This window comes from Equus asinus, chromosome 3, assembly GCF_041296235.1.
Source record: "Equus asinus isolate D_3611 breed Donkey chromosome 3, EquAss-T2T_v2, whole genome shotgun sequence".
Classification (NCBI taxonomy): Eukaryota; Metazoa; Chordata; class Mammalia; order Perissodactyla; family Equidae; genus Equus; species Equus asinus.
This window is the reverse complement of record NC_091792.1, coordinates 78570697-78631644: the sequence shown is the minus strand read 5'-3', so window position 1 is coordinate 78631644 and position 60948 is coordinate 78570697. Positions and strand designations below refer to the sequence as shown.

At 48.9% G+C, this 60948-nt stretch overlaps 1 protein-coding gene and 1 long non-coding RNA gene across 2 annotated transcripts; both read right to left on the bottom strand.

Moving 5' to 3' along the window:
- Window positions 1-5865: 5865 nt before the first annotated feature.
- On the bottom strand, window positions 5866-8946 carry LOC139044975 (ral guanine nucleotide dissociation stimulator-like). The gene is made up of 7 exons (XM_070506573.1): window positions 8763-8946; window positions 8455-8523; window positions 7937-8011; window positions 7318-7350; window positions 6818-6939; window positions 6522-6612; window positions 5866-6187 (listed from the first exon to the last, which is right to left on the bottom strand). Exons 3-7 carry the CDS (start codon window positions 7952-7954, stop codon window positions 6071-6073), a joined length of 381 nt encoding a protein of 126 aa, XP_070362674.1. The 5' UTR covers window positions 7955-8011; window positions 8455-8523; window positions 8763-8946; the 3' UTR covers window positions 5866-6070.
- Window positions 8947-19599: 10653 nt separating this feature from the next.
- Window positions 19600-40803, bottom strand: LOC139044974 (uncharacterized). The gene is made up of 3 exons (XR_011502460.1): window positions 40638-40803; window positions 39265-39390; window positions 19600-19754 (listed from the first exon to the last, which is right to left on the bottom strand). It is a non-coding gene; the product is annotated as an uncharacterized lncRNA (long non-coding RNA).
- Between the last annotated feature and the right edge of the window lie 20145 nt (window positions 40804-60948).

The window sequence follows — 60948 nt, the reverse complement described above, 5'->3', positions numbered from 1 at the left end:
GGAGGCAGGTAGAGAAGCAGGCGGCCTCCCGCTCCCTCCGCCCGGACTCAGCCGGCTGTCCCTCCCTCGAGCCCCTGAGAGCGGGGAGCTCAGCAGGCTGCCTCTCTGAGCCTCAGACAGCCGCCAGGACGGCCCCGCCATCGCTGGGGAGCGGGGACGGAGGGGACGGAGGGGACGGAGGGGACGGAGGCCCCGAGGAGCCCTGTGCAGCCCGCGAGCCCCGCGCCCCGGCCCTCGAGGACAGCGCCCCGCAGGCCTCAGCGGACACGGCGGGCCAGGGCCGCGCCGCCGCCCGGAAGGCTGTCGGGGATCCGTGCCCGGGCTCAGGGCGCGTCTCCCCTCGGAGCGGCCCTCCCGCCCCGCTGCGGCCCTGCCCGCCGTCCTCCGAGGGCCTCCTCGTCTCCGCGGAGCCCCGTCAAAGCGCTTCCGCCCGGGCTCCCCGCGGAAGCGACGCACGGACCCCGGGGGCCTCGCGGGCCAGGGCGGCACAGACCGTCCTCCGCAGGCCGAGCGCCCGACGCGGCGCGCGTTGGACCGGCCGCTCCCGCCCAGAAGGGACGAGGCCTGGACGGGACAGCCCCCGCGCGCACTGGGCTGAGGGGAACCGGATCGTCGCGGACGCCCGCGAGGCCCCAGCTTGCCGGCTCTCCGCGTCAGGGACGCCCCTCACGCCGGTCTGAACCTGCAGCCTCTTTCACCGGCTCCACACGGTGGCACCGCCACGCCTGACGCGGACGTCTGGGGCTTCCCCATTGGCTCAGGGGCGGGGGGCGGAGCGAGTGAGGAGGCGGGGCGAGCGGGGAGGCGCGGAGACAGAGGAGCCGGGGCTGCAGCCTGCAGCCTCACAGGGGAAGGCCAGAGAGCATAACTCTGAGTGACAGGCAGAGCGGGGAGGCGGGGCGAGGGCGGTGTGGCGAGCAGGGGGCGTGGCCACAGAGGAGGCGGGGCAGTCGAGCCGCCCTGGGAGGGGAGACAGCAGGAGCGCGAGGAGCAGTGTGAGCGGAGAGGCTGTGCCCCCTCGGGAGCAGAGCGTGTGAGGAGGCATGGCCAACAGGACGACCCGTGGGGGCGGAGCCCAGGCTGGCCAACTGCCTGCTCACAAACGCCTGGAGCCGCGCCCCTCCCGCCCGCTGCCTGCTGGGAAATGGAGTCTTTTTTTACTGGAAACAGAGAAGCTGCGTGTCTCTGCCCCTTGGCCTTTGGGAAATGTGGTCCACAGTCGGACCTTCGGGTCAGATGCCACAGCCCTCCATGCCAGAAAATCCCAAATGAACATGCTAGATCATTGATAACTCTATGTTTAATTTTTTCTAAGCAAAATTCACCTTGAGGTGGAAAGTGGCTCCACGAAGTTGAGTTTCGTCACCCAAAATAACTGCAGTATTTTCCGTATTCTGCCTGCAGGAACCAAAACACACTTGTTTGGGTAGGTTTCCCAGGTTTTCCCTGTAAATCGAGATGAGGCAGTAGGTACAGTCCCGGACAAAGACAGAAGAAAAGAGACAAATCCATTTCCGGCATCCACGACCTCTGACTCTGTCTTGACCCTGAAACAGAGGTTTTCAGCATATTGCTGCTTAGGAAGACAGAGGCTCGACACAGGAATGTGAACAGCAACAACCAGAGAAAGCTTTGTGTGCTCGCCCCTGAGGGCTTCCTCAGGGACCCCATGTGTTCTTAGATTTTTCCTAGGTAGGAGCCATCCTTCTTTGTCTCTTTGTATGCCCTGGGACTTTTGGCAGAAAACTTACCATTTGGAATATTATGACGTGACAACTAGGGAAATCATGTTCTCCCCCTCCCCAGCATTTCTGGGGGATGCTGACTGCAATCGATGGTGATAGTTTCTTTAGGGGATACTCTGATCCAACCCTGAAAGTTCTGTAGTGTTTGTCATGTGTGGCCACTGAACACTTGGATCTGTTAGCCTAAGGATCTTCTAGAGATCCTGAGTTCAGTGGGTCTTCGGATGTCCTCCTGGGGAAACAGGGTGAGGGAACACTGTATGTGACGGGGAGAGCGACTGTCTGCTTTGGTGTAGAGAAAGAGCGTGGCAGACTGCATCCAGTTCTCCTTTCATTCTGGCACACACAAGACTAGGTTTCCTAGCCCTCTTGGTTTTCGAATGGATGTGTGGCTACTTCTGCCCAAGGCATCACTTTTAGGCCAAAGGAGAAAGGAGGGTGTGTAAGGCCCCAGGTGCTCTTTGTGTCCTTCAGTGGCAATGGAAGAAGGCGTGAGTTTCAGATGGTGTAGCAACAAGGTCATGGGGTCTCCATCAGCCTTGCCCAACGAGACTTGGGAAGCAGGGTTCCCTTCACCCCGGCGACCAATGTTTGATGTAAATCTGAGGAGAAATACATCTTGAGTCATGGATTTCTTAATCATTGCATTTAATTTCTTACCAGAGCATTACCTAAGGTTGTCCTGAAGATTACGATGACCTACCCTCTCAGATTGTCTAAAAGGTGATTCTCCCAAAGCAGAATTTCGTGAATCTCATGTTGCTATGGTCAGAAGTCGTGTCTGCTGACGGCTGCTTGTCACATATCAGGGCCCTGCCAAGAGACTCTGAGTCTGATGGGGAGTATTGCATGTGGAAAGTGTATGGAAGTGTTCTGGAGAGATATCCCTATGGGAAGGTAGCAAAGCAGAGATGGTCGCAGGAGAAGCTGAAGCCCAAGCCTGCTGCCACTGGGTCTCAGCCAACCCTCAGGGATCTCTGGAGCTGGGACGGCCCTTTGGTGTTGTCCCAAATTGAGACAAGGGAACCAGGCTTCTTACTCTCTTATCTGCCAGACATGGGCCCCTGGCTGTCCCTGGAGAGGGCTGCATCCTCGGATTAGGCACTTTCCTACACTGTGGGAATGTCCTGTGAGGGACAGAGCTGTGAGCTGTCCTCAGCCAATATTCCCAGGAGCTGTGGGGTGGATGCCTTGGCCTTGAGCATGAGTCTGGGCTGAGTCTCAATGTTTCAACAGCACTTCTCCTTCACCGTGGTCTTCCTTCCCAACCCAGTTAACAATCTCCCCATGGGAGGATGTCCCTGGGAGGACTTATGTAGAGCTCTGCCTTTCCCTGTGATTGGCTGAGAGAAAGGCATGGGGGAAGACCAGAATCTCTCTCTCCAGCATTCAGACCCTCTTACCTGGGGGCTTCTGGAGAGCTCCAGAAGGGTTCCGACCTCGGCTGACAGTGCTGAAGTTGTTCCTGTAACAGTGGCCACGGATTTGCTGTAGTCGGGCGCTTGTAGTTAGGGAGAGTCCGATTCCCTCCAGAGAGCCAGAACAGTGTGCTCTCCAAGGTCTTGGCATCACAGGGACAGGCCTGGTAGACATCGAAACCCAGGGGCAGCTTGGCGAGTCGAGGGGCGTCCTCGTTGGTCTCCTCAAGGGTGAAAGAAAGGCCAGTCTATGCTGGTAATTCTTCCAGACACACCTAAGCCAGGGGGCAGCATTCAGGAGAATGGGCGAGTCATGCCATTCAGGGACAAATCCTAAACCAAGCCTAGGGAAAGGCAGGGTTCTGGACTCAGGTTACCCATCCAGAGATGCTCCTTTCTTGGCAGATAGAGGGGGTGTGAACATGGTTCCCGGGGCTCTAGAACCCCCTGGCATGGCTCTCTCACTGTGATGAGGCAAATCGTGTCCAAATCAGCAAGACAGGTGTTCAGGGCACTGTGAGTAGGGGGAGACGGCATTAGGCTGGATGGTATGGCTGTCAACTGGACAGATTTTTTGTTAGCTCCCATAAATGGAAGATGCATCTGTGCATGGACCACACGGCAAGATGTTCTCGAGGTCCGTGAGTGAGGAGTACAAACGCCGTCTCATCGACCACTTTGGAAAGACTGAGTTGAATCCCAACGTGGCCTTGTTTTCGCTTGCAGTGGAAGCCAAGATGCAAGCATCCATCCCCACCTTAGACCTGGAATAGTTTAAATGGCACCCAACTTACCAGTTCCTCAAACATTTTGAGCATTTCCTGTCAAGACCATATTCACCTGAGGCATTTCAAGGGACTCACATTGTTACTTTCTCTTCCCCTAAGTCAGCTTCTAGGAAGCCAGTTTTGGTAACTTCTGTGTGCCTTGAACAAGAAACATTTCATCCAGATTTGCTAATTTCTTTCCTCGTGGGCTTCCACAACCTACTTCCAATTTGGAAACCCAAAGATGGGATGAATGGTGCCTCCTGTGTCCACAGCTGTACTCCCACAACAAACTAAATATTGCTACCTGCTGGGTCGGCTCTCAGGAGCACCCCAGTCCCGGAGGAGACTCTCTTGGGACACCCATGCCTTCATCCCAGCCCTGGGCTAGCCCTGGGACCTGCCACGACTCTTTCTCCTCCGAGGGACTGGACAGCCTTCCCCACCTTCCTCTGGCAAGTCTCTTTGCTGGGTGGCTGTGCCGCATCAGCAAAGACCTGGGCTGCCAGGGACCAGGATTGATCCTCAGCTTCCCGCTGTGCTGAGACGGCCTCCCTGGCAGAGCCCAGCCTGCCTGTGTCTGAGTGACACTTGCAGCCACCAGGAAGGAGGGGATAACTCAGAAGTGCCAAGCGCTTCACCCTGCCCTTGTCTTTCAGGCTCTTTCCAAGGGACGACATTGCAAAGGGTGGGTGGTCACGCTTTCGCTCCTGCTTCTGGACCCGGTGCTCCTGTTGAGCTCAGAGCAGTGTCTGTTTAGCACCCAGATGGGAAGCATTTCAGCATTTCCCTTGGTAAGGCTGTGTCCACGCACATCCACAGATCATCAGGTTGCTGACATTCCCCGCAGGACCCCCAACTCACACCCTTCTTAGGCCTCCTCTTTCAAAGCTCACAACAGGAAAGGCACACATCCCCATGACAGAACCACAGCACAAGACTGTGGAAAAGAACACAGCCAGCCGAGGGGCTGCACACTTGCTGGGCTCAGGCACAGCAACGACTTTAGGAAAATCACTAAAAATACTCCAGATTGTGTAAATTTGGGACTGTCTGACACCACGGGCCTGGGAAGCACACAGGCGCAGAAGTCACCCTCGGCAGCAGGGAGACTGTAGGGTCATTCCTGGTCAGGATGATGATTAGAAAGGCTGGGGGCATCTAGGGAATTTCTGCCCCAAGATAAAATTGTATGCAAAAGTGCAGAGATGCTGAAAATCCTAGCTCACAGGCAGCACTAGGTTTATGGAGGGAGACCTGGCTGAGGCCCTAAAAGCTGCATCCCACAGCTTTCCCCTTGGATAGGCAACAAGCAGGAAATGGTATTCGGAGTCAGGGACCAGAAGCCCAGGGGGATCCAGTCTAGGTCAGAGGTGAACAGGGAGCCCCTAGTGGGCCCGAGAAGGAAGAGTCCTGCCTGCCCATGGTCCATGTCCACAGGACCTTCCTCTGGCCTCATCCTCTCTATGTGCACGTTTTGAGCTTTTGACGGTATTTTCCCCACTTAGAGCTGAAGCCATTGCGGAGACTGAATCAGAAAACAAGGTCCTAATCTGTGTGCAAGAGACACTTCCGGCAGAGTGTCAAAAGGCAGCCACTGTCCTGGGCAGGACGTGTGCTAGGGACAGGCACGTGCTAGTTTGACAGACACACCCAGCTTAGTGGTTGTGGCTCTGGCTGAGAAAACGCCTCCAACCGCTTAGTCCCAAGAGGTCGGAGGGGCCATCTCTGCTCCTGGACAGGGTGAACCACACTGCAATGATCCTGTCCTCGGCGGGAGGGGCACTTGGGCAAGTCCTTCAGTAGCCAGGGAGGGGACTGGCACTTCTCCCTTCTCCACATAAACTGAGCCGCTCACTCTGGGAGATTTCTAAATTCGAGGAGGAATGTGAGTTTCTGGATCTGGTTTCCATGAGTGCTGCGAGCGAAAGACTCACACCTCCACTCCCAGGATTAGAAAGAAGCAACAATTTAATATAATACTCAAACGGAGCATTTACCATTGACAACAAAATATGGCCCCGCCAAATAGGGAAATAGGTGCTGGGCAAAAGGGGGGAGGGGGAAGAGGGGTTGGTGCCTTCTCTCGTGGCCAACAGGGGACCCCAAGAAACGGATCACAAAGTTCTCCTCATCAGAATCAGGGGAGGTGGCCCTGTGCACCCTGAGTGTCAATGCTGTGTCCCCGCTGTAGCTCAGCTGGTCTCAGGAGGGTCATCGACCACCACCACTGGGCCCTTGGTTGGGGGTCTGGTGTCTGGAGAAAGAGAGGCATTTCCTGAGCGACCTGCCCTGGAACCACAGTGCACACCCCATCCTGGCCCCCACTGCGCTCTGTGCTCCAGCCCTGTGCTCAGTGCTCAGTCAGCCAAGAGCACCCCATCTGTCCCTGACACAGGGGCTGATATTTAGCATCACCCACTTCACAGAGGAGGAAACCAGTCCCAGAAACGTGAGTGCAATCGCCCAGGACGGGACTGCTCAGCAGTGGAGCTGGAACCCAGGGCCAGCTGTCTGCCTCCCCAGGCCCACGCTCAGCCTGAATGTTTCCTGAGCCCATGGTTTCAGCCACTGCCGGTCTGGACACTCACTCTGGCTGAGCGGTTCTTCTTGCCTTTGAAGAAGAGTCGAATCTTTCTGACCCAGTGGTATCGGGGCTCCAGCTGGCAGGACAGGCTGTAGCTACAGGACAGAGCGGAGCTGGGAGCTCTCAGGAGCCACACATCACATGTGCATCCTGGAGCCTGCCAGCAGCTGGGGTCGAAGGGCCCCAGGGGTCGCCATGCAGTCAGATCAGGGGCTGACCATGGAGCAACGGCCATGGGCTCTGGAGCTGGTCAGCAGAGAGAGGCTGCCCTGCCCTCCCCCAACTCCTGACCCGACTCACCTCTCCTCCTTGCTCAGGGGCTCCACGGCCTGGAACCAGGCCCCAAAGTGCTCGTCGGGCTGCACGGTGTACAGATTTGCAGCCTCCTGGAGCAGCTCGATCTCGTCCATCAGTTTGAATTGCTAGGACAGAGCAAGCACAGGATGCCCACAGGGCCTGAGTGGGGGACCCTGCAGGGCTCGTGGAGGGGGTGAGGAAGGGGGCAAGGGGCCAGTCTGGGGCCTTTGCCCACTTGGGAGCCCTCCCTCCCTGCGATTCCAGTCAGGGCTTGCCTGCTCTCACACTTGGCCCAAAATAGCTCCTCCTCCAGGAAGGAGTCTTTGATGCCAGCCCTTCCCCCACCCGCCAATGCCATAGGATCCCTAGCTCTGTATATCGAACTGCGCAAATAAACGTCCCAATCCAAAATGGGGATTGGGCCAGAGGGGGTCCTGCCCACTGCGGGGGGGTCTCTGATTTCCAACCCCCACCCTCCCCACCGGGAGGCCGCAGCCGCTTACCTCATTCCATTTCCGACAGTTGAGCACATTGCCCTGGAAAGCAGACAGCCGCAGTCCATCAGAAACAGCCCCCTGGGGCCAGCACTAGCCCCCGTCCACACCTCTTGCAATGTTGCACTACTGCCAGTGGGCAGGCCCATCCAGAGCCCGGACTTGGACCTGGGCCAGTCTCTGGGCTCCAGAGCAGGGGGCGCAGAGCAACTGAGGCAACAGACCTTGTGACCCAACCCTCTCTGATGACACGTGGGGAGACTCAGGCCTCAGGCAGGAAGGGACAGCTCAGCCTCTGATGTGCTTCCTGACTGGGAGGGGCCCGACTTCTCTTCCCTCACTGGCAGGGCCAGAGGGAGAGGCTGAGTCCAGCTCAGACACCACCTCCTGCGGCCACACAGTCAGGCAGCTCTGAGCCTCAGCAGCCCAGGGAACCTGGACGGTGGCTTATGCAGAGCCTGCATCACCCACTGGGGAGATGGGCCTGACACCCTAACTCCCACACGAGGCTGGAGGCCCTGCTGAGAGGACCTTTGCCAAATGCAGAGAGCTCAGGGCTCAGGACAGGACTCTCTCCTCCCCACCCTCAGGAGCCTGAGCCCCCGGACCCACCTCCAGGCTCACTCACCTCCACATAATCCTCCATCGTAGCGTCCAGCAGCTCCAGGGAATGGAAGAACGTCACCAGGGAGGGGACGACACCCTGTGCCGCCATCGGGATGGGCATGGTGATGAGCTCCCGCTCTCAGGTGCCCCCATGAACCTTCCCCTGAAACCCCTCAGCCCAGCCTGCTGCCCACCCCACGCTCCCACACAGAGCAGCCTAGGATCGTCGGGACACCCCAACACACACAATTCCCTCCCCCGCTTCCGTCCAGGAACACCAAACTCCATCAGTCAAGTCCCAGGGCTGGCTGTTGGCCCCTCCCAGGGGCAGTGGCCCCTGCCCTTCCCCACCCCAAACCTGCCCTGCTGCCAGCCCTTCCAGGCCTCCTCCTGCTCACTGCCACTGCAGGCCCGTCATGCTTGGCAGCCACAGCAGATTCGCCTGAGGAGGAAGGCCCCTCTCCTGAGGGAGGTCTCCAGCTGGGAGGGGGAGCCCCCTCTCCTCTGACTCCTGGGCCCCTCCCCCACAGTCACCCTCACCTGCTGCCGCTGCCTCTCCTGGGCTCCCTGGCAGGCCCTCTCTGCAGTCTTTAACACGGAGGTCGCCTCCTGTCGGGGACAAGGACAGGGTCAGTGCGCCCATACTCCCCTCCGCATGTCCCCCAAGGCCCCTGATCTCAGACCCTGGCCATCGGCTCCAGTCCCCTGCTGCCTCTGCTGCTCCCACCTCCAGGGTGCCCTGATTCTAGACCAGTCCTGGCTCCAGGACTCAGTCCTGTGTGACCTTGGGCCTGCCCAGGCCTCCCTGGCCCTCTTTCCTCAGCTGAAAAGTGTGAGGAGAACGTCACCTGCTTCCAGGAGTCTCCTGAGGACTCAGAGTCATCTGCGTGTCATCACTGCTCTCCCCTCACCTCTCGAGGAGGAGCCGGCACAAATCTCCTCCCGTTCCTGTCCTCCCTTGGATGGTAGCACCCCGCTGGGAGGCCTGCACCGCTGATCATTTCCCTCCACTTCCCAGAGGAGGAGACGGAGGCCCCCAGAGGGGCAGTGACTGGCTCAAGGACCCACTGGGAGAGGCTGCTCCCCGTGCCAGCTACAGGCCCTGTCCCCGCTGCCTTCACCCCAGCCCTGGCTCCAAATCTGACCAAGGCCCCGACCTCTGGACTCCAGGGGTGTGTCCAGAACCCAGCTGAACAGACAGGGAGGGGGAGGGCAGGGTGTCTTGGGGGACCTGGCCGAGTGGCCCCGGCCTGCCCCACCCTCACGGGGCTCTCTGACCCCCAGCCTGGGCCAAGCCTTGCCATAGCCTCACCTCCTAGGATCCCCTCGGGATGCCCCCCTCCCCTCTCCTTCTGGCCTCCTTCCAGATCTCCAGCCTCCAGGTTACCTGCACCAGCAGCTCCCTGCTCACGCGTTTCTCTCTCCTGACCCACTTCTTCCAGGTTCGAGTACTCTCCCTGCGGGGTGGGGAAAGAAAGAAAGAAAGAAAGAAAGCAAGAAAAACTGTGGGATGCTTGAAGGCAAGTCCCATTTATTTGAGAACCCAGCAGATCCAAACTGCCTGGGACCTGGATGAGGGATTTCGCTGGGGTGCTCTGAGCTCTAAGGTCCCCATGGGACTGCGGAGGGGCCTCTCCTCTTGTCCCTTGGGGCCTCCATTCCCAGATGTCCCAAACAGATCTCTTTGGAACAGTGTTGGTTTCAGCTGCATAGAGGCTTCTGTTGCTGCAAAGGAAACACCTGAGAATCTCCACCTGGGCTCAAGCCAGGATCTGGTCTGGAAGGAAATGAATCCCTGGGACGGAACTGCTGGCCTAAGGGCGCTGAGAGACTCAGAGACCCAGCACCCAGGTCAGTCCCTGTGCCCGGCGTTCGCTGTCTCCCAGGTGGTCTCAGCTGACTTTGGGGGACATGCCGGCCCAAATCAGGCTGCCTGGGCCACCTCACCCTCATGGTGCTTGGCTGGAGAGCAGACCACCCACTACCCACCTGGAAACTTGTCCCCAGGTGTCTTGGAGACGGGCAATGTCAGGGCTCTGCAGGGCAGAAAGGATTGTGTGGAGGGAACAGAAGTTCCCAAGGCATCGGCACTCCTGGGGAAGCGAAGAGATGGAGCTGTGAGGGGGAGCTGAAGCTCTGCTGCCTCTGGTTTCTGTCCCCTCATGGACTTCCCCTGTCCTGGAGGAGACACATGTCCAGGGAAGCCAGGGAGGGCACACCTGCCACCCGACGAGTAACACTGCCAGGCACAAGGATTTGTAGCTCAGCACAAGGGAGGAAGTGAGCTTGTCCCCACTGGGACCTCAAGTCAAGGTCAACGTGGCCCTGGCATGAGGGTCAAGGGACAGTCCAGGGACTAAGACCCCAGACTTCAATCCTGAGAGCAGAGAAACAAGAGGCAATTCTCACGCATCCAGACAGGGCGTGCCAAGGCTTACCTCAGCCACCCTGATCCACAGCTCAACCACCCTGGCCCTGTCCTGTGCTGTCATGCTGGGATCCCCAAGGCAGGTGACGAGGATGCAATTGGCCACGGTGTTGTCGTGCATCACAGTGTCACGGACGGTGGGTGCCAGGTAGTCTCGTTCCCTGTTGTCGCGCTCGGACCAGATGGAGCCGAGGCAGTGGGCGGGCACCAACGTCTTGAACAGCTCCTGCAGAAGATTCGGAGTGTCACCCGGTCCTGCCGCACCCCAGCTCGGCGTCCACAGTCCCCCATAGGCCCAGCAGGGTGAGATCAGAACTGGAGCTCAGGAAGCAGAGCATGTGGCCTGAGGCTTGTGGGAGTCCCTGGGTTTTGTCTGTGTCCACTGAATGCACCCAGTCCAGGATGACCCCGGACTCAGGACTGTGGGGAAGGGAGGGGACATTTGCTCCCAGCCCTGTCTCACTTCCTCCAAGCTCCAGAAGGCAGCCCACACATGCCCACCAGAAGGGCCATCATCCACCCATCCCAGTGCCCCTCAGGTCCCACTCCCCATTCCCATGCACATTCCCCCCGAGGCAGGGACAACCCCCAGCTTTGTTTGACTGTCTCCACTGGAGTCAATACACATCACCTTCCTGATAAGTGCTGAGGCTGTCCGGGCCACCTGCACAGATGGGGGATCCACCCAAGGACCTGGCAGCACTTCAGTGAGTGCCCATCCCCCACCAAAGGGCCAGACTCTGCCCACCTTCCACTCTCTCCCACCTCATTCATCGGCACAGCCACCCTGTACAGCAGGTGCTGAGTGTCCGTCTCTACCGTCCCCTGTTCGCTAGGGGACAGCGAAGGCTTGGGGAGAAAGAAAGCTGCCCAGGTCACAGTGTTGATAAGGGAGGGAGCAGGGATTTGGACCCAGATCATCGGAATCCCGAGCAGGGAATGGCAGGTGTGGGGCGGCTCATGGCACCGGGAAGGCAGGGGCCACCCACCCCGCGAGCTCCTCTGCTCACCGCAGCCATCCTCGTCAGCTGCTCTGCCACCAGCTGGGGAGGGAAGTCCAAGATGTTCGGCTTCTCCTCCCGCAGCTGGTCCTCGGTGGTCACGGCCCAGGGGCAGCTGGGCTCTGAAGCTGCCTTTAATGATGGCCCTTGCTCTGGTCCTGGAGTGGCTGACTCAGGGGCTGCTGGCTCCAGCTCTACCACACGTGGTGAGACTGGAGGTGCAGCTGGCTCCAGCCCGGTGGATGGCACTGGCTCTGGCTCTGGAAGTGGCAGGAGCTTTGGAGCTTGCTCTGGAGGAGGATAAAGAGAAAGTTTCACCCACACACCTGACAGTTTCTATGCCTTTCCAAAGATAGGAAGGGCTCCACTGCCTCTAAGGGAACGCTAGCCCATGAACCTCAACACAGACAGTCTTCCCAGACTCCAGTCCCCTCACCTTTCTGTTCGGCCTCAATGGCCTTGAGATGCTCCAGGTGGCCTGGCAGAAGGTAGGCATGGCCCTCCACGTGGGAGCCACCAAAGCTGACGTGCAGAGTGGCCAGCTGCAGGGTCCAAGAGGGAAACCGCAGGGGCTCCCTGCAATCCTGCCCTTGGCCCAGCCAGGTTCCCAGCAGGAAATAGATAGCACTGCGTGGAGGCAGATGGGCCAGAGAGTCAGTGGCCTGGCCTTTCCTTAAACACTGCCCTCCCAAGGCACTCGTGTTAGCATCTGCGCCCCTGTGCCAGACCCTCCCCCTCCAGAGGAGGGCCCCATCCCAGCCCTGAGCCCTGGCTGGCTGTCCTGGCTGTGGCAGGCCTGCTCATCCAGCAGGCTGAACACAGAGTCTGTGAGAGTCTCTTGTTCCCACCGATACTCTCCTCCCCAAGGGTCTGGACACAGCCCACCCAAGCCCTGCATGAATGTGGGCCACTGGAATGAAGACTCCAGCAGACTTGGGAGCAGCTTGCTCACACACCTCCTACTATGGACCTGGCGGTGGTGCTCACAAGGGGTGGATGTGGAGAAAGGGAGGCAGGATGGGCTGGGACTCTGCTGGGAGTGGGTCTCTAGTGAACAACGCAGCCCAGCCTCCCTTCCAATTCTCAAGGGGCCTGGGACCCATGCACAGCTCTCTTTGAGTCCAGTCCTGCCGGAGTGGAAGCCACCAGAACTCAGCCCTCCCATGGGAATCACAAGATGGGTGAGATGCAGGGTTCTCCCAGGCCTGACCCGGCCACAGCCTCCATCCTCTCCCCGCACCCTGTTTGCTAGAGACAGGAGGCCCTCCTTCTCGACCCAAAGACCACTCACTTTGGGAGGTGGTCCTGTCCTCCAGCATCCCGCACGCAATGGGCCAAGCTGCCTCCATGTGTCCCAAAGGGGATGAGGGCATCGCCCGGGATGGAGGGTAGATGGGACCTGTGAATGATGTCAAGTGTGACTGTCTGACTCTCAGATTAGAGGGGAGGGCCAGGGAGGCTGTCTGCTTCAGTCACTGAGTGACACTTAGTGTGTCCAGAAGTCCTGCTCAGAGTAGGTCCTTCATAGACATTGTTGAATGATCTCCAACCAGAACCACCCCAGGTGTCTGAGTGGGCCAGGTCCCCTCTGTGGCCCTAGAGATCCCTAAGTGGCTACACCAAGGACAAGCACCAGGACCAGCTGGATGGCATCTCAAACTCCTTGACAGGGTGCTCTCCAGGTGCTTTTCCAAACTCAAAAAGCCACAAGCCAGTGAAGGGAGAGGAAGACTACTTTCCGTGGGGGACAGAGAAATAATCACCACCAGCAACCACAGCATGGCCCACCACCCTCTCTGCAGAGCCGGGCACCAGGGCAGCACCTGGAGGGCTGATCCCATTCATCCCTGGGAGAAGCCTAGCAAGTTCATCCTCTGCCACCCCACATTTCAGAGGAGCCAACTCAGGCTCAGAGAGATGTGGTGACATTCCCAAGGCAAGACACACAGCTGGCAGTGGGCAGAGTCACCACTGTGCTGAGGAGGAGGCAGGCAGTCACCTGGGAAACAGCTGGTCCAGCACCTGGTGGGCTGTGCTGGAGCCTGAGTAGCTGCAGAGGGAGGTGATGACACTGCAGAGGACTCTGCTGGGGAAGGCTGGCAGCATAGTCTCTGAGAGCCACTGCATCATGCCTGCCTGGAGGCCACGCATCCTGCAGGCCTCAGTGACAGACAGAGTGGACTCATCTTCACTCTGGGTGGGATGAGGAGGGACACAGAGTCAGGGTCAGCACTGCGAACCACCAGTGTTATCGGGGTCTGCAGCTGACCCAGGAACTCCTAGCCCCTCCCAGACATCTGCGACAGGAGAGCCAGGGGTCCCAACTCAGCAAAGTTCTGCGCTCTCAAAGTACAATCTGACTTTGGTCCTGCGAAGGATTCCACATTGATCTCCCTCAAGGCCATTTGCTCGCTGAGGGACAACAGAGCTCCCTCTGTGAAGAGCACCAGCCCAGTGAATCCTCAACAGACACCCCTCTCTAGAGAGGAGAACAGAGGCTTTGGCATGCCAAGTGGCTTCTCTAGGTCCAGAACTGAGAACCGCCCAATGTGAGGGCTGAGGGACATCCCCTCTGACTGCCTGAGGCTTCATCAGACCCTGACCTGGAGGGAAATGTTATGTGGCCACCTCACCCCTCCCAGGTCTGGAAACAGTGTACAGGGCAGTGACACGTTCTGAGAATCCCTTTGACTTTCAAACACGCTGATGGTTATTTCTTTTACATTAAAGGGAGTTTGGAGACCCTCGTTATCGAGGTTTCATTTTCAAAAAAAGGCGAAATTCAAAGATACTCAGGGCCTATTGGGAAGCGACAACGACATCAACGTTTTCTCTAATCTTCCTAGGAAAATGCAAAGAGTGCCCTCCTACCCTCCTATGCAGCTGGTGGGGAGGAGTGGAAGTCCAGATTCCTTTGGGAATGGGACTGTGGGACATTCATGGGGGACAGCCCTGTTAGGGTCCCAGGAGAACGGCAGTTTGAGGTTGGATTCTGGGCCTGCCCTGGTCATCTCAGGGGCCTGGGTGGGAAGACCCCTCCGTGCCCACTCTCACCTCAGAGCAGCCCTGGTTATTGATGGTGGCGCGGTGCAGCTGGTCCCTGTCCAGGGAGATGGAGTACCCGAAGCCATCCGCCAGCTCTTCCACCACCTCCTGCGTGCAGCTCTGCAAAGACAGTGCCTGAGAGCCGGGCCCGGAGGTCTGAGGGGCCTGCCTCGACTTGGCCACAGGAGGAAACCCCCGCACAGATCAGGTACCGAGCAGCATCTGCCTAGACCTCTAGCCAGGGAGGGAATGAGATGACACCTGGAGGGCTCGGGACTAACCTATGGGTAGAGGAGCTTGGTTCCCAGCACCCACTCTCCCATCCTGCTGGCCACCACCTAGGCTGGGAACACGACACACTGCCAGGCTTCCAACACCGAGCAAATGGCTTCTGCCCAGGGTGGGTCCCCGCTCAGCACCGCCGTCCATCTCTCACTCCCCTCCGACACACAAGGAAGCTCAAATTGTTGTGCAGGTGGCATCCAGTTGTGGCCTAACCCTGTTGGCTTTCCCTGTGTTACCTGAGTGCTCCTCCTACCAATTGGACAGAGGCGGTGCAGGTGAGGGCCAAGCCAGTGTCTATAGTGACTGAAAAGGCTCTTTTTCTTGGCTTTCCTGAAGCCAGAGCCTCCACAACTCGGGAGACAGCAGGAGAACATCCTCTTGTCTTCAGTGTCGCCACTCAAGTGGGCTCAATAGGATGCTATGTCTAGAATGTGGGCGCCTGGAGACCAGTGTGCTAAGTTCTGTTGGGGTCTGTCTCCAAGGAAGTGAGGTCACTTCCTCAAGTTTCCCTTACCTGGGCCCCTTCCTTCAATCACACCCACCAAAAACCTCTCTGGGATCTTGGCTGCTCACCCTCCTTGCCCATGTCACCTCCAGAACTGTACACAAATAGCCAGCACAGATCCCAACACAGGACCTTGAGATGGAACCAGGGTTCCAGCTTGAGGACATGCAGCTGAGTTCCGACCTCTTTTTTCCTACAAGCTCTGTGTCCTGGAAATGCCAATGGGCCTCCCAGGGCCTCCTCAATCACCCAACCTGCACGATGGGGACGAGGCCAGAAATATCTCCCTTGGGACGTCCTCAGGTGTAGAAGAGACAATAGCAACAACACCTGTGGTCTGGTTTGCATGTGTCTGATGCACACACTTAGAGATGAAAGAATGACAAGAAGGGGTGGGATGTAGTGTGGAGTACCCCTCAAAACAGGACTTGGTTCCAGCTCTATGACCTTGAGAAAGTCACTGCCCCTCTGGGCCTCATTTCCAGGTCTGCACCTTTAAGAGGTGGAAATTAGGGGAAATTCAGATACTTCCATTCACTGTCATGAAACCTTGCAAGGTCTCCTGTTTGACTTAGAATCAGACCCAAATGCCTCGTGTCGGCCTATGTAGTGGGCAGTCTCCACTATGGCTCCTGGTGCTCACTGTCTTCTGCTGTGCACGTCCTTGTGGAACCACAAGTGGTCAGGAACTGCCTTCTGAATAGAATGCAGCCAAGGTGATGGGATGGCCTGCAACCCAGGGTTAAGAACAAAAAGCCTGGCCCTTCCTTCTTACTCATTGGCTTTAGTCCCCTCCGTCTTTCCCTCCTTCTGTTTCCATTTCTCTCTCTCTCTGCATCTTATATCTCTGGAACTGGGGGAGCAAGTGTGCATGCTTTCAGTTGTCCTATGAAGATGTTCCATAGGAGAGAACGGAGGGAATGATTGGCCAACAGACAGGTAGGAACTCAGACTTTCAGTCCAAACAAACCCCGTCAACATGCATGTGAGTGAACTTGGGAGCAAACCCTCCACAAGTCGAGCCGCAATATAGCCGCAGCCCCTGCTTCACAGAGACCTTGAGGCGGAGGCACCCAGCTAAGCTGTGCCCCATTCCTGGCACACAGAATTTGTGAGATGTTAAGGATTTGTATTTTCTAGGTGCAATGTCTTAGAGCAGTGTCATCAGAGAGCGACGGGAAAAGCACAGTCTGCCAGTTCCTGCCCTCTGGCCCTGCCTGTCCCCATCTACCCTCCTCTCTCTTCTCAGGCTCCTTCCAGCTCCACTGCCCTCTTTCGGACATTGTCTGGTCAGACCCACTTCTTCCTGTGAGCCTCTGCGCCAGCGGTGCCTTCCCCCTGACACTCAAACTGTTCCCAGACACAGGCAGGCGTGCCTCTCATCTGGCACCCTGCTCACAGCAAATGTCACCCCTATGATGCCTTTCAGAGCCTCCCAGGCACAGGCTCCACTGTCACAGGTCTCCCACCTGCAAGGGCATCTCATGATGTCCTCCTTCTTGGTCTCATCTGGATAAAGTGAGTCCATGAAGGAGGGCTTTCTGCTTGGCGGACGAGGAGGCAGCTTCTTCTGGTTTCCTCAGGATCATGACTGTCTCTTCTGGGCTGAATGTTTCCCCTCCCAAGTCCATCGTGAAAGGAAATTCTCATTCCCTTGCTTTCAAGGGTCTGGTTTCCCCAAGAACTCAGGGAGACTGGCCTCTCCCTGGAATGCGGCACCAGCCCCTACACCCAAAGCCAGAAAATTAGCACCCAGCTTGAAACACCACCAGATCCTGAAGTCAATTCCTGCTGCGGTCCCCCATCCATTTTGTAACCCCATAGTATCTCCTGATCTCACCTTTCCCCTAAGACACAGCTCCCAGCCTGCCCTTGGCTTCTTACAGGAACAGTGGGATTGCCCAGAAGCACTCCCAGACTGGGCAAGAAATGTCTTGAAATGTTCTCTATGTATTTTCCAGGACATGGGATATGGGGAGAAGTCATTTTGGTTGTGTATGTGCAACAGTTTTGATGCGAATAGCATCTTTTTCAGACAGAGATCAAAGAGTGGGGCTACAGGATGTAACAAGAAAATGGATACACTGAGCCAACGTCTTCATGGTGTGAAGTCATAGGGAGCAAAGAACATGGTTAAGAGCAGAGAATATGGAGCCACAACTTATGTTCAAATTCCACCTCAATCACTTCCTAGATATTGGTAGAGGGCAAAGTACTTACCTCATTGGTGCCTCAGTTTCTTCATCTGTTGTTGGCAAGAAGGATAAGTGTACCTAATTTTTGAGGATATGGAGACTGCTAAAGGAGTTAATGTTTCAAAACACTTGCAACATCCAGCACATTGTATGCCCTGTACGCATACATTACAAATGAAATGTAAATGTTCTTCTGACGCTGTCTGTTTGCTCCAGACGGGAGACTAGGGGCTGGAAGGATGTAGACAGCACTCCCTGAGACAGCACGTATCGATGAATGAACAACACTGTTGACGGCATTACCAATGGCAGATCCGCCTCCCTATGGACATTCCCAGGCACAATCACACCCAAGCATCCCTCCTCCGTCCTGCATCGTCTTCTGGGATTCTATCCAGGAATCACGGGGGCTTCTTGAACCCTGGGACCCACACCCACCACAGGTTCTCTTCTGTCTGGCAGCAAACCCCAGGCCTTGTCCTAATGGCTGCAGCCCACAGGCTCTTCACTCTGATCCTTTTCTTCACTTGAGGGAGACGTGTCATTCCCAGAGCTGGGCACACAGAGTGTCAGCCTTGGAGGAAATGCCTCCCTGGCCAGTGGCAGGTGGAAGAGCGCCGTGACGGAGTAGGATTTGTGGAGAGTCCTCCAGGTGTGGTCAGAAGGGGCCCAGCCAGGGCATTTGTCAGCAAGGTCTGGTTGGTGGACCTTGGTGGCAAAAGAGTGGTGGGGACAGCATGTTTTAGAGTTCCTGGCATGAGACAATCCACAGGATGGTCATGAAGTCAGAATCAGCCTAATGAGGTCCAGCTCAATGCACTGTCATCTGTTCCCTGACTGGCTCACTAATCCAGGAGTGATTTACAAGGGCGATATTCGTGTTCTACCATCTTTTCGTTGATTGGCAGGAGCTAGTATTCTTTACAAAACTTGTGTAGTTTTACATAGGAAAGGATAGGTGAGTTCTGTAACAACCCTTCTTGCAAAGTTCTCACTAACGTATTGAGTCTCTAACAGAATCCACCGCTGGGAACTTCACAAAAGATCCTGACCTTTACTCTCTGGTTTTAGATCTTCCTGATTGGTAAATTTTCTTGACTCCTGGCTCCTTTCCTGAGGTTCGTCCACTTAGAACAATGTAGGACTGCAACCTCTTGCCACTTGAGAAGTAGTGGTTCAACTCTATGATGTTGGTCTTGCTTTCTAAGTGTGTGTGTGTGTGTGTGTGTATGAGACTGTTTTCTGCATCTTGCCACGTGGGTCAGATTGACTTCTTTCCTTGGAAAAGTTGTCCCTAACCACTTTCTCTGGGCTTCATTTTCACGTCTTGAACAGTGCTGTCCAACAGTAGAATTTCACACTCTATCTAATGAAATTTAAACTTTTTTAAAATACTGACATTTAAAAAACTAAAAATAAACAAGTGAAACTAATTTTTAATGGTATATGTAAACCCATTATATCCAAGATATTACCATTTGTCCAGGCAATCTATATAAAAATTAATAGTGAGATAGTTCACATTTTTTTTTTATTGGGATCAACAAATCCATTTACATAGTCTCCATTTGTAAGTTGAAATTGTTTACATACGTGGTTTCTGTGTCCCCCACTCAGAACCTGGGCTGACGTGTTAGAGAGGAAAGAAAGCAGAACAGGCATAAGTAACGATCACTGTCAATCCAGCTCAGCACGAACACTCACCACTGACAAAAAGGCTGTCCCTGAGCAGGGAGTAGAGGCCTCTCGGGGTGACAGGGTGGATCAGCTGGTTCAGCACCCAGGAATGCTGCTCTCTGTCACATGGGGTCTCTGTCACACTCTCCATCATGAGCCATGGGGTCAGGGTGGTAGGTGCAGGCAGCTTCCATGCTGGAGGCTGCCCCTTCCTCCGCAGGCCCGGGGAGAGAGGAATGTGGGGACTCTAGAGAGATGTCCTGAATCCTCTGATAATGGGGGCCAGAGGGAGGAGGAGCAAATTGGCAGTCAGTGGAAATTGAGTCAGTGAAAATTGGAGCAAATTGAGTCGGTGAAAATTGGGGTGGTCACCGAAAGTGTTCATGACTCTCAAATGCTCAGAAAAGGGACTTCCCTGAGGGAGATCAGTCTACAGCCCAAGACAAGGGGCCCAGGCTGCTCTTCTTGAACAAGGATCCAAGCAGGGGAGGAGGCAGGAGGAGGACGAGCAGGAGAGACAGCAGGTGGGGTGCGGCTGGCTGGGACTCATCCTGCCAGGGGCTGCTGGCACCAGGGTCTCATCAGGTGCTGCAGGACTCTCTCAGTGGAGTTCAATGTGGCTGAGCTCTTGCTCATGTCTGTCAAATACTGGATGTTGGAGATGGTGGAGTTGAGTGTGAGGGCCTTCAGGTCGTGCCCCTTGGCTGCAAGAAGAGAGGGAGAGAGATGGCCATCACTGAGAGCTGGGCTGAGACCAGATCAGAGTCCTGAACTCAGTATCATCTGTTGCCTTTGCTCCCAGTGGAACCACCACCCAATGCTGTGCTCATCCAAGTCGAAGCCAGCATATCTCTCAGCTCCTCCTCCCTCACCTGCCGGTAACACCAATTGCACCTACAGATTGCTCCTCAATGCATTCCTTCTGTTCATTCACATTCCAGGTAGGTCTTACCTTTTCTCACCGGAACCAACACCCTAACATGCTCACTGGATGCATTGTCTAAAGGATGTTCTCTGCCTTGAACACTAGAAGCATTTTTCTGAAATGAAGATCTCACTAGAACACTCCTGCTCTAGCATCACCCATGGCTCCCTAAGTCCTTCAGGGTTAAGTTCAAACTTCTTGACCTGGCACTCAAAGCGCTTGCACATCTGGCTCCTGCTGACTCTTCAGCCTCATTGATGCATTCACTCTGAGTTAGGCTTTGTGCTTCAGGCAAACCAAATTCCTGTCACTTCTCCCGTACACTATGCTGTTTTTGCCTACAGGGCCATTGCTCATGCAATTTCCTCTGCCAGGAACACGCTCCACACCTTATTTCCCTATATAACTCCTACTCCTTCTTAAAGACCCCAATTGGGCAAAACTCCCTCCAGAGAGCTCTTCCCACCCAAAGGATGCCAGGTGTTTCTCCTCAAAACATCCCACCTTGTATTAAAATTTTCTGTGACTTTCACAAGACCAGGGGCTCTCTGGGGGCTGCATCAGATTGAAATATTGGTATAATCCTTGTGATCAGCATGCTTGCCCTCAAAGCAGAATTGCACACCTCGGCTTCCCAGCTGCCCAGTAATAATTGGGCAGTGGAGTTGTGGGGCTGGAGAGCTCCTTTGGGGGAAGGATGAGGGGCCCCCTAGGCCTGTGGTGGCTTCTGGTTGCTCAAGCAATGAGGAAGTAGGCAGGAACATGCTGCCCAGCTCAGGAGCTGTGGAAAGGGCTGTCGTCTGGGAGAGACAGAGACCCCACACAGTGGGTGAAGCCCCACAGGCTCATCTGCACTCCAGCAGTGGCTGTCCCAGGACAACCATTCACAGGTGAGCCATAAATGTGAGTGACAGAAGGAGGGATTGTGTGAGTAGCGGGATGTTCGAGCCTGTGAGTGAGATGAACCCAAGAGAGACAGTGTGCTTGAAGAAGAGAGAGACGCAACAAAGAGACAGGTAGAGGCACAGATAGAGGGGATACCTGGATGGACAGAGGAAGAGCGGACAAATGGAGGGTCACAGGGAAAGCAGGAAGAACAAAGACAAGGAAGAGAAGTTGAGACATGGGAGGAAAGAGGATGGAAGGAGAGAAGAAGGACAAACCGGCGAACAGGCAGGAGGACAGTTGGACAGATTGATACCTGGACAGATGCTCGGGTGGATAGATGGAAGGAAGGAAGGAAAGAATGGAGGGAGGGAGGGGGGAATGAAGGATAGAAGGAAGAGAGGAAGGAAGGAGTCTGAGAGGAGGGAGAACTGGGAAAGTCACCTGCCCACGTTCAGAGGGTGCTTTAAAGGGAGGGTAAGGCTGAGAATACAGGACCCCTAACTCCCAGGCTTGTGTCCACCTGTCCCAATGCTGCCTGTTATTACTCGTAGAGACGGGCATATGGATGTAAAGGAAACCTTGAGCCCTACCCTCACAACACACAAAACTCAATTCCTGGACACTTTGACCTAAAGGGGAAAGGTAAAATAATGAAACTTCTAGAAGACAACATAAGAAAACATCCTCGGGACCACAGGGTAGAAAAAACTTCTCAAAGAAGACACACACACACTCTCCATACAAGAAATATCGGTAAACTGGGATTCACTAAAATTTAGGCTTTCGGTTCATCATAAGACACATTACAAGAGGGAATTTGCAAGTCACAGGATGCGAAGAGATTGTGCCAGTTCCAATATTCAACAAAGGATTCACATGCAGAATACAGAAAATCTTCAGCATATTTATTAGATAAAATGCAGTGAAAGAGATACATATTAATGCTGCTTATTTTAATGAGCCACATTTATTTGACAAGGACAGTGAACAAGGCAATCTGAAAAGCAGGGGGTGAAAAACGAACAGTAGATAAACAGAATCCCAGGAGGGTTTGGAAAAAGCAAGAGAAGCCCCTTACATAACAGTTCATTGGCCTTAGAAAAGGAAAGTACTACTGGATTCTGTTAGGAAGTCAGAAAGATTGAAATATCTAGTGGCTTCAGCGGAAAAATAAGATAGGAAAAAATAACTATGATAGTTATTTGATTTTCCTCCAAATGACTTTATCCCTTAGAGAGCAAGGCACTTTCCTTTTCAATCATCAACACATCAAAGTTTAATTTCCCTCCATTTAGCCTTTTTCGTGGCCATAGGTTAGAAGCAGCAAAGGGGCTCAGCAGGCTGAACCAGTCTGCAGACATACTCTGTCCTGTTCCACACTGGCTCACACACGTGCAAAGTGGGCGCTTCTCACAGGGGGAAAGCCTGCAGGACTGAGGGGCAGACACCCCTTGGACCCTGTTTCTTAGTACCATTGGAAATTTCTCCTGAGTCCCTACTCAAAAAGGAAGTGGGTGGGGGGTAGAATAAGAAGGCCATATATTTGAAGGAAATAGGAGAAAATATTTCATTGTGAGAGTAATAAATGTTGCTTTTCAGAAGTCATGTGTATGTTGAAAGTCTATGTCTTAAGGTACCACAATGAAACAACGTACACCTCATCTTCTCCCTCTTTTATCTGAGCATTAGGTTAAAATCCATGAAATTCCTAAGCTTAAAAAAACACACAAAAATCACAAGGAAATTTTTGGAGGTCATGGATGTGTTCAGCACTTGGTTGTGGGGATGATATGACGGGTGTATGCATATGTCCAAACTAATCAATACACATATAGAAAACGTGTGCATTTTTTGTCTATTACTCATACCTCAACAGAGCTAAAAATTCAAATAAATTCCTAAGTTTACTTTTTGAGGGTGCATAAAAGTCAAAATTTCTAATAAAATTCAGATTGTTAATTTCTGAACATAAATAGCATTCCTGCTTTGATGGGTGACCCCACGACTCTCAAAAAAATCAAGAGCAATTGCTACTGTCAATCTCAGTGGAAGTTATTTTCAACACCTCACCCCCTCCTTTACACCTCATTATTTAAAAACCAAGGAAATAGTCTTCAGCTTTTAAAATGAACGAGTAAATGAGTCAGCTTGACATTATACTTTATTCAAGATTTAATGTTAAGTAAAGGAAATAACTGAGCATGAGCAGAATCCCTTCCATAACTCATCTTTTCTCCTATGCTGATAATAAAAATGACACTCTACTGAAACATAGTTTGCATGATATATTCTCAAGTAAATATACTTAACTGCTGGACATTTTATTTTGAGATTCTTATTCAATTTCTTCATATTTATCTATAAAACTTATTTGGCATCTTTCATCTTTTTACCATTTTCATCTTTTTAACTTTCGAAGGTTTAACTTTCCAAGAGACTATTTTTTAATGACGAGCTAACTGATGAATTTGTGCACCAACTGTTTTTTTGAGACTGAATATACAAATGGACAAAGGACAGATCATATATGACAGTATAACTCTGACCCCCCAACGTGGGAAGCAAACATCCCAAGAAGCCAAATCACAGCCCCTGCAGCATTCAGCACAGAACAGTCAGCACTTGGTGAGTAACTGCCAGTTTCCAAAACTCTCATTCTGCTTTCAACACAGGACCGCCAGAGAAAGCCACATGTGCTCCCTAAACCATCACATAGGATGCCTGCCTTCTACTTAGTGAGCTCCAGCTTCCCCGTGTCAACAAATTCCAATCAGGCCACCCCTCCCCCACTCCCCTGACCTCTGCCACCCTCTCCCCTCCCTTTCCCTTCTCTCCTCTTCTTGTGCATGCGACAATCCTCTCCTGTCGCATTACAGTCTCTGCAATATTTTTAACGTGTGATAGACCAGCTCCTCCCTCAGAGTTCTTCCTGGTCCATATTTTCCTAGCTTAGCTTATGCGTTTATTTTTTCCATGTAGGATCATTTATCTAACTCAACAGAAAAGCTCGTTAAAATTTTTATTGGCATTGTATTCAATTTATAAAGTAATGGGACTGACCATTTAATGAAACTTCCTAACTTAAAACATAGACTGACTTTCCATTTGCCAACTATTTTTAATTGAAATTTATAGTGTGATCATTGTAGATTCTACACTGCTGTAAGGAATAACTCCAAAAGTTCCAGTGTACACTTTACCGAGTTCCTTACAATGATAACATTCTGCAAAACTATAGGACGATACCACAGCCAGCTTGTTGGCATTGATGCAATCCACTATCTTATTCAGATTTCTCCAGTTTCACTTGTACTAATTTGTTCCTGTGTATTTAGTTCTGTACAATTTTATCAGATGTGCAAGTTTCTGTATCCATCACAGCTAAAATAATGACCAGTTTAATCACTACAAGGTATTCTTGCATTGCCTATTAAAAAATCAATGGATGTTATTTTTTAGAGCAGTTTTACGTTTACAGCAAAATTTAATGAAATACACAGTGTTCTCATATAGTCCCTGCCCCCACATATGCATAACCTTTCTGTTGTCAATACCCCTCATCAGAGTAGTATACTTTTCACAATTGATGAACATACATAGGCACATCATTATCACTCAAAGTCCATAATTTACATTAAGGTTCACTCTTGGTGTCAGAGATCACTAGGGTATAACTCTGTGGTCCATTTCTGGATTCTCTACTCTGTTCCATTGATTTATGTAGCTGTCCTACAATGAAAATGATGATGCTGTGATTACAGTATGTACAAGGCAATACTAAATATTGTTAAAGTGTTTACTGCCGCATTATTCTTCCTGTCCTGATTGTTTTAGCTACTCTCAGCTATGTGCCTTTCTATATAAATTTTAGAAAAAGGTGTCTCTGTCTACAAACTGTGGTGGAATTTTTATTAGAATAATATTAGACCTATAGATCAATTTGGGGATAATTGAGACCTGTCCTCATTATTCTATCCAGTAACATGGTGAGGACTGCAGAATTCTCAGCACATAACAACTCCTTCCAAACCCCCACACCAGGAGGAGACTCAACCAAACTCTGGCGTGGCTTCTAGCTGCATAAGTCTGTGTAACCGGAATGACTCCAGCCCACCATTAAAATGCCTTCCTGAGAGCTCAAAGCTGACAGAAAAATTTGCTATTTATTTTAGTCAACACCCAATTATAGGCCTCTGATCCCCCTTCTTAGAGTATTTACTAAAGAGGGCTTACAACTGTAGATATGTATCTCTCACAATTCTCTAAAGGACCTAAGAGCCACTCCTTTGAAATACGATCATTAAGACAGATAGAGCCTCTTTCTCTCAACTTCTGAGTGAGGATAGAATCCTAACTTTGATAACTGCAAAGTAACGAACACAGTGGGTCTAATCACAGTTACACTGACCAACCTTTGTACTTTTTTACTTCTTTGACTCTACTGAGCCCCTGAACCCTGCTCGTTCATTCCGTCTTTAAAATTCTAGATTCACCTCCGTACAAATCTGAGCGCAGCTCAGCTTCTGTCAGCTGTTACTGAATAAAATCTGCTTTCACCACTTTAACTAATTTCTGCTGCATTTGTCTTTGACAATAGTAAGGCTCTCAATTTATTTGCATCTTCTTTAATCACTGTAATCGGTATTTTATAATTTTCAGCATCAGATCCTGTACACATGTTCTTGAATTTATGCCTGAATATTTCATGTTCTTCGGAGTGGTTCTAAATAATACAGCATTTTCAAGTTTATCATCTGCAGGTTCATCATTAGTTGTAGAAATAAAATTGTCTTTTGTGTGTTGATCTTGTACTTTGTACTTGGTGAACTTTTTGTACTCATGTATTAGTTCTGATTTTTTTTTTTTTGTAGATTCCCAGAGTTTTTTTACACAGACAACAATGAAACTAGGAGTGGTTACATTTTTTCCTTTCTAAACTCTATGGCTTTTATTTCCTTTACTTCTGTTATTGCCAGAAGCTTCAGTATTTTGTTGAATAAGAGTAGTGAAAGTGGTATTCCTTTCCGTGTTCCTTATTGTGGGGAGAATCCTTTAGTCTTTCCCTGTTAAGCATGAAGTCAACTGTGCATTTTCTGTAGATGACCTTCAACAAGTTAAAGTAGTTTCCATCTATTTCAAACTTGCTAGAAAATTTTATGACAAACAGGAGTTGGATTGTATCAAATGTTTTCTCTACATCTCTTGCCTATTAACAAGTCTTGCCCTTAAACAAAGAGACAGCCAGTTATTTCTCTGGCAAAAATTGGTTTATCTGGGATTAGCAAAGAATAGCCATTTGGAGTGTGCAACCATGGCAAGCCATGCAGGAGCACCCAGCAAGGAAGAGAGGAGAAGCTCTTTTATCTCAGAGTGGGGAAAACTGTGGGGGCTATTGGACACAGTCTTGAGGGCAGTGGCTTTTCATCGGCAGAGTTGTGACAGTCTCTCCTTGGGTTAGTTTCTGACTGGTCAGGAAGAGAAAGTCTTTATTCTTCCTGTTGCACTGCGCCTTTGACATAGGGCATGAGAACTCCCTCTATTAGCCTTCCAACACTATTTCAACTACGTTTCCGTTTATTAACTTTCACATGTCCCCATTTTGATTGCCATCTTTCTCTGAAAGCACTGTTGATCTGCAGTCAGATTTTTCCACTTTCAGTAGCCTCTCGTCCCTCGAGGCCAGGAAGGAGCTTCTCTGGGAGTCATGTCCCAGGTTGGAGGAAAAACACACAGATTGGAAACCTATTGTGGCCACATTTGAGGAACACGGAGTGAGAGGAGGGAGAACTCTCTGGCACTTTTTACCTGAAGTTTGCATGTTATCAAGATCATAGGCATTGGAGATGATCTGAAGTGTCATGTCATCCTCAAAGGTTTGGCAGACAAACTTCCAACAGACCTGGTCCAGACACCTTGGAAACCTTCGCATCAGATACTGTCTGCTTCCATTTGGAGAAATCTTTATTTTTAAGTCACCAAATGATGTGCAGTTCCCCCCAGAGTTTGTGCTTTCTTCAGGTGTGTCGCATGAATCCAAGTCTTGAGTTTTGTGGCAAAAAGCTTGGCTAGCAGCGCCCGATTGAGGAAAATACTATCATCTTGGTTGAGTTTTGTTAGTTTGAAATTTTTGGTAAGTTGTTCCTTGTTTTCAAGTTGTTAAATTTATGAGAATGGAACTGTTTATATTATTTTCAATGGCTGAAGAACCTGCAGTGATCTATCCCTCTCGTGTGTCTCAGGTCTTTGAGGGTGAAGAGGCTTCCCCAAAGCTTCTTGAGGCAGAACCCTGTTTGCTGTTGGCCCCTAACAGCTTGAGTGCATCTGGGTTGGGGAGGAGACAGAGACTTCCAAGAACAAGTTGTTTCTTCTTGAAGGAATGCTGAAGATGCCCAAAGTATGGTACTTTGACATACAAATTATTTGGAGCCAAAAGCAATCGAGAGCCAGCAGATGCAGGAAAAACTCTTGATCTCCACCTTGACTGCTTTAAATGAAGGATAGACTTCCTCTTTGGAAAGGAAATTTATGTTTCTAAAGGAAATTTCCATTAGTGAAAGCATCTGCACCAGAAAGAGAATGACTCTTAGAGACTTTTTTTTTGAGGAAGATTAGCCCTGAGCTAACATTCCCCACCAACCCTCCTCTTTTGCTTAAAAAGATAGGCCCTGAGCTAACATCCGTGCCCATCCTCCTCTACTTTATACGTGGGATGCCTGCCACAGCATGGCTCGATAAGTGTTGTGTAGGTCCGCACCTGGGATCTGAACTGGTGAACCCCAGGCCATCAAAGCAGAATGTGTGAATTTAACCCGTGTGCCACCAGGCCAGCCCCTACAGAATTTTTTTTTTTTTTTAGGAAGATTAGCCCTGAGCTAACTGCTGCCAATCCTCCTCTTTTTGCTGAGGAAGACTGGCCCTGAGCTAGCATCCACGCCCATCTTCCTCTGCTTTATGTGTGGGACACCTGCCACAGCCTGGCGTGCCAAGTAGTGCCATGTCTGCACCTGGGATCAGAACCGGCGAACCCCAGGCCACCAAAGTGGAACGTGCGCACTTAACCAGTGAACCACCAGGCCAACCCCTAGAGAATTTTTTTAACTGAGAGATTTATCTGCATAACAAGGCAAGCTTTATTTATTATACATTTTCTCCCTTCATCTTCCCATAATTTTCCTTCAGCCACTTCCTGCTGCTGCTCACCCAGATGGCTTCCTGCTTCCAAGCTCCCCCATGTGCACCCGGTGTGGACTGGACTTGCAACTGGCAGCTGGTGTGGAGCTGCCTGCTCGAGGGCTGCAGAGCCCCATCCTAAGTCTCATCCCCAGCATGACCTACCTGGCCAGCAATACTCAGGATCTGCCACCACTGCACAGGATTGGGGCCGCGGCACTGATGGTTCAGATTGTGGGCAGTACCCAGCCCAATTCCCACTCACTTTTGTTGACCACACGCCTGTGCTGTTTGCAGATGGTACAGATTTAAAAGAGAAGTCATATCCTGCTGTTAAAGTGGAACTGTTGGACTGACTTGAGGGATTTTTCAACACCTGTAAAACTAAAGAGAAGCTGGGAGAATTATCAGAAGAGTTCTACAAAAATGAACTACTATCGATTGAAATGTTGAATATACATGTCCCTGCAGTTGCTAAATTGAGACGTCTTTTAGACAGTTCTCCTAGGGAAGATTTACTAGACATTCTGACATCACTTATCCAAACAAGCAACAGAAATGCTCCAAATTGTAGATACTGTGACTCTGGAGGAAACTGTCCAAGATGATGATACCACTGCTGGTTAAACAAATGCAAGAATTGAAATTGCTTTAAAAAAACAGAAAACTTGGGGCCGGCCTGGTTGCACAGTGGTTAGGTTTGCGTGTTCTCCTTCAGTGGCCTGGAGTTTGCCGGTTCAGATCCTGGGTGCAGACCTATGCACCATTCATCAAGCCATTTTGTGGCAGGAGTCCCACATATAATGTAGAGGAAGATGGGCATGGATGTTAGCACAGGGCCAGTCTTCCTCAGCAAAAAGAGGAGGATTGGTGGTAGATGTTAGTCAGGGCTAATCTTCCTCAAAAAAAAAAATTATAACAATAAAACAGAAAAAGTGAGAAAGATGATAATAAATGCATTATATGAATATGCCTCAATAGGATTTCACACATCCTAGGTACTTTATTTTCTGGCACATTGTTATGGGATATCATGCAGGTGATTTCGACATATCCTGTGTGTTTTCCATGCGTGTCCGACACCTGATTCTGGCGTGTCCGGCAGGTAGTTTCAGTGAATCAGGCACCTGGTTCCGGCGTATCCAACAGGTGGTCCCGGCATGTCTGGTAGGCGATTCCAGCACATGTGACATGTGGTTCCGGCGTATCCGGCAGGGGATTTCGACGTCTCCGGCAGGTGGTTCCAGCATGTCCAGCACCTGGTTCTGGCATGTTTTGCAGGTGGTTCCGTCATGTCGGCACCTGGTTTTGGCATGTGCGACACCTGTGTCTGGTGTATCTGGCAGGTGGTACTCACAAGACTGGCAGGTGGTTCAGATGTGTCTGGCACCTGGTTTTGGCATGTGCGACACCTGCGTCTGGTGTATCCGGCAAGTGGTTCTCACAAGACTGACAGGTGGTTCAGCTGTGTCAAGCAGGTGGTTCTGGCATTTCAGGCACCTGGTTCTGGCTTCTGCTGTACCTGTTTCTGGTGTATCCATCACATGGTTCCAGCGTGGCTGGCACATGGTTCTGGCATATTCGGCAGGTGGCTTCAGCGTACTGGGTGCCTGGTTCCGGCGTATCTGACAGTGGGTTCCATGGTTTCTGGCAGGTGGTTCCTGCGTGTCTGGCATGTGGTTCCGGTACGCTCTGAATGTGGTTCCAGCATGTCCGTCTGGCGGCTACCATGTGTCCAGGACCTGATTCCATCGTGTGCGGTTGGTACTTTCAGAGTGTCCAGGTGTTGGTTCCAGCATGTCTGGCCGTTGGTTCCCACATGTCCAGGGGTGATTCCGGTGTGTCCGGCAGGTTGTTCCCGCCTTTTCCAGAAATTGCTTCTGGTGTACCCAGGACCTGGTTCTGGTGTATCCGGCAGGAGATTTTGGCGTGTCCAGCAGGTTGTTCCAATGTGTTACGCTGATGGTTCCGGCCTCCGTGGCAGGTGTTTGTGGCATGTCTGGCACCTGATTCTGGCGTATACGGCAGGTGGTTTCAGAGTATCTGGTACCTGGGTGCGGCACATCCAACAGATGGTTCCGAAGTGTCTGGCAGGTGGTTCCGAAGTGTCTAGCATGTGGTTCTAGTACGTTCGGAAGATGGCTCAGGCGTGACCGTTGGGTGCTTCAGGCATGTGCGGGAGTTGGTTCTGGCGTGTCAGAGTCATGGTCCCAGCATGTCCGTCATTTGGTTCCAGGTGGTTCTGGCTTGTCTGGTGGGTGCTTCCAGTGTGTCTGGCGGGTCGTTCTGGCATGTCTGTGTGGTGGTTCCAGAGTGTGTGGCGGGTGGTTACGGCATGTCTACCAGGTTTTTCCAGCACCCAAGGTGCCTGGTTCCAGCGTATCAGGCAGGTGATTTTGGCGTGTCCAGCAGGTGGTTCAGGTCTGTCCGGGAGATGGTTCCGGCGTGTCCAACATGTGGTTCTGGCATATCTGAGAGGTGGCTCCAGTGTGTCCGGCAGGTGGTCCCGTTCTCTCTGGCACATGGTTACGGGGTATCATGCAGGTGATTTCAACGTGCCCTGTCGGTTGTCGAGGCCTGTCTGACACCTGGTTCTTGTGTGCCCGGCAGGTAGTTTCAGTGAATCAGGCACCTGGTTCTGGCATATCCAACAGGTGGTCCCGGCATGTCTGGTACGTGATTCCCGCCTGTGCAGCACATGGTTCCGGCGTATCCGGCAGGTGATTTCGACGTGAGCGGCAGGTGGTTCCAGCATGTCAGGCACCTGGTTCTGGCATGTCTTGCAGGTGACTCACTCGTGTCTGGGACTTGGTTCTGGCATTTCTTTAAGGTGGTTCATTCATGTCCAGCACCTGGTTTTGGCGTGTACAACACCTGTTTCTGGAGTTCTTGGCAGGTGGTTCTCACAAGACTGGCAGGTGCTTCAGGCGTGTCCAGCAGGTGGTTCTGGCATGTCGGGCACCTGATTCTGGTGTGCCCAGCATGTGGTTCCAGACTGTCTGTCAAGTGTTTCAAGCTGGTCTAGCAGGTGTTTCAGGTGTGTCCAGCAGCTGTTTCAGGCGTGTCCGGCACCTGGTTCTGGCCTGTGCTGGACCTGTTTCTGGTGTATCCGTCACATGGTTCCAGCGTGTCTGGCACATGGTTCTGGCATATTCGGTAGGTGGCTTCAGCATACTGGGAGCCTGGTTCCGGTGTATCTCACAGTTGGTTCCATGGTGTCTGGCAGGTGGTTCCTGTGTGTCTGGCATATGGTTCTGGTACATTCGAAAGGTGGTTCCGGCATGTTCAGCAGGTTGCAACAGTGTGTCTGGGACCTGATTCCATCCTGTCCGGTTGATGCTTTCAGAGTGTCCTGGCTTTGGTTCCGGCCTGTCTTGCAATTAGTTCCCACATGTCCGGTGGGTGATTCTGGCGTGTCTGGCAGATTTTCCAGCCTTTTCCAGAAATTGGTACTGGCGTATCCAGGACCTGGTTCCGGTGTATCTGGCAGGTGATTTTGGCGTATCCAGCCGGTTGTTCTGGCGTGTTAGGATGGTGGTTCCAGCTTGTGTGGCAGGTGTTTGTGGCGTGTCTGGCACCTGGTTCTGGCATATTTGGGAGGTGGTTTCAGTGTATCTGGTACTTGGTTCTGGGATATCCAACAGGTGGTTCCGAAGTGTGTGGCATGTGGTTCTGGTAGGTTCAGAAGATGGTTCCGGCCTGTCCGTTAGGTGCTTCCAGCATGTCTGGAAGTTGGTTCTGGTGTGTCAGACTCATGTTTCCAGTGTGTCCAGTGGGTGGTTCCAGGTGGATCTGGTGTGTCCGGTGGGTGCTTCCGGTGAGTCTGCTGGGTCATTATGGGATGTCTGTGTGGTGGTTCCAGAGTGTTCGGCGGGTGCTTTCGGCATGCCTGTCGGGTTTTTCCAGCCTCTAAGGTGCCTGGTTCAAGCATATCCAGCAGGTGAGTTCTTTCTCAGCTTCCTAAAGAGCTGGAAGCAAGACAGTTTGTGGCTTGTCTCCGCTTGAGGGATGGAGGCAGTGCTTTGTGCCATCCACCTCTCGAGCAATATAGGGCATGGTTGAGAGCAAATGGGCCTTTCTGACATAGGGGCTTTCTGACACTCTCTCCACGAATGCACAAGGACAGTTGGTTAAAAGCCTCTTGTCTCTATCCTCCTAAGCTTGTGGAATCACAATCATTCGGGCCTTGGCCCCCTTGCTTAAGGGGAAGATGTAGCCATTACCCCTGAGCAGGGTTGGCAAGAGGGAAATGTGGCAGAAGCAGAAGTTCTAAAGCAGCGAGTTAAGGGCTGGGAGGAAATGGCGTTCAGCTGCCTGTGTATGAGAGGTTCCCAATATGCTATAAGAGCACTGTGGAAAGCGACTTCTTTCTCAGCTTCCTAAAGAGCTGGAAGCAAGATGGTTTGTGTCTTGTCTCCCCTTGAGGGATGGAGGCAGTGCTTTGTGCCTTCCACCTCTAGAGCAATGTAGGGCACGGCTGAGAGCAAAGGGGCCTTTCTTCCATAGGTGCTTTCTGACACTCTCTCCTCCAGTGCACAAAAGCGGTTGGTTAAAAGCCTATTGTCTCTCTCCTCCTAAGCATGTGGATGCACAATCATTCGGGCCTCAGCCTCCTTGCTTAAGGAGAAGATGTAGGCATTTTGTCTGAGCCGGGTTGGCAAGATGGAAATGCCCCAAAAGCAGAAGTTCTAAAGCAATGAGTTAAGGGCTCCAAATAAACAGCATTTCAGGTGCCTTTGTATGAGATGTTCAAGGTACACTATAAGAACAGTGTGGCAAGTGAGTTCTTTCTCAGCTTCCTAAAGAGCTGGAAGCAAGATGGATTATTGCTCATCTCCCCTTGAGGGTTGGAGGCAGTGTTTTGTGCCTTGCAATTTTAGGGCAATGTAGGACTCTGCTGAGCAAACTTGGCCTTTCTTCCATAGCTGCTTTGTGAACACTCTCTCCACCCATGCACAAGGGCGGCATGAGAGGTTGCCAGTATGCTGTAAGAGCACTGTGGAAAGCGAGTTTTTCTTAACTTCCAAAGAGTGGTTGGTTAAAATCCTATTGTCTCTCTCCTCCTAAGCATGTGGAAGGACAATCATTCGTGCCTCAGCCGAATGATTCGGGCGGGACTTGTGTGACCCACCTGCCTTAAATGCTGGAACCAACTGTTGGACACTTCAGAAGCATCATCTGGAAACGGTGGAACCACCCATCGCAGATGTGAGAATCAGGTCCAAAACGTGCCAGAAGCACCTGCAGGACACACCAGAACCATCTGACTCAAACGCCAAAATCACCTGCCGGATACACAAGAACCACTTGATGGACACTCCAGAATCACATGACGGGCATGAAAGAACCATCTCTCAGAGTGCCAGAACCATGTGCTGGAAATGCCGGAACCACATCACTGACAGACATGAACCACCTGCTGGACACGCCTGAACCACCTGCTTCACTCGCTGGAACCACCTTCTGGACAAGCCAAAATCACCTGCCGGATACACTGGAACCAGGCCCCTTAGAAGCCGGAAAAAGCCAACAGACATGCCAGAAGCACCTGCCGCACACTCTGGAACCACCATACAGACATGCCTGAATGACCCGCCATACACACCAGAAGCACCCACCAGACACGCCAGAACCACCTGGAACCACCCACCGGACACACTGGAACCATGACACTGACACGCCAGAACCACCTTGCAGACATGTCAGAAGCACCCAAAGGACATGCTGGAACCATCTTCCGAACGTACCAGAACCACATGCCAGACACACAGGAACCACCTGTCACACACTTCGCAACCACCTGTTGGATATGCCGAGACCATGTGCCAGATACACTGAAACCACCTCCCGAATACGCCAGAACCAGGTGCTGGCCATGCCACAAACACCTGCCAGACAAGCCGGAACCACCAGCCTAACACGCCAGCACAACCTGCCGGACATGCCAAAATCACCTGCTGGATAAACCGGAACCAGGTCCTGGATACGCCAGAACCAATTTCCAGAAAAGGCCAGAGCAACCTGCCAGACAGCCTGGAATCCCCCGCCAGGCATGCGGGAACCAACTGTCAAACACGCCGGAACCAACACCTGGACACACTGAACGCACCAACCACACACAAAGGAATCACGTTCCGGACACATGGTAGCCACCAGTCGGACACGCCGGAACCACCTTCAGAACATACTGGAACCATATGCCAGACACACAGGAACTACCTGCCAGACACCACGGAACCAACGGTCAGATACGATGGAATCAGGCGCCCAGTACGCTGAAGCCACCTGCTGAACACGCCCAAACACTGTGCTGGACATGCCAGATCCATATGATGGATACACCAGAAACAGGTCCAGCACAGGCCAGAACCAGGTTCCAGAAACAGCTGAAACAGCGGCTGGACACACCTGAACCACCTGTTAGACCAGCCTGAACCACTAGATGGAGAATCCTGAACCACATGCCAGGCACACTGTAACCAGGTGCCCGACACGCGAGAACCACCTTCTGGACACGTCTGAACCACCTACAAGTCTTGTGAGAAACACCTGCCGGATACACCAGATACAGGTGTCGCACACACCGAAACCAGGTGATGGACATGACTGACCACCTGCAAGACATGCCAGAACCAGACATGCCAGATGGGGAAGAGGTGATTTTGGGGGAGAGGAGCTTTGTAGATTTCTCACTTGGGCACTTACCTGTTTTGTTCTCCATCCAGGGTTTTTCCTGGGAGCAAGTTCTTGAGAAATCTATAATGAAAAGTATGAGCTATCTACATAGGGAGAACTCAGACTTCGTTCAGCAAGTTCCTGGGCGTCTGGAGACTCGATAGAATACTTTTTTCTTTTTCCATTGCCAACACCCATGCCCATTCAGGCCTATGTGAGTTTTTACAATGCTCCTCCAACTGGTCTCCAGGCCTCCAGCGTGCCTCGTTTCTCTTCATCGTAGAGGACAATAGCAGATCAATGTTTCTGAGGCATGGCTCCACCAGTGCCCTCTCTGATGCGGAAACCTTCCTCTCACTGCCTACCTGATAGACTCCAACTCTCTGCCTCAGCACTCAAGGGCCCCTCCGCCTTTCATGTATCCCACAGTCCTGCCAAACCGAACAGTACCCACTACCCAAAAACACACATTGCATTCTTCTCTTTCACCTCTGCCTGATCAGATGATGGACTTGAAACAAAGCCATCATTTGCTAGTTAAGTGACTTTTGCACAGGTCATTTCACCTCCCTGACCCTCAGTTTCTGCATATATAAGTGATGAATAGTAAGAGTCACCTCATATTGTTCTTATAAAGAATTAAAATTGACTTAGAGAGCATATGCAAAAACAGCTGGCTCCCTGCCTGACATGCTGCAGTCACCAATAATTATTCGGATCTAAATATTGGCTCATGCCATGCCCTGCTTCTTTTCCTATTAAAACCTTATCCTTCAAAAATCGGTGTGTACCCTTTCTTGAAGACCAGCCCAAGGTGTAAACTGAAGTTCATTTTCCTAAGCTGCTCAGTAACATTTATAACGCAAAGTCTAATGCGTTAGACCATGTTTTTTTTTTAAGCAAAAGAAGCTGACTCTGGCTAACTTCAGTTTTCCTATTAAAGAAATTGACTAGAAGGATTTACGGTAACTCACATAACTGAAGGGAATTTTTGAAAAAATCAACAAACAAAAAGCAAAAATAAGCTTTGGAAGACACAATAGAGCACAGTGTATAGTTATTATTACTGCCGTTCACCAAATATTGTCGGCTCTTCTCTGGCACACAGAAGGGATGTATCTTCTTGGCCCCTTAAAGTCAAATGTGACTTTGTGAGCCTTTGGCAAATGAAACTTGAGCAAAAATGAGGCTGTCTCTTCCAGACAAACCTTTGGCAAACAGTAGGAGTGTGTTTTTCCTGCCTGGCAGTTGTGCAAGAAGTTGGATCGAGCATCTTTTAGCTGCCATCTACTCAATCCTCCAGACTGAGCAAGGATAATACAGAGCCAGCTCCTGATGACATGGAGCATGTTCGAGAAATAAACCTTGGTTATTTTTAGCTGAGACTTAGGAGTTTGTTGTGAATACAGCACAACATGGACTATCTGACTGGTGAAAACATATGTAGGGGAGGAAGACATTTCCTCTTCCCAAATGTGGGTTCGTCTGGCTGGAGAACGAATTAAATTCACATGAGACAGAAAAGCAAGAGAAAATTGGACAAAGCTTTATGAGGAACCGTGGCCCGGTGCCTTTCTTCCCGAAGGAAGAAAGGGCACCAAAGAAGTGGGGTGCACATAGTGGTTATATACCGCCAAATGGGGTGTTTCACATGTGATTGAAATGTCCCTCCCACAATAGTCACAAGATTGCCCTGTCGGCACTTGATGGACACAGCAGGTAGTGGGTCTGCTATCTCAGTGGGCATAGCAGGACTCAAGTCGATTGTCTGGAGCTGGGCGGTCACAGGTGAGCTCAGCAATCAGTTCCTAGCCTAAGGAAAGATGCTTAATCCTTAAGAAATGCCAACGTTGGGAGGGGGAGGAAAGTCAGTTACAGGAGGTTACCAGACTAGCACGATAAAATGCAGATTTAAGTCCTTGCCTTTGGTATTGATTAAGAGTTTTTAGAGAGAAGGTCATCTCCTTTCTTCTTCCTGGTACAGGGAGGGAGGCAACTTTTACAGATAGAGATTTACCTTACAAATGTAAATGTGCCCTAACAAAGGGCAAGTTCCATTCCTCCTTCCCTGTCCCAGTTTCTCAAAAGCAATCAGCCTCAAATAATCCTGATGCCAAAGAGACATATCTTGGGGTGGCCATTTCCAGGTCCCCACACATACATATTACCAATTTCCTGTGCTGTTGACCAAAATGACTTCAGTGAGCCAATATTAGAATTCCTTTTCACAAAGGTGGATAAGTGACAGATTAGAAGTCTACACTGTCCCAGGAGTGTAGACAGATACCATGCTTATATATAGCAAAAATATTTCCTCATTTTGTCCTTTACCTGTCAATAAAAAAGCATATCTATAGAAATCTGGAGGTAAAGCTCCAGACAAAACCAACATGGTGACAAGGAGGAACATTACATACTTGTAAAAGGAGCGACAGATGAGAAAATAATAATAATGGCTGGGAACTTATAGAACCTTGCATTGAAAGGGATCTCATATGGAACTCAGGAAATATTTATAGCTGAAAGCACTACATGACAAAATCTGGTGGATGGAATTAAACAATACTTAGAAGAAAGATACCTTCAACATACGTATCTACAAAGAAAAATTAGAAACCAATGAGCTACTTGTTCAAGAAGCTAGACAAAGAGCAAGACAGTAAAGTCAGGAAGAAAGGAAATGAGAAAGAGAAATGCCAAACCTTTGTTTCTATTTATTTGCTCTTTATTTATTGCTATGGACTGAATTCTCTCTCCCCACCATTCATATATGGAAGCCCTGACCCCCCCCTTGTGACCATGTCCAGACACAAGGTCTTTAGGAAGTAATTATGGTGAAAATGAAGTCATAATGGTGGAACCTAAATCAGATAGGACTGCGGCCTCATCAGAAGTGGAAGAGATCTCTCTTTCTGTTTCTTCACACGCATACACACACCCCACCATCTGAGGACTCAGTGAGAAGGGGACCTTATGCAAGCTGAGGAGAGAGCCCTCGCCAGAACCTGACCATGCTGGCATCCTGCTCTCAGGCTTCCAGCCCCCAGAATGGTGAGAAAATAAATTTCTGTTGTTTAAGTCACCCACGCTATGGCATTTTGTTATGGGAACCCAAGCTAAGATGCTTATCTTTCACAGTTTGTTCCTAGGTTCTGGTACCAATTCCAATGTGTGTGGGGTTGTGGGTCGGGGGAGTCCCCCCCACCAACAAGCAATTCTTGGGACACCAGCTGGGTGTCCTACAACTCAACTCGATTCTGACACTATGTACCCAGAGACAGCATCACACCCCACAGGTTAAGGGTTCAGCCCCACAAGACTGCCCCCACTGCAGGTGCCAACAGCAAGTCTAGGTTGTCGCCTATGCTTCTGAGCAACTGGCTGTCAGTAGGAGGTTCCCAAGACTCTCTACTCCGGTTCGACGAATTTGCTAGGGTGGCTCACAGAACTCAGAGAAACCTCTTACTTACTAGATTACCTGTTTATTAGAAAAGGATATGACTCGGGAATAGCTCGATGGAACAGACGCACAGGGCAAGACATGGGGAAAGGGCACTGAGCTTCCACGCCCTCTCCAGGTAACCACTCTCCCAGATCCTGCACGTGGTCACCAACCTGGATGCTCTTGGAAATCTGTCCTTTTGGGTTTTTATGCATAAGCCGTTTATTTATTCTCTTACCCTCGGCTGCTGTTTTTCCTTCCCCATTTATAGCCCAAAGCCAATCAAAGAAGGACATGTGCAGTGTGATGCTGTTCCTGCACATTTTTTAAGTGCATAACAATGTAAGAATTTGTTAACGGAGACATACACATGTATGTCTTGACTCTGCATAAAAATGTAATCTTTTGTTAATGGAGCCATGCACATGGATATTCTTGGAATCATAAAGAATGTAATTAATTTTAGGATATTGATACCTATGATGAGGGAGGGAGGAGAACGGGATGGAAATGTGAATTTTAGGTGTGACGGCAACATTTTGCTTCTTAAAAACAGAGATATCGTTGTGGGCTGAATCATGTCCCTGAAAATTCATATGTTGAAGTCCTAACTCCAGGACCTCAAAATAGGGCTGTATTTGGAGAGAGGGCCTCTAAAGAGGTAATTAAGGTAAAGTGAGGTCACATGGGTAGGCTCCAATCCAATGTGACTGATAGTCACGTAAGAAGAGAAGATTAGAACTCAGACACACACAGAGGGAAGACCGTCTGAGGACACAGGGAGAAGCGGCCGGGGAGAGAGGCCTCAGAAGAGACTATACCGGCCAACGCCTTGATCTTGAACTTCAGCCTCCAGAACCGTGAGAAAATAAATTTCTATTGTTTAAGCCACCCTACGTGTGGTATTTTGTCATGGCAGCCCCAGCAAATGAATGCAACATCGGAAGCAAATAGGGCAGAATTTAACGTCTGTTCTTTCTGGGTATTGGGGCCGGAGATAGAGGTCATACTATGTACTCTTCTGCATATTTGAAATATTTCCATAATAGTTAAGAAAATAACAAGCAGATCCCGAAAAAGAATAACCAGAGAGTAGAAATTTATGTGTGATTACCTTACAGGCCAAGGTGGGTTTCGTGTTGGGCAGGTGGTTCTCTTCCACAGGGTGTGTCAGTCACCCATGAATTCCCGTCTCTTGGCTCTGCCATTCCTGATGCCTGTATCATTGTCTGCAACCAATCTGCACAAGGAGAAAGAAGGAACACGGAGAAGACACACCTGCTTTCAAAAGTTCCAACCTGGAAATGGCACACACCACTTCCACTCCCATTGCATTGGCTGAAACATAGTCACACGCCACACCTCACTGCAAGTTGCTGGGTGACTGCCTTCCTGGGCACCCAGGACAAGGATGTGGACAAACAGCCAGTAGTCCCACCCACAATGTCATCAGGTTGACCCTGGTCTTCATGCTGCTGCTCAGTCTACAGCGTGTCTGCCAGGTCTATGGTTAGGGTTTAGATATTTTACAAAGTCGCGGGGTTGGGGGTCATGGTTTGGGACTTCAAAGAGGAGGAAGCCGATTCACAAGGAGACAGGAAACCAAATGTTTGCTGGGCCATCTCTAAACAAATGAGAGAGAACTTGTGTAAAATGGGCCCGGCTAGGTACCTTCTTCTCTACCACATCTAGAGTTCCCTACGTTGACAGCTCCTTCCTGGAACAGGCCTTCTGTCTTAAATTCTTTTAGGCAGTTAGGGGCGAGGCCAAAGTTTCTTTTATATATAAATTTTATGTGTATATATGTAATTTATAGAACTAAATAAATGAATTTAAATATAGATACAATGGATTATATACTCTATTATATATCAATATTAATATATATTATATATATATAGATAATCTCCTTGGTTCTCCAGAGAACCCTGACAAATACAGGAGGAGTTAATATTCTTTTATCGATGGCATTTACATTTAATCATTTGAAATTCTTAGTTATGACATTGTTATGGCTTGCAAGGAAGTGTCCTTTTCAGTGTTTCATTTAGAGGCCTCAAGATACCAATTTTAAAAAGTTTCCCATTTTATTTGTTTGGTTTGATAGGCTTTTTCCAATTGAGTGCACAGATAAACCAATTTAGGTATTTCAAAGGAGCCCCATTTAGGCCAGCGAAGCTTTAAATCACCCTGAGTAATCTGAGCCCAGTGGGACAGAAATCTACATGTAGAAGGTCTGTATTCTTTAAAGACAAAACCAGCAGGAGTCCCAGAGTGGGGCTGTTCTTCGGTGGTCCTCTTAGAAAATGGACTTCTCATTTGTATGAACTTACCAAAGGATCAAAGGCCCAGAAAAGGAGTGAAAGAAACAGAAGTTTCTAACAAAGCTGACAATGGAAGGATGGCCAGAACCAGTATCAAAGGACGCCTACATAAAGAGTCTGGACCTCTACCAAAAATGGGTGGTCCAGGCCCAGGAGGACTTACCACCAGGAACCAGAGCCACCAGGAGGAGACGACAGAGCACAAAAGATTCTTTGCAGGCACCTTGCTTGTGTCTGTGAAGTGGCACCAGAATTGAAGGTCAGTAGCTAGGGATCCCACTTCTGTCACCACGTAAAGTCAGCAAATAAGAGGCATAAACTGCAAAAGAACCAAAAAGTTTATTTGGGGTCTCAAGAATTGCAATTCAGGAGATGTAGATTCGAGTAGAAGCTCAAATGTGCTCCTAGGAAGACAAAGGAGGCAGGGGTATATAAAAGGAAAGGACACAGGCTTACAAAGGTCTACAGTGAACAGTTAATGACTGGTTCTGGCATGGGGTGAGCTGACTTGCCAGAACATAGTTGGTCCTAGGCAGACTGCCCCTTCTTGGAATGAGGAAATACTTCAAGATGTGACCTCTGCTGTCAGGTAAAGCTCAAAAGTTCAGTTAACGTCTGGTGGTGGATGTGGTGTACAAGCATAAGCCCCACTTCCTTAATGGCCTCCCAGCTCCATTTTAGAAGCCTTGAAAATGGTACTCCATTTTGTCATTGTCATCCACCACAGTCACGCACCATGTAACAATATTAACGATGTTTCGGTCACTAATGGACCACATACATGAGAGTGGTCCCATACGGGTAGCACCACATAGCCTGGGTGTGTAGTAGGCTCTACCACTTAGGTTTGTGTAAGTACACTGTGTGATGTTCACACAACAGTGAAAGTGCCTAATGATGCATTTCTCAAAACATGTCCCTTTCATTAAGTGAGGTATGCCCGTACTGATTTTAGTCTTGTGAATGTTGAATAATGAATTATTCATTTCAATTATTTGAGCCAGCCCCACTGGCTGAAGACGGTAAAGGCTGACTGAAGCAAAAGACTAAAATTTGTTATTCAACATTCACAAAACCAAATGAGTAAAGAACTTTAAGTTCTATATCAGGGTTCATGTAAGGCAAAAACATTCTAAAGGAAAGATGGATTTGAGGACATATATGATTCTGAGTGTAAATGTCTGGGTACTAGCAAAAATTCCAGGGAGCATTTCAGACTTTCGAGGCAGTGGAATTGGTGAAACCAAAGTCAAGCTCTCCAAACAGTCAAGGGGGCCCAGGTAATATCTGGAGTACAGGTGGAACAGGCAGAAAATTCCATTAATGTAATTGTATGATATGATGAACGGACAGAGTTGGAAAATAGGATGGCAGGGTAGGGCAGAGGGACCTGGAGGGCCCAGGATGGATGGAGAGATCAGCTGGGCTGGTGGGGGGAAGGGGCCATGGGCACACCCTCTTCATGTCCCCTCCCCCACCCTCTGAAACCCTTTGTGACTCTTCAGTGCTCTGTGATGCAGGCCTGGGATTATAGGCAAGTGCGGACACTCTCAGAGCTCAGTTGCCTCAGGCAGCCTTGCGATTCAGAAAATGGAGTTCAGTCAATGGAATGTTCTCTCATTTCTGAATAGCCATATTGAGTTGTTGTTGAGCATCTGCTCAACATTCTTAGATAGTGACCACAACCTCACCATCGTGTGTGGGTTGTGGTTGCTTCTTCTGTTCCTGTGCTTCCTGGTGGGGATTCCATCTTTACCAACCTTCTGGAAAACCAAAATCTACCAAAAGGTAAGGATCCCTGGGCAAGCCACCAACAGGGATTTTTTATTGTTGTTTCCATTTCTAGTCCCACATTTTTAAATGAGTTGGTCCAGAGAGACTCCTAAGATGGCAAGTCTGAATAGAGGATAGAACATCATCCTTCTAGGGGAATAGGCCAGGCAGGACTAGGGGTTCAGCTGGGACTGTTTCCCATTTAAAACTCACAGACCATCTGGGTGTGGTGGAGGATTCCTGGATAAAATCCCATCACTGATGCATTAGGTTATTTAGAGAGTTTGGGATCTGTGTAGGAGAACACTGTTCCCAACACTGGATCATGAGTCACGTTCCCATGTCGGGCGTCATTCGACCAAACTGTCCTTTGTATTGGGCAGATCAGGAGAGCAGGGCTGAGCCTCTGAGCAGACACTGGAGTGTGAGCTCTGTCCCAGGATACAGGGTCCTATCTGAGGAAGCACAGATGTGACTGTGGGCCTCAGAGTCTATGCCTTCCTTGAGCAGAGGACTTCTGACTGAGAATATCAAGTGTGGACTCTAGCCAAAAATCCTCCTTCGAGTTTTTCAAAGAAGGAAAAATTGAAAGTATCTTATCACCTTTAGAAATTCAGAAAGGGAAAGAACACAAAGTGCTAGTAATAAAAATGGAGAGTGACATTAATCTTGGATGAATATCTGAGTTTCCTAGAGAGAGGAGCAAGCCAACTAAGTCCTCGCTCCTCATTCTTTTCTTTTTGTTCTCAGCGTCAGGGCAGAGCCAAGAGGAGAAGAAGAGGTGGAACATCAAGTGGTAAGGTTCCACCTATCCCACCTGAGCTCTCCAAGGGTGACCCTTCCTGTCCTCTCCATGAGGTCCCAGGTCCATGGTCTCTGAGGATGTCAGTCGCTAGATAGAGTCCCTCTCAGAAGATAGAGGCCTCAGAGGAAAGGCTCATGGGAAGGTAGTCAGAACCCGAGACATTTCTCAGATTCCTGCTCTGCCCAGCTCTGGGCATGAAGCAGTGATGGGCCTGGACAATGGGTGTTGCCCAGTGGGTGGCCGTGGGAGACGTCAAGAGTCAGAACTTCTGTCTCCTGACCTTGTAGAAACTACGTTGACTTCCTGGATGATCAGACTCCTCGAGGTAACCATTGACCTATGTTCCTCACATGGTGGTTTTGAACATCCCATGGGATAATGTATGTGACAGTACTTTATAAATGAAGCAACAAACACATGTGAACCTTATTAATATTATCATTGACCGTTTGACCACATCTACTGGTTCTTGGGGCTTTCAGAGTTAACAGCCCGTTAATCTCCCAAGGGTCTCCCCTAAAGGGACTCCTGTGTAACACCTATGCTTCTACCTTTATGACATGTAATTCACTCTTCTGGTTTCCCAGGTTGGAGAAATTACCAGAGGGAAACAGAGGAGAAAAGGAGGCTAATTTCTATTCTGAAAAGGTGACTAGTCTTTTCTTTCCTGATCCCTCTTTGACATGTTCTCTGCAATTCCAGGGATTCAGTACAGCCTGCAGTAGTCATGGGAGGGGTTTGCCATAGGAGTGGGTATGTGAATGAAGGCCTTGGGGTGAGGGCTGCTGAGTGTATGGTGAAGTCATAGACGTGGGGCATTGTGAAGGGGCAGCAGGCTTCAGGTGGCCCCTCCCCTGACAGGCCAGCAGGTCCTCCTTTCCTTGTTCTGGTCCGGGCTACAGTTTTCTACTTCCTGTCTCCCGCAGGCCCCTAGGCCGGCCTCTCGATACCACCCGCTTTCGTCAACTATTATGCCCAGACCCCTCCTGTGAGGTGTGTAATAGCACAACTGCTGAGATCAATCGGCTCCTGGAGGACCTGGAAGATGATAACGCCTCTGTGTCCTCTCTGGCTTCCACAGCTTCTGGGACTGAGTCATCATTCACTCTGTCCTCTGCCTTCTCAGAAGTCCCTCCAGGAGACCTAACACCATCCCCTCCACCTGACCCTTCCCCACCGCCCCCCTCCATCCTCTCACCTAACCCAATGACACCCTTAGCTGACTTTCTTTCACCCTCACCACCGGGTCACTCTATGCCACCAGAGCCTTTTCCTCCCTTGGAGTCCAAATTCCCAGCAGACCGCTCCCCACCCCAACCCCTTGCCCTTCCCCCTCTGCCACCACATGACACCCAGGCAACGGGTCCTATTCTCCAACCAGAGGCCACTCTGTCTCTGAATACGATCTTCTCTCTTGACCGCACCCTTTCCCAAGATATTAACCCCTTACCAAATTTGTCCCAGATAATCAATCCCACTGATTCACTGGCTTGTCATCACACACCACCAAGGCCGTCTGTCTCACCACCGACAGACCACCCTTTAACTGTGACTCAATCTAAATCGGTTTCCATCTTATTGAAGTCTGTTCCAGAGAACTCATCTCCAGATAGCCCTGGTGGGTTGTCCACTTATGTCCCAACAGTCAGAGGCACTGACCATTCAAGCCTGTCAATTTCAGAATTATCCTGGTGGCAAGCTTCTGCCAAAGACTTGTTCTTAGCACCTTCCACCTTGGCACCATGTGATTTTAATCGAGAGTTTCTTGCCCTCCATTCTTCAGAGTCCTCTCTGGAGAGACACCCTACAGCTAACCTTATAGAGCCTGGTAACCTCTCATTTCTCAGCCCTCATGTCCTGGCACTCCTGGAGAGACAAGTCCGAAAGAGGAGGGATTTCCTGATGTGGAAGGAAAAGGAGAAGGAGAAGGGTTCTTTTCCAAAAAAGCTTAGGCCAGACTACCAACTAAATCCTTCGGGGAAAATGCTAGAGTCAAATGCTGATGAGTGTGACTCAGCATTCTCCCTTCCTTTTTGGAGCAGTGCAGGCAAACCAAAGGAGCTGCACATGCATGAGCAGCCCCCATATCCTAAAATCTGGGAGGACCATTTACAGGAAAAATGTATGCAGCTCTTCTGGGGTCTCCCATCTCTGCACAGCGAGTCCTTGCCCTCTGCTATCCGTGACTCAAGTGACTGCACCACAATCTTCCTTTTCAATACCATCTCAAATGCCTCCATGGGCCAAGAATCCCCAGTACCTCTCCAGCGCCCACCTCCATCCTTGCCTGAGATCCAGCCCCAACCCTTGCCTCAAACCTTGCCCCAATCCCAGCCCCTACCTCTCACTCAGGTCAAGTCCCAGGCCCACCTTAAATCCCCACTCCCAATCCTACCATCTGGTCCTCTACCCCAGATAAGGATCTGTGGAGTGTGTCACCATAGACCCCAGGATGAATCAGAGTCTCTCACCTCATCTGAAATTCAACAGCTGGAATGGAAAGTGTTGCAGAAGCAACAGGAAAGTTTGTGGGGTTCCCCCTCTGTAGTCCAAAGATCTCAGGAAGAATTTTGTTCTTCAGCTCCCAACTTTCCTTACCATCGGGCCTCCCAGGCCCATGCCTCCATCTCCATCCTTCCTGTAGAGTTTCCTCTCAGTGATGAGCTGAGGAAGAAACTGGAACATCACCTTCGAAAGAGGCTCATCCAACACCGGTGGGGCCTGCCCCGCAGGATCTGTGAGTGTCTGTCACTGATGATGCCTCCAAGAGATTTCTCAGAGATAGCTAAGGCAGAGAGCAATCGTGGACTCTCACGGATCTCGGTGAACAAAGATCTAAATGTTGGATTGAGCCAGTCCAAAAGCTTCCATGAGAGGGGTTCAGAACTGCTTCAGGTAGAGAAGGAGATGGGGAAGGATCAGGGGCATGGCCCAGAGAACGGCCCAAAAGCTCATCTGTTGAGTGACCCAGAGAGCTCTTCAGATAAGGATCCGGCATATGACTCTGAGAAAGACCTAAATAGTCACGTGGCAAGTCTGTCAGGGAAAAATTCAAGGGCCTTGGAGGAAAGTCTAGATCAGAAACAACTTGAAAATGTCCTGAAAGCACATTTGAGCAAGAAGTTTGAGGAAATCAGTGAGGCTCGGCTCCCTGGGACGGTGTGCAGTTCATGGCATGCCAGCAAGCAGACATTGCTGCTTTCTGACAAATCCCGCACCCAAATAACACAGAGGAGTTTGCCTCCTTCAGTGGGTGGGGACTCCTCCCTGAATACCTTCCAGGAGCTTTGCTTCATTGATTCCAGTGCGCAACAGATGATGGAAACCCATATTAAAAGCTTTCGTATGAGAATGGAGTGGGGCCTTCCCTGCAGGGTCCTTGAATCCATACAGGCGTTTAAATTGGAAGATGCTGCATCCCAGTCCTTGACCTATTTCTACTGTCCCCCCTCAAATAACCCAACTTTGGAAGTGGACTCCAAATCCGAGGGCTTCGAGCCCCATAGAGGAAGCTCTAAATCTGTTCTTCAAGAAAAAGCAGAAACAACAAATTCAGCCCTGGTCCTGGATCGTCTTTGCCCTGCTACTTCACCTATGGGCAGGCAAGGACAAGGGGTGCCGAGACAATCACCCTCTGGTATCAACCAAGAGATTGCAGAGGTTGTTCAGAGGAGTAAGGGTGCCAGGCAGACTCATCTGCCTGTCACGTGTGGCATCACAGGCAAAGCGAGTCAGAAATTTACTCAGCTAGGCAACAGATGCCCCCCAGAGCTGCCTGCAAGGCAAGCTGGTGCCAAACATGAGACAAAGGATGAGAGAGTGAGTCCCAGTGATAGAAGAGAAGGGCGACAGGACAAAAAGATGAAGTCGGAACCCTTTTCCGTGCACAGCACGGCCAGGGACATATTCAGGGCCAAGGAGCTCAACGCTCTGCAGTCAAAAACTGCTAATGTGTTGACAACCAGCAAGCCAGGAAGCTCCCAAAGGATACGTGAGAATCACAGTAAAATAGAAATTACTGGGACCATTGAAAGCCCTGCACCAAAAAGACAAGCTCCCCAAGACCCGAAGTCATCGGATCTTAAGGAACATCTGTTTAGGGAATTAAAGTCGAAACTAGAGAAGAGGAATCAGAGCCAGGTCCAAGGCCAACACACTGACAGGTCCCCTGCCTCAGAGAGCTTGACTTACAAGGCCTCACTGACTCATGCCCACGGTGTCTCCAGTGGGGACATGGGAGCTTCCCAGGTGCTGCATGTCCATCTGGAGGACACTGGGATCAGCAGGCAGCAGCGGCAGGAGCCTTGGGTCCCTAAGAAAGACCGAAAGAGGTACGAGGATAAGAAATTCCCACCAACTACAATGAGAGTGAGCCCTCCGGGCAGCAACAAAGAAGAGCTTGGTGGAGGGGATGCAGGGTTGGGGACATCCCAACCTACAAGAAAGAGTTTCCCTACTCAGATCACAGCATCAGAGGAGACGCTTGGGAGCAAGTCTTCCCAGACCTCATCACAGAAAGCACAGCCGCCTCCTGAAAGTCTGTTCAGAAAAAAGATGAACCACATTTTTCAATGGCTTCGTCCTGGGACAAAAGGCAAAAACCAAGAACATCCCCAGGAAAAGGGCAGCCCCATATCATCTGCACAGAGCAGAGGCCTGGTTAAAGGGAGAGCTGCCGTTACTGGGACCACCATGGCTCAGAAGACCAGGACGGTCCCTGGGAAGTTCCCAGTGGAGAAACTGGGGCAGCGGTGTGCAGCAGAGGTCACCCGCCCTCAAGAGCCCCTTCCTTCCCTGAGGAAGTTTGTGAAAACTGACCAGAAGGCAGAAGAGCAGGCCCAGGCAGAGCCCGTCCAGGGACATCCTTCCAACTACAGGGCTCCCTCCTGTAAAGTGCCAAGCACCAAGTCCCGCCACCAAGAAGTTGTCTTTGCTGGCCAGAATTATCCTACATGTTCTAGACGGATCAGGGACCAGAACAGACACCCTCAGAAAGTCATGGCGTTTAAAGATCAGCTATTGGATCAGAAGCGTCCCTTATCTGTGCCCCGCAGGGAGCATGTGCCCCATCCAAGCTCCACCTGCAGGCGTCAAGCCGGCCCAGGGGCCTCCAGCTGTTCTCACCACTGCTAAAGGCACTATGTTTAGGGATCCGTCTCTATGTCAACAGAAAACGCTTTTCCAGCGTTTCGAGAGCGGAAAATTTCCCACCGCAAAATAATTCCTTCTTGTGGAGAATATTAATTCTCCCCAATAAATGATTCTCTAATAATAGTGATGTCTTTTCTGTGTCCTGTGTTGGGGGCATGGGTTTCAGGTAACTCAGGGCTTGTGCTTAGGGAAAAGGAGGAGTGAGTTCAGCTCTTACTGATTGCTTCCTCTGGCTTCTAAAAGGTCACCAGTGCTCTGGAGCTCTTGTTGACAAAGAGATATCACGTGCCCCCAAAAGCCCATTTCCTCCCTGATGAAGTTTAAGGAGGTGGGCTCTGCCTCCTGCCTCTTCGCTTAGCCTTAACGAAAGTGTAGAGCAGCTCACACCTTCCGCTCACTGAATGTTTTACATCCTTCAGAGAGTAGGGAAGACAGGTGTTCTCTATCCGAAGAGGGTCAAGAATAGGTATGCAATTCATAAAACAACAATGAAGAAAAAACAGTGGCTTCATCATGATTTAGAGGTCAGTGACCAGAGGACCCCACAGGTGGGTGAACCCTGAATGGGATTTGGGGGGTGGGGGAGGGTATTGCTGCAGTGGATCCTGGGCTGGTGGGGGAGGGGCTAGGAACAGCACAGACGCGGCTTAAGAATCTGTCATGCGAGTCATATTAATGTGTTAGGGAAGAATACTTTAAACTTTACATTGAGGTTTCCCTACTGGAAAGGCACCTGGGGGAAGTGGTTCCCCTCTGTAGGTATTTCTTCAGACTGCCAAATGATATTTTGTTGCAGAGCAAAAGCATCACTCAGCTGCCAGTAGTAACAATGTTGACCAGGTAGCCACCTACCTCCCAGGATAAAATAAAGCGGAGAGTGAGGAAAAGATGACTTGGAGTAAGCGAGGAGGGAAGAAAAAATGAAGAGGGGAAAGGAGGACCTTGCTGGTAGAACAAAGCTTTATGCCTCATCATCCATATGGTGACCCTGTCCTGTTCCCCCTGCCCCCTCCTCAATCTGATCCAGGCATCACCACCTTGAGGCTGATCCAGGCACTGCACAGCACACTGATGCCTTATTCCAAAAAGGCACTGGGCTGTTCTTTGAATACTAAACAATATCTGCAGGGAGGTCATCAGGCATGGCATCCCCCTCTTTGGGGAAGGTGATCTTGCTGCCTTCCTTCCATCTATGCTTAATAGGAATATACAAGATCTTGCCCTTAGTGTGTACAGTTCACCTATCAGGATGGAAGTGCCGCCTCTGATATTCACGGTCTTGGTGGAGCCATGGCTGGTCTCCCCCAGAACATCTGCAGCTCATGAACCAGAGGTGAGTCCCAGACTGTGCACCAGGTTACAGATATATGGGGGTCTCACCATGGACTGCACACATACCCACCCTTAAAATAGGGGTTTGGAGGAAAGGCAACTCCACTTAGACAGACTGGGACTCAAAAATTGGCTGAGTGTCAACTGGGGCAAAATTCAAACAGCATTATGATGGTGAGCGTTAAATACATTAAGTTGTAGACGTCTAAGTAAAATAAAGATGGCTACAAGGGTGGAAAAATAAAATACCAATTTTGTTTTCTAAAAACAACATGATTTTAAAAATGGAAGGGAGGAGAAAAAGGGAAAAATAGAATAAAATGATTGTTCTATAAGTAATAAGAGGGGGTCAAGATATAGGTGACAAACGAAATAAGACTCCGAGTAAGGGAAAGGAATTTGAGGACATTAGAAAAGATACAAGTATAATGGTAACTATTGTAACAAAACCGAACACGCACGCGCGCACACACACACACACCACACAAATGGGGTGAGTATCCCAGAGGGCACTGGAGGTAGTTTTCCCAGAAAGGCTTGTGAATGCTAGGTGTTAAAACAAAAACCAAAAACAAAACCGGTGTCCACTACAGCCTCTCTCACTCCACACTTGTATCTTCTTGTCCAGAGTTATGCCATTGAACCCACAATGTCTGAAACTTGAGGTCAAAGAAAGAATGCAGATTCTGTGGAGGTCCTGGGAGGGGGATGGGGCCCAGGGCAGGAGACTTGAAGAGGTGAGGCAGCCATGGAGGGCTCTACCATCGATGTGGATAGACCAGCCAAAGACCAGCCTCTCAGTTTCTACATCATCTCATCTTAGGGTCCTTTACTTCCATTCCAGTGTAGTTACTGCCACACTGCAGAGCTTATCACCAGGAACACTTCAGCCATCCAGATTATTACAGTCGGACATTCCACCCCTTGGCCTCGTCTCTCATTCTTCTGATTCATATGCCCCTTGTTAACTTTTCAACTCCAGGCCCTTCATTTTTCCACTTACTCCTTGTCTGTCGGTCAAGCTCTTGTTTACATTTCCTCCCTCTCCGGGGTAGACTCGATGGTCTGTCAGCTAACCAACATTTAAAAAGCTCCGCTACTAATGGGCCCCATCCAATCCCTTTTAATCCTGCCTGTCTGGCAAAATCCCATCTCTCTGCCTTTCCCAGAAATGCCTTCCTATAACTAACTGATCACTATTGGATTAAATCTCACAATGGAGTCTACCGATGCCACAGTAAATTCAGCCCCAGCACTAGCTGGAAATCACTCACTCATTCCACAAAGAATTATCCCATGCTTACTAACATGAGAACAAGACAAATGGAGCTTAGGTCGCTGTTTCCTTATTCCATTCTCTCTCCAGGGACACTCAAATTTATTTCAAATCTCCTTCACTTTCCTCAAATTTAGGCTGTCTCCATTTGCTCAGTAGATGTGCTGGACCACTGATCACAGAGGAACTAGAAGTCAGGAGACAGGAACTTTCCGTCAATAAACCTTCACAAAAACCTTTTCCCGTTCCTCCTTTCCTTCTTTCCTGTTATATGAAAAGAGGTTTCCTTCCTAACCTCAATGATTACACTTCCTGAAATGTCCTTATTGAGAGAGCTAAACCCTCGTCTTGACGGACTGAGCCCCCTTGCCAGGTATCCTCTCGTCCCCTCCCTCTCTTTAGGAGACACCCAGCTTCTTTCATTATTTTAAGCTTTCTATTACAGAAATGTTTAAACATGCACAAGAGCAGTGGGACTTCCCAGGTACCCCTTACCCCACTTTCACAGTTATCATCTGGCACGTGTGATACGGCCCGTCTCCTACAGTACGGTTAAGGGGCAAAAGCCCATGGGAACATCCTGCCATCCGTCTCTCAGGTGTATGCTTTGTGCCCATGTCACAGCTCTCACGTTTCTTTGACATTTACTACCTGTGGAGCTCACTGACCCAAAACAGATGGATAGAGCCATGGGGAGGAAACGTACTGAGCTTCAGATGCTCTGGCCATCAGTTCTGCTCAGCCCTGTAGTCAAGCCTGAGAAGTCACTGAGTTAACTCCTCCCTCCACCCCACGCAGAAAGGAATCTTCCTAAGCAAATGCAGTGCACGGTGTTGCAGTCCCTCAGTCACACAGTGACTGCAGCACGTAGAGAGCACAGAAGGAGAAAACTGTACATGTGATAAGGACTTCACATCACCATGCAAGTGCTTTCAAAGATTTAGAAGAAAGTTTCTTTCCTGTAATACATTTAAAACGAGCTACTGTATGATGAGTTAAACACAGGAGATCAAACACTTTTTTATCTCCTCTCCTTCCCCAAAAGTAAAATATTACATGAAAAGATGCTCCACATCATTAGTCACCAGGGAAATGCAAATCAAAACCACTGTGAGATAGCACTTCACACACAGGATGGCTAGAATCAAAAAGTTAGATAATAGCAAGTGTTTGAAGGCCGAGAAACTGAAACCCTTCTATGCTGCTGGTGGGTATGAAAAATGGTGCAGCTGTTTTGGAAAACCATCTGGCAGTTCCTCAAAAGTTAAACACAGAATTACCATATTACCTAGAAATTCCACTTCTAGCTATACACTCAAGAGAAATGAAAACATATGTCCACACAAGAACTTGTACACAAATGTCCATAGCAGTATTATTCATAACGGTCAAAAGACGGAAACAACCTAAACGTCCATCAACTGACGAATGGGTAAATAAATTACGGTATATCCACACAATGTAATATTTTTTGGCAATAAAAAGTACTGATACATGCTACAATATGCACAAACCCTGACAACATTATGCAGAAGTGAAAGAGGCCAGTCACAAATAACCTCATATGATTCCATTCATATGAAATGTCCACAACAGGGAAATCTAGAGAGAGAGGAAGTAGACTAGTGGTTGCTTAGGGCTGGGGGGATGAGAGGACAGGGGAATGACAGCTAAAGGTTATGAAGTTTCTTTTTGAAGTCATGAAAATGCTTTAAAATTGACTGTGGTGATGGTTACCCATCTGTGAATACACTAAAAATCATGGAATTGTACACTTTAAATGGGTAAGTTGTATGGTATGTGAACTATATTTCAATAAAGCTGCTAAAACAAGTAAAGGATTTAAAAAGAATAAGGCCCTTGAGGATGACAAGAAGGGGAGAAGATATGACAAAAGATGTCAACACAATTTTTGAAGACGGAAATCCGGTGCAGGAGTGGTAACTGACTAGCAGAGCAGAGGCAGTGCCGGCAAACCAACTCACACCACAAAACCCCAGAAGACGGACGACCCAGTGGCACCAGATAAGGAAGAAATTAAGGGTTTCATGCTGTACACATGTTGAATATTTTGTTCTTTCCTTTGGTTCTTGTTTTATATTATGTATAATTTTTTTAAAAAAATTGGGGGGGATGCTCTTTTCCAGTATTTTGTGAAACCCTGTTGAAATGTTAGCACACTTTAAATGTGCAAAGAGGATCCAGGGTTTCTTGCCTGGGACAGAACCTGCGACAACTGTTTTAAAGTCACCACTGCACACTTCTGGGGTCTGGGTAGGCTAGCGATGGCAGGTGCGGGAATCAAAGCCAGAAATTTCAAAGGTTAGGCAAAATTTGGGACAACAGCCAATGGTCCATTTATAAAATGTATTTATTTAAAGATAAACTTGTGGAAAAGTTGCATGGATGGTAAACAACCATATACCCTTTATCCAGGTGTACCCATTAGTATTTTGACCCATTTTCGACTTTCTCCACTTTCTCTCTGTCTCCGCTCCCTCCCTCCCCTTTCTCTCTATATCAGCACACACACACACACACGCACACATGGATGTCCATGAATGAGCCATGTCCGCGCCCGGGATCCAAACCGGTGAAACGCTGGGCCACCAAAGCGGAGTGTGCAAACTTAACCACTTGACCATGGGGCTGGCCCCACCTGAAACTATTGTTGGTGGAGCTGATCTTGCTCAGACTTTAAAGGATGATTTGACAATCATGAGTCCTGGGGACCTTAGGGGCAGTCAGGACCAGACTTGCTATAAAAAAAAAACAATGCCAGAGAAGCAAAGATACATAGAGGGATTTGTTTGAACAGAGACCTCCTGCAGTCGAGGGAGGGTACATGAGAGGGGTGGGCTTGAAGTGTACCTTCCTTTTGGGTAGAGATGATGGTGAAGCTGTGGATGAGGGAGAAGACAGGGAAAGAAAGGAGCTGTCATTACTGGTAAACCCTCTCACATGGGAGGGAAAGGATTGGGTGTCTGCGGCCAAGATAGATTCATCAGACTCAGCGAGGGAATGCGGGCAGGCAAAGGGAGGACATGACACAGGGCTTCATTCCAGCAGTTTAGCACTGAACAATGAAGCTGTAAAAGTTATAACTATTAAATGACTAGCTAGTGTGGGGGGAGATGAAATAAACATATATACACCATCAACAAAAAGGACATTATTGTTTAAAAAGCTACAGAGATGTCAATGGGAATTTTGGGGAAAAGATAGAAAGTAGATGGGGAAAAAAATCATAAAACCTTTCATGGAAGAAGTAACCATAGGTGTGATTCAAAAAAAATCTAAAGGTACTGTCAAATATGATTACAACTGTGCTCACTAGAAGTTATGCTAAAGAGAAGCCTAGTCCCTAAATCAAGATGAGTTTGACCCTGCAGGTCATGGTCCAGCACAATTGCTCTGTAAAATAATGGAAAAGTTTAAAATTTTGCTGGGAGGACGGGCTTTGGCAGAGAAAAAGAGGGAGCAGCAGGGTGAGACACCGTATGGGTGGAGGGGGCCAGATTTGAGAACCTTTAGAGGCTGACTAGCCTAAGAGGGATTCGGGGAAAAGAAGAACTACCAAACATTTTCAAGTTGTTTGCCCTGGGTCCACGGATGTGCCACGCCCTTGTGGCCCTCTTTCTCATGCTTTCTGTTGGTTGATACAGACTACTCTGTTCTCTCATGCTTTTGGGTGATAGTGGATTCTTTTGAGGAGATAACGGGAGGTGGGGCTGCTGCTGAGTGTATTTGTGGTTTCATACAGGTAAAAACACATCATGTATGAGGGGAAGTTTTAGTTGAAGGCCGAGTAGATCTTGGGGATGTAAATCCCTGGGCACAGGACCGACTTTCAAAGATGACGTGGGGGTCCAAAAGGAGATCACCAAGCAATAAAAGGCTCTTAGGTAACAGCTGGGTAACAGAATAAATAGAAAATTTCACCAAGGTGAAATATATGCTATGGTGAACATGTGGAGTTGGAAGGTAAGTTGGAAGGATCTAAAGGGCCTCAGAGGGGTGGACTGATTTGCTGGCCTGGATGGTGGGGGAAGGGTTGTGGGTTCATCACTTCTGTGTTTTCCCCTCCCCGACCTTCAAGAACCTTTGGTGTCTATGCTAAAGCTCTGTGATGTGGGCCTGGAACTCTAGTCTAGAATGTGCACTCTTAACGCCCAGCTGCCTGAGGTGGCAGTGCACTTCTGGTGATGCAGATCACCCTCTTTGTCTGAGGAATGTTAATGCACCATGGCTGAGCTCCAGCTTGAGTTCCTAGGTATTCCCATCCCTGCCTTCCTGTGTGGGGTGGGGCTCCTTCTTCTGTCACTCTGCTACCTAAAGAGGAGTCCATGTTTCCCAATATTTCGGAAAGAGAGAGACATCAATCAGGTAAGTAAATCAGGTCCCTCAGAAATATCAAATCTTTCTTTTCAAATAGATGCATTCAATGCTATCAATTTCCCCCTAAGTACTGCTTTTGCTATACCTTATAAATTTTAATAAGTTCTATTTTAATTTTCATTTAGTTTAAAATACTTTGAGACTTCTTCCTTGACCAATGTGTTTAGTAGCGTGTTGTTTAATCTCCAAACATTTTAGGATTTCCAGCTATCCTTCTGTAATTGATTCCTAGTTTAATTCCATTATGGTCTGAAAACATACTTTGTACAATCTCTATTTATTTTTGTTAAAGTGTGTTTTGTGGCCAAGAACGTGGTCTATCTTGGTGAATGTTCCATGAGCGTTTGAGAAGAATGAGTATTATCGGATGAAGTACTCTACAAAATGTCAATTAGACCACGTTGACTGATGGTGCTGTTCAGGTCAACTGCATCTATACTGATTTTCTGCCTGCTGAATCTGTCCATTTCTGAGAGAGAGGGTGAAATCTCCAAACATAACAATGGATTCAGCTATTTCTCTTTGCAGTTCTACCAGTTTTTGCCTCATATTTTGACACTATGTTGTTCGATGTATACATGTTGAGGACTGTGTGTCTTGTTGGAGCATGGACCATTTATGGTTATGTAATACCCCTCTTTATCCCTGATAGTTTTCCTTGTTCTGAAGTCTGCTTTGTCTGAAATTAATATAGTTACTCCTGTTTTCTTTTGGTTAGTGTTAGCAGGGTACATTTTTTTCTGTCTTTATTTGTAATCTATCTGTATCTTTATTTTTAAAGTGGGCATTTTGTATACAACATTTAATTGGGTCTTGTTTTTTTATCCACTGACAGTCTCTGTTTTTTAATTGGTGAATTTACACGATTTATATTTAGCGATTTTTTTAAAATACGGTAGGACTCATATCTACAATGTCTATAACTGTTTACTATTCATTATATCTATTCTTTTTTCTTCTCTTTTTCTGCGTTTTCTGGTTTTAGACAAGCATTTTCTATGATTCCATTTTCTCTCATCTCTTACTATATCAATTGTTCTTTAAAAAAAATTTCAGTGGTTGCTGTAGAGTTTGTAATATACGTTTATAAGTAATGTAAGTCCTCTGTAACATTGTTTTCATTCCTTTCACTTATCCATATACTATAATCACCCAATACATCGTCACTATTATTATTAGCTCAATTGAGAATAAGAAAAATAAAAGTTTCATTTTACCTTAATTTATTACTTCTCTTCCTCTTTTTAATGAAGATCCAAGTTATCATTTTCCTTCTCCCTGAGGAACTTTTAAAAAATATTTATTGCAGAGCAGGTCTGCTGCTGATGAATTCCCTCAGTTTTTGTTTGTCTGAGAAAGGTTTTATTTCTCCTTCACTTTTGAATGATAATCTCACTAGATATAAAATTCTAGGTGGGTGGTGTTTTTTCTTCTTTCAACACTTTAAATATTTCACTCCACTCTCTTCTTGCTTGCGTGGTTTATGATGAGAACCCACAATTCTCATCCTTGTTCCTCTAGATGTAGGGTGTTTATTTTCCTCTGGATTCTTTCAAGATTTATCTTTTGGTTTCCTACAGTTTGAAGACGATATGTCCAAGTATAGACTTTTTTAGTATTTATCTTGTTGGGGTCTTTTCTGAGCTTCTACAATCTATGGTTAACCTGTCATTAATTTTGGAACATCCTTGGCCATTATTACTTCAAATATTTTTCTACTCTGTTCTTTCTCTTTTCTCCTTCTGGTATGCCAATTACACATGCGACATATTTTGAAACTGTCTCACAGTTCTTGGATAGTCTGGGCTTTAAAATTTTTTTTCTTTTTCTCTGTGCATTTCAGTTTGCAAAGTTTCTATTGACATATATTCAAACTCACATATTCCTTCCTTGGCCGTATGCAATCTACAGATGAGCCAATCACAGGCCTTCTCCATTTCTTGTAGTGTTTTTGGTTTCTAACATTCCTTTTTGATTCTTTCTTAGAATTTCCCTCTGTCTGTTGACATTCCTCATCTGTTCTTGTGTGCCATCTATTTTTTCCATCAGAGCCCTTAACATACTAATCATGGTTATTTTGGATTCTATGTGTGATACTTCCAAAACCTGTGTCAATGTGAATGTGGATCTGATGCTTGCTTTGTCTGTTTAGACTGTTTTTTCTTGCCTTTTAGCATGCCTTGTAATTTTTGGTTGAAAGCCAGACATGCTGTATTAGGAAATAGGAACTGAAATAAATAAACCTTTAGTGTGAAGTTTTATGCTCATCTGGCTAGGTGTTGGGCTGTGTTTAATATTTACCGTAGCTGTGCATGTCAGAGGCTTCAATTTCCTCTAGTGTCCTTGTTTTTGTGTTTCCTGTGTCTTTAGGTTCCCCTAAATCTCCTCCTTAAACAGAGCCTATGCCTTGCAACTCTTTCAGCTATGATCCCATCACTATACTGCAGCCCTGGGGACACGGTAGGAAGGTGTTAAGGGAGGGGATATAATTAAATCTTTTAGTGGGCCTGTGTCCCTGGGTTGTGAACTTCACAAGTGTTTCTAAGCTTTTTTTTTCTTTTCTTTGAACTCTTTAGATGAGACAGGAAGGCTACAGGGGGCTGCAGTTGGTTAATTGCCCTTCACCCACGTGGGATAAGTCTTGGTACTCTTTTCCCCTGCTGTGGAGGCTTCTATTACGGATCACACTCAGGGGATATTTCAAAATCCTTTCAAAATGGGGCTGGCCCCGTGGCCGAGTGGTTAAGTTCGCGCGCTCCGCTGCAGGCGGCCCAGTGTTTCGTTGGTTCGAATCCTGGGCGCGGACATGGCACTGCTCATCAAACCACGCTGAGGCAGCGTCCCACATACCACAACTAGAAGAATCCACAACGAAGAATATACAACTGTGTACCGGGGGGCTTTGGGGAGAAAAAGGAAATAATAAAATCTTTAAAAAAAAAAAAAAAAAAAAAAAATCCTTTCAAAATGGTAACCTTTCTCCCCCACCCTCCCGTGCCAGAAACATCAGAGTTTCTTCATGGTTCTTCACTGTGAGAACTTAGTAGGGTTCCTGGAAGTAAAACTCATGATGCTCCAAATTTAAGATACTGTGACTCTGGAGGAACTGTCCAAGATGATGATACCACTGCTTGTGAAACCAATGCAAGAATTGAAATTGCTTTAAAAAAACAGAAAACTTGGGGCCGGCCTGGTTGCACAGTGGTTAGGTTTGCGTGTTCTCCTTCAGTGGCCCGGGGTTCACCAGTTCAGATCCTGGGTGCAGACCTATGCACCGCTCATCAAGCCGTGCTGTGGCAGGAGTCCCACATATAACGTAGAGGAAGATGGGCATGGATGTCAGCACAGGGCCAGTCTTCCTCAGCAAAAAGAGGAGGATTGGTGGCAGATGTTAATGAGGGCTAATCTTCCTAAAAATAATAATAATAATAATAATAAAACAGAAAAAGCAAGAAAGATAATAATAAATGCATTATATGAATATGCCTCAATAGGATTTCACACATCCTAGGTACTTTATTTATTTTTTTTATTTTTTGAGGAAGAAGAGTCCTGAGCTAACATCTGCTGCCAATTGTCCTCTTTTTGCTGAGGAAGACTGGCCCTGAGCTAACCTTCATGCCCATCTTCCTCCACTTTACATGTGGGATGCCTACCACAGCATGGCTTGCCAAGCGATGCCTGGGATCCGAACCTGCAAACCCTGTGCTGCTGAAGCGGAACGTGAGCACTTAACTGCTACACCACCGGGCTGGCCCGCATCCTAGGTACTTTAAAAGATGAACATGAGGAAGAAGATAATCATGATATTGTCATGCTAGAAGAAAAAGTGAGCATCCAATATGTCAGAAGAAGCCCATTAGGTCTGTGTCAAAAAGAGAAAAAGACTAAAAAGATGCTTCAAGCAATGCCAGAATATGTTCAGATTAGAAATTATTTAGAATTTATGGTGGAACTTTCTGGAACAAAAGTACAACCGACCATCCAGACATTCAAGAAGCCCAAATTCTTCTGGATAATAAGCATTTTGCCTTGAAAAATTGAAGGACAGAATTTTGGAATATTAGGCTGTCAAACAGCTGAAAACCAATCTGAAGGGCCCACTCTTTGCTTTGCTGACCCTCCTAGAGCTGGTAAAACAATGTTGGAAAGTCTGTGGCCAAGACTCTAGATCGAGATTTCCACAAGATTGTATTTGGATGAGAACGTGAATAGTCTGACATTGGAGGACACAGGCACACCTATGTTGGCAGTATACCTGGTCATACAATCAATGACTTGAAGACCGTTGAGGTTAACAATCTGGTGTTTCTATTAGATGAGGTTGACAAATTAGAAAAAATTGTGTCCAGGTGATCCTGCAGCAGCTCTGCTTGAGGTATTGGATCATGAACAAAACCATAGCTTCACAAATCATTCTCTAAATGTGGGCTTTAACCTCTCCCAAGTTATTTTAATGACTATCGCCAATACCACTGCTACTACTCCACCTGTCTTCTTGGACAGAATGAGGACATTCAGGTGCCAGGGTATACACAAGAGAAGATAGATTGCCAGCAAGCACTTGATCCCAAAGCAACTGGAACAGCATGGGCTGAGTCCTCAGCAGATTCAGATCTCTCAGGTTACTCCTCTTCACATCTTCACCAGGTGTACCAGAGAGGCAGGGGGTCATTCTCTGGATAGCTGGTTTGGGGCCATTTGCCCAGCTGTTGCTGTGAAGGTGGGAAAAGAACAATATAAGGAAGTCAAGTTGGACCATTTTGATGTGAATGAGAAAGAAATTTACAGAGAAAACATCTTAGAAGACGCAAAATCTGAATCTATCAATGACAGCACTTACTTGGCCCTACCACCTGAAATGCCAATTTTGATTGATTTCTATGCTCCAAAAGACATCTTTGGGCTCCAGATAGATAAAATGGGCATTTGAGTCAACCAGGAATGGCAATAAGTTTGGCTTGGACTCCCTTAGGTGGAGAAATCATATTTGTGGAGGCAAGTTGAATGGATGGTGAAGGTCATTTAACTCTAACTGCTCAGCTAGGGGATATCATGAGAAGAGTCCACCCATCTTGCTATTAGTAGGCTCTGCAGCAATGCCGAGAAATACCATCTGCCCTGTGCTTCTGGAAGTTTTGATCTTAACAACACAGACATCCATGTGCACTTTCCAGCTGGAGCTGTCACAAAAGATGGACCCCATGCTGGAGTTATCATAGTGACTTGTCTTGCCTCACCTTTTAGTGGGCTGCTTTTACATTCAAATGTAGTTATGACTGGAGAAATTTCAGAGGGGTCTTGATCTTCCAGTGAATTAAAGAAAAAGTGCTGGCAGCACACAGAGCAGGATGGAAGTGAATCATCATTTCTCAGAGGAATGAAAAGGACCTTGAAGAAATCCCAGACAATGTATGATAGCATTGAAGTTTTGTCACAGCAAACTGCCTGGATGAAGTTCTTAATGCAGCTTTTGGTACTGTCTTTACTGTCAAGACCCACCTGCTCTCTTAAATAGCGTTTTGTAGGCCCAAATCTCAACTTTACAGAATTTTCAGTTATGACGTGCCAACAGCACTGACAAAATTGATTTTATTCACAGCAGTAGGGGTAAGTAAACTGTCTCTAATTTGTGAACACAATCACAAGAATGATTATGAATCTCACTCAAGTGGCGGTTAGTGTTTATTAGAGAAACATTACTTTAATAAATTGGTAAAAATTGAAAAAAATCTGAGT

Bases quoted from the DNA above. Each gene is read 5' to 3' on its own strand.
- LOC139044975 (XM_070506573.1), bottom strand. The intron at 6,940-7,317 runs GTAAGCGGCTGC...GCTCTGTCCTAG, and splicing joins ACTGTCGGAAATGGAATGAG to CAATTCAAACTGATGGACGA. The intron at 6,613-6,817 runs GTGAGTCGGGTC...TCTGTCCTGTAG, and splicing joins CCCCTGAGCAAGGAGGAGAG to CTACAGCCTGTCCTGCCAGC.